Consider the following 72,089-nt stretch of genomic DNA (forward strand, 5'->3'; position numbering starts at 1 on the left):
CACGCCCCACGTGTTGAGCAATTCGGCGGTACGTCCACCTGGCCTCCCGCATGCCCACTATACGCCCTCGCTCAAAGTCCGTCAACTGCACATACGGTTCACGTCCACGCTGTCGCGGCATGCTACCAGTGCTAAAGACTGCGATGGAGCTCCGTATGCCACGGCAAACTGGCTGACACTGACGGCGGCGGTGCACAAATGCTGCGCAGCTAGCGCCATTCGACGGCCAACACCGCGGTTCCTGGTGTGTCCGCTGTGCCGTGCGTGTGATCATTGCTTGTACAGCCCTCTCGCAGTGTCCAGAGCAAGTATGGTGGGTCTGACACACCGGTGTCAATGTGTTCTTTTTTCCATTTCCAGGAGTGTATTATAGTTGGAACCATGGTCAAGATTTAGAATAAGCATAATTAGTGCAACTGTGGGCTATTTTTCATTCGAGACAATTTTCTATCAGTTGCTGGTGTTGCTACCATGATGAAAATACACCAAACGATGCAGGAAGCCTACAGTGATGAGTGCTTAAGCCGTACGCGGTGTTAAGAATGGTTCACATGGTTCTAAAATGGCCGGACGCAAGTTAAAGGTGACCCTCGTTCAGGACGCCTTTCGACGTCTGCCGATGACTTTCATGTCAGGAACGTCAACGAAATTGTGCCTGCCAATCGAAGACTGTCGTAGAGGTTGCAGAGGAACGAAAAAATTCAGTTGGCTCATGCCATGAAATGCTGACACAGTATCTTGGAATGTATTGTGTTGCCGCCAAGTTCGTCCTACTGCTCATTAGTGAAGACTAGAAAGACCTTCGCCTCGCAATCTGCGAAGAGCTATTGGATGGGACACATGACAACGAGATGTTTTTTAAAAGAATCATAACTAGTGATGAGGCGTTGGTCTATGGTTATGAGGTTTAGACCAAGGCTCATTCACAACGGGGAGGAAAAGGTTCTCCAAAACAAAAAAAAAAGCTCGACAGGTCAGGTCTGATGTCAGAGCCATGCTGCTTGTTTCATTTGACCTTGAAGGATTAGTTCATCATGAATTCGTGCCACAGCGACAAACGGGTAATCGATGGTTCTGTCGGCACCTGCTGCGATGCCTGCGAGAAAATATGAGAAGGAAACGGCCTGAAATGTGGCGAGACAATTCATGGCTCTTGCAACACGACAACGCAACCGCACGTTCACCATAGTTCGTGCGTGACTACTGCACAAAAAACGAAATGACTGTGCTGCCTCATCCTCCGTACTCTCCAGACCTGAGCCCTGCGGATTTTTCTATATTTCCGAAGTTGGAAACCTCGTTGAAAGGACGAAGATTTGCAACGATAGCCGAGATAAAAGAAAATTCACAGGCAGCGCTTCGCGCGACCCAGCAAGACTGCTTCAGGAAGTGGAAACAGCCTTGGGAGCGGAGTGTCAACTGTGGAGGAGAGTATTTCGAGGGAGACCGAGCCGTGCTGACCCTGGCCTATGTGTTGCTTTAAAACTTGGCTGTTACTCTGTGTTTGGTTTCCCGCGCTCATTGCAGCTATGCCGTGGTTATCCGTCTTTCTACGTGTGGCAGCAGCGGTGTGTATCGATATTTGCACCGTATACTATCTTTGGTCTGGTGCTTATAGTTCCAACTTGGTGTGCAGCCAGTCGGTTGGGTGCAGCGGATCACCAAGCAAGTCTCCGCATGGTGCAGTGGGCCGGGCCCGCTGGCGGTCTCTATGTAGTGTCAGAGCGTGCGCGGGCTGTTCCGAGTGCTACGAGGTTCGTGGCTCACCGACCCAGGACATCAAAGTTGAGTGGTGATCTTATTACCGAAGCCACATCTGTTCACGTTGTCCTCTTGGTTGGTGGTTCGCTGTTGGCTGTATTCCTGGGAGCAACAGCGAGTGTTCGAGTTGGTGAAGATTTAGCCGCCGTGTGGTGGAATTAACTATATTTGTCGGTTTGAAATTCAAGTGCACCAGCGGAATTTTCTGCCTTGTGGCCATTAGTGTTCCGGTTACCTGTCCTGGTCGCTAACGGAAATTCAAGCAGTGTCCTTTCCTCACCTGTTGTTCAAAATGGTTCAAATGGTTCTGAGCACTATGGGACTTAACTGCTGTGGTCATCAGTCCCCTAGAACTTAGAACTAATTAAACCTAACTAACCTAAGGACACCACACACATCCATGCCCGAGGCAGGATTCGAACCTGCGACCGTAGCGGTCGCGCGGTTCCAGACTGTAGCGCCTAGAACCGCTCGGCCACTCCGGCCGGCTCACCTGTTGTTGCTGTCCAACATGGTGTGTAGTTTTTGACAGCTTAATGTATTTTTGGTTGTGGGCGGATATGTCTGTAACGCTTTGGCGTTGGAATTCTCGTATACTGGTCGGTGGTTAGCAAGTCGTCTTGTCGGTGGGTCCCTGACTGTCTCTTGGTTGCCGGCCGGTGTGGCCGTGCGGTTCTAAGCGCTGCAGTTTGGAACCACGTGACTGCTACGGTCGCAGTTTCGAATCCTGCCTAGGGCATGGATGTGTGTGATGTCCTTAGGTTAGTTAGGTTTAAGTAGTTCTAAGTTCTAGGGGACTGATGACTTCAGATGTTAAGTCCCATAGTGCTCCGAGCCATTTGAACCATTTGTCTCTTGGTTGTGTTGCCGGCGGATCGAGTATAGCTGGGCCAACTTCTTGTCTCACCTAAGCGAACGTTAAGATTTCAAGGGCACACCGAGCCCCTTGGAAACTTCTGAGCGCCGTTGCATCTACTGCCTTCTTGTTAGCGTTTAACTGTGTATTTTTAATGGTTCATAGCCGACGGTTGGAATTTGTATGCTTGTAATTGTGTTTCTAAAAACAAAGGCCTTCAGCCGTTTTAAAAGTAAGATTTTCTAAATTTGGCAAGTCTTACATTGTCTGAAGATAAAACTTGAGCCTTCTGCCTGTTGAAAATTTATTGTATTGGTTTTTAAAGCATCGGCCTTCAGCTGCTTTAAGTTTTAAGAATTCTACTTATCAAATATTACCTTTTGGAAGATAAAGCTGTGGGCTTACTGCCTGTTGAAAATTTATTGTAGTTGTACCGTTTTTAAAGCACCGACCTTCAGTCGTTTTAAGTTTTAAGGTTCTTACTTATCAAGTATTACATTATTTCAAGATAAAGCTGTGGGCCTTCTGCCTGTTGGAAATTTATCGAAGTATTATTCTTAAAATGATGGGCCTTCAGCCGCTTTAAAATTTTGGATTCTTACTTATCAAGTCTTACATCACTTGGGCTTAAATACTATTTAAGGTTAAAAGCTTTGGGCCTTCTGCCTTGGAAAATTGGTTGCAGATTTTTTTTTTTTTTTTTAGCAAAGGCTTTCAGCTGTTTTGGAGTGACGTTTGTTATTGGTCATAAAGCTTGGGCCCTCTGCCTATTGAAAGGTTATTGTAGTTATGTTGTTTTAAATCTATCGGCCTTCAGCCGCTTTTAAAAAAACTTAATCTGACTAGTCAGACTGACCTTAAATACTATTTAAGGTTAAAGCCTAGAGCCTTCTGTCTCAAAAAAAAATATTTATAGCAGTAGCATTTAATTCATGGGCCTTCAGCCGTTTTAGAATTGAAGATGTTTTCTGTCGGTAGTTAAGCTTAGAAGTTGGGCTGTAATGTTCGGACAACTAAATAATGCGTTGTGTTTGGAGCGTAACTGACAGCCGCTCATTCTGGCCCCCCTTCCACAATTACTACTTATTCTGTCCTGCGGGCTTAGCAGTGCGTCTCAAAGACCATGCGCAATAAGTAAAAGCTAAAAGTATAAAAATTTTGTAGATGAAATTACGGAGTTTTTTTGAACAGGTCTCGTATGTGGTCAGTATGTTTTGGCGCATGGGTGCAGTGGTCCGCGACGCAGCATAATGTCCAGTGCCGTCGCCGATGAGGTCCTGTCTCGTGGGAAGCAGGTGGAGAACGCATTCCTCACTCCGGCTGCTTTCACTGTCTGCCTCGCCCGTCTGTCGCGGCCTCCCGGGCCTCCATTAGCTGGAGGTAGAGGCAGGGAGAAGGGCCCTCCCTCTCCATTCACGTTCTCACGCGCGTCCGCTGCAGCGGGCCACTCTGTTTCCGAGACCGCCGACAACAAACGCCGGAGATCGTCCATTTCACTCTGCCAGTAATTAAGTCTCCCCGGTACTTTGGCTGCTACAGGAAAGTGAGAGGATCTTCTCAGCTGACCGTCGCTGTACTTTCTGCCCCTCATCGAGTAGATACGATTTTTGTCCGTTAACCACGATGCAACATAACGAATTTTTTTTAAATATAAAATTCAATCTCCAGCTGCACAACGCCAATATTTATGTCACTTAACCGGTCTCTCTACAGTGAGCAAGCAGTAAGGGAAATGAAAGGAAAATCTGGAATACGAAATGAAGTTAGAAGAAATAAATACTTTGAGGTTTAAAGGTGACATTGTAATTCTGTCAGAGATAGCAAAGGGAAGAGCAATTGAACGGAATAGACAATGTCTTGAAAGGAGGATATAAGACGAACGTCAACAAAAGAAAAACAAGGATAATGGAATAAAGTCGAATTAAATCAGCCGATGCTGAGGGTATTCGATTAGGAAACGAGAGACTTAAAGTAGTAAATGAGTTTTGCTATTGGGGCAGCAAAGTAACTGATGATGGCCGAGCCGGCCGGTGTGGCCGAGCGGTTCTAGGCGCTTCAGTCTGCAACCGCCCGACCGCTACGGTCGCTTGTTCGAACCCTGCCTCGGGCATGGATGTGTGTGCTGTCCTTAGGTTAGTTAGGTTTAAGTAGTTATAGGTTTAAGTAGTTATAAGTTCTAGGGGACTGATTACCTTAGATGTTAAGTCCCATAGTCCTCAGACCCATTTGAACCATTTTGATGATGGCCGAAGGAGAGAGGATATAAATGTACACTGGCAATAGCAAGAAAAGCATTTCTGAAGGAAAGGAGTTTGTTAACATCGAATATAGATTTAAGTGTTAGTAAGTCTTTTCTGAAAGTATTTGCCTGGAGTGTAGCCATGTATGGAAGTGAAACATTGGGAGTAAACAGTTTAGACTTTTGAAATGTGGTGTTTCAGAAGAATACTGAAGATTAGATGAGTTGATCACGAAACTAACGAGGAGGTGCTGATCAGATTTGGGGAGATAAGAAATTTGTGGCACAAATTGACTAAAAAATGGGATGGATTGACAGGATACGTTCTAAGACGTCAAGGGATCACTAACTTAGTATGGAGACCAAGAGATGAATACAGTAAGTGAATTCAGAAGGATGTCGGTTGCAGTAGTTATTCTGACATTATGAGGCTCGCATGGGATAGAGTAGCAGGAGAGCCGCTTGGTTTCCTACTGAAGACCACAACAACAACAACAACCGGTTTCGGTTCAAAATGTCTCTGAGCACTGTGGGACTTAGCTGCTGTGGTCATTAGTCCCCTAGAATTTAGAACTACTTAATCCTAACTAACCTAAGGACATCACACACATCCATGCCCGAGACAGGATTCGAACCTGCGACCGTTGCGGTCGCGCGGTTCCAGACTGTAGCGCCTGGAACCGCTCGGCCACTCCGGCCGGCCCGGTTTCGGAAATCTACTAAATTTAGGAAAATGTATACCATTAGAACACGGCCAGAAATGTGTGTGAAGTACAAGAAGCGTATTAGAAAACCGTACTTAATGTTGCCTTAGCACCCTCTTACACTTTGAATATACGAATCGCCGTGTTCCAGTTATTTATATTACCCCAAATTCTATTGATTCACGAAGATGACGGATTATTATGGCGAAACCAGAAAATGGAATACATACTCAAACTGTGTAGTTCACGACTGAATTTTGCCGAAATAACAGGTACAAATAAAATCATTACGAAATATCTGAAAGAAAACGAACTACTGTCGCATAACCAACACGGATTCAGAAAACATCGTACTTGTCGAAAACAACTGGTTCTTTACAAAAATGAATGACTGCTATCGACGTTGTATTTCATGTTTTTTCCTTGTTTCTATATTTACAGAACGTTTTTTCATATCGTTCCTCGTAGGCGCCTTGTAATCAAATTGCGTGCCTGCAGAGTATTCTTTCAGTTGCTTGACTGGATTCGTGATTTCATGTCAGAAGTGTCAAAGTTCGTACTAACTGACAGGATGATCATGCAGTGTAAGAGAAGCGATATCCAGGAGTCCTCAAGGAGGTGTCATAGGTCTTCTGCCGCTCTTAATCTACGTGAACAGTTAAAGAGACTTACTGAGCACACCTCTTAGATTAGTTTCTGGTAATGGTACCGGTTATCACCTAGGAAGGTCATTATAAGATCAGAATGATTTAGACGATATAGTTGTATGGTGCGAAAACTGGCAATTGACCGTAAACAAAGTGTGAGGTCTTGTACATGAGTACTAAAATACTTCCTTGAAATTTCAGTTACACAATAAATCACGTAAACTTAAAATTTGATGATTCAGTTAAAAACGTACGGATTACAATTACGAACAGTTTAAATTGGAACCATCATACAAAGGATGTTGCGGAGAAGGCAAACCAAATACTGCGCTGTACTGGCAGAATACTTAGGAGTTGCAAGAAGCCAAGTAAAGAGGTTGCCTACACTGCGATCGTCGATGCTTCTCTGGGGTATTACTTTGCGATGTGTCATCATTAACAGATAGGACTGAAGAAAGACGTCTAAAAAGAAGGGCAAGTTGTTTTATATCATTTCGAAATAGTGGAGAGAGTATCACGAATGTAATAAGCAAGTTTGGGTGGCGAACATTGAAACAAGGGGCCTTTCCCGTCGCGGCGAAACTTTCCCACGAAATTACATTCACCTACTTTCTCTGAATGCCAAAGTATTTTGCTAACTCCCGTTTACACAGGGAGAAATGGCTACTGTAATGAAACAAGAGAACAGAGGTAGTTTGCAAAATATTTGATATGGAGGGTGTAACGGCACAGAATAGTTCAAAAGTACGAACACCAGCTTGAACAGTCCCCTGATGACATGCAGCGTCCATTGATTCATCATGTTGTGTCCATACTCGTACACGTCCATCCACTCGATACAATTTGAACGAGACTCGTTCGACCATGCGACATGTTTCCGGTCATCAAGAGTCGAGTGTCGGTGTTGACGGGTCCAGGCAAGGCGTAAAGCTTTGTGTCCAGCTGCCATCAAGGGTACGCGAGTGGGCCTTCGGCTCCGAAAGCCCATATCGATGACATTTCGTTGAATGTTTCGCACGCTGACACTTGTTGGCGGCCCAACAATGTGCAGCAATTTGCGGAAGGGTTGCACTTCTGTCACGGTGAATGATTCTCTTTAGTCGGCGTTGGTCTTTTCCGGCCGCAGTGATGTCGGAGATTTGATGTTTCACCGGATTCCTGATATTCATGTACACTTGTGAAATGAATTAACTTTTCGCAGCTGGGATTCATAGTCATGTGAAATTTCTTGAAAGGTAAAATATTAACAAACTACGGTTTTCTGGATCTTGGGTCACTTCGTATTACAGAATTTAATCTAAATTACAGAATTCAATCTAATATTCGTTTCTGAATATCCACTCTCTAAAGAGCGGTTACAAGACCACATGAACAAGGTCACCTTTGGGCTTCTGCAGTACTACCATTTAAGCGAAAAGACGTTCAAATGTGGACATCTGCAACTTTTTTGTTTTTTTAAATCCAGAAACTGCATTTCAAAGTTGCCAATGTCAATATTAAAAGAAGAAAAAAGTAATTCTCTTACCGTAGAATTAAGAAGTATTTTTAAACAACGGCTAATGTACCTTTACTGTTTATGCATTTCTGAAACCGGACCAAAAATTTTTCCTTCATATTTAAGGGTGTCGTTTGGAAATGTCAGTACAAGAATTACTTTCTTGATATGTTGCTACCGATTTGCAACGTGAATCTAAGTCTCTGCTTCAAAATCTTGAGCAAAGAAAAGATAATTTTTTACGAATGAAATAGATTCTTCTAATATGGAAGAAATTTTGTTTCTTTACCCTGTCACTTATGATGAAGCTCAGTTATATGAGACATAACGTCCACCATAAAATAAAGTTCTTGCATCCACTGGTTCTTCGTTATTTATGGATAGTGACACTCATCTCAAGGAAAAATGCTGTAGTTTCTGTTAATGCGGAAGCGAAACATTCCAAAACATTTCTTTTCGATGACCAACGTGTCCACCACTAATCTCGTAATCTGGTGCTATCGGGTTTCCTCTCTCTGTTGCAGACGTTAGCTCACATTAAAGGAGAGCTGCCGTTCATTACACCGAGGGGGTAGTATGTCCAGGTCTTCTTGCAATTTCTTACGACCGTCCTTACCTGCTTGTACACAACAGCGCTATCAGTGCAGTGCCTGCTGTGCTGCCGATCCTGTTTGATAAATCGAATATGCACGCTGAAAACAGTGGACGCTTCATTTGACAGTCTCGTTATTACTTTCGTTTCTGTGGACTCTGGTGTAATATAGGTGTGTTCTGTTACTAAAATATTCCTCGAATCCATCACATCTTTATAGATGTCTGTATTGGTCCACCTTCCTTAGCTGTAGACGATGTGGTACAGAGTCGAATCGCATTTGAGAAATCTATGAAGACGGAAGCTACCTGTCTACCAGCAGATATCGTGTTCGTTATGCCTTGTATGAATATATGCTGCAGGATGCTGCAATAGATCGACGTTAGCAGTACCGGTTCTGCTGTTCTGCACACCCCGATCTCTTACCCTTTATGTAAAGAGGAATGACCTGCGTTCGTTTCCAGTCACACAAGACTATTCGCTGCACTACCAATTCCCGATATACAGGGTGTAAATTTAAGTTGACAAACCAGAATAACTCGAAAAATAAGCTTCGCCCGAAAAAATGTGTAGAATCCAAAGTTGATTATTTTCGAGAGGGACATCTGCTGGTGCTAAAATTAGCCCGCCACCCCAGACCCCTGGGAGTGGGGCGGAAGGCAACGTTAAAATTTCAAATGGGAACCGCCATTTTTCATTGCATAATCAGATTCTACATAAACTACGTACATTTTGTCTTAAACATTTGTTTTGCTTCTTGGTAGTTGGCGCTGTAATTCAAGAAAATCCGTGTACTCATTTATGCGTGGAAAATGGTTACGGATGAATAAAAAATACTAAATTCGTAAATTTTGGTTCTCTAAAACTAAAACTCTCCCTCTCTCCCCACAGGGTGGGGTTTGAGAGAGAGGAATTAGAGTTTTACAACTGTTGAACCACATGTTAATTTTTTCCGCAGATTCGGATAACTTTTGTTTGTTTCGTGGTCATGAGGCCACACAACTTTGAATTATCAAAAAAATGACCTGACTAGCTAACTAACTAACCAAATATCCTACTTACTAACAACTCATTAACTAACAGAGTAAACAAAGTGAAAGACCAACTGTGGAAAAGACTAATCCACTTGCTAACTAAAGGTGAACGTATTCCCGTTTAAGATTTGGTGGTCCTGAACAGGAACGATTGGTTTCATTGTTGATTATTTGCAAATACTTGCAAGCAAGTGAAATTCGGGGTGCTTGTTTCAGTGAGTCCCCTAGCCTCTCAATTTCGATCTGCTTGTTGTCCGTAAACCCCTTTGATGAAATCCGTTTTATGAAATCAAATGTTCAAAGGGATGACCTCCAACTTCGATGCATTTATTAACTCGTGCTGTAAATCCCTGCATACATCTTGAAAAATGTCTGGTGTAATTGTAGCGCAAGCATCTCTTATTCTTTGCATCATGTTTTCGCGAGTGGTAGGCATTTCCTGATAAACGATATCTTTTAGATAACCCCATAAGAAAAAATCTGGAGAGGTAAGTTCAGGCGATGTGGCCGGCCAATTCACAGGACCTGCCCTGCCGATCCAGCGACCATGGTAAAGTCGATCTAGTACATCGCGCGCTACTAATGAATAATGCACTGGACAACCATCATGTCGAAATCACATGTTTTGTCGAAGTTCGATGCTCAGGTCTTCAAATAAATCTGGCAGTTCATTTTCAAGTAAGTTTCGATATTTGTTGCCATTCAAATTACCGGGGATAAAATATAAACCGAACGGTTTATCGCCAGTTATGCCACACCAAACATTAACTGACCAAGGTCGCTGATGGTTGACTTCTCGAATCCAGTGTGGGTTCTGTTCACTCAAGTAATGCATGTTATGGCCATTAACTTCGCCGTGGTTTGTGAATGTTGCATCATCGGAGAAAAGTTTTTAGTTCACGAGTTCATTCGTTAGTAAGTAGGATGTTTGGTTAGTTACTTAGCTAGTCAGATGATTTGTTTGATAATTAAAAGTTGTGTGGCCTCATGACCACGAAACAAACAAAACTTATCCGAATATGCGGAAAAAATTAATATGTGCGTCAAAATTTATAAAACTCTAATTCCTCTCTCTCGAACCCCACCCTATGTGTAGAGAGGGAGAGATTTAGTTTTAGCGAATCAAAGTTTACGAAGTAAGTATTTTTTATTTATGCGTAACCATTTTTCACGCAAAAATGAGAACATGGATTTTCTTGAATTACAGCACCAACCACCAAGAAGCAAAACAAATGTTTAAAACGAAATGTACGTAGTTTATTATGAAGAATCTGATGCTGCAATAAAAAATGGATGTTCCCATTTGAAACTTTAAAGTTGCCTCCCGCCCCACCCCCAGGGGGCTGGGGTGGCGGGTTAATTTTAGCACCAGCAGGTCACCCTCGAAAATCATCAACTTTGGATTCTACACATTTTTTCGTGTGAAGCTTATTTTTCGAGTTATTCTGATTTGTCAACTTAAAATGTACACCCTGTATATGAGCTATGAGAAGGAGGTAATTTCGTGGCTTAATCACTGTGAACCCTTAATGGAACTGTATCAGAGTCTGGTGCCTTATTCGCCTTAATGAAAACGTCTTCTCAATGCGGCGTATGCTAGTATCGGTATTTCTCATTTGTGAGTCTATGCGATGGTGAAACTTTGCTGTGGTACTATCCTCTTGCGTAAATCCGTTTTTAAATACAGAATTTAATGTTTCTTTTTTTCTATCTGGCCATTTCGACGCCAAACGAATGCTCGACAGATTCAATGGAATGTTTGCCTCAAGCTATTTATTTCGCCACGACTAGAACTTCTTATAATTTACTCATTGAATTTCACCAACAATTGACTGTGAAAACAATTTGGGCTTCACACGTGGCTACTAATAATAATGCCATTTGTTATTAACTCTAATCTGTTAGTATCCCTGCAATAACTTCCGTAGCGAGAGGCAGTGGTCTATGTGTACGCAACATCCTCGGAACGGCACTATTAAAACATGGTCCGCCTTCGCCGTCTCTTATTACTTTAGTTTGGACGTTCTTACTTAGATCGTATATTATAATGCCTGTAGCCATTAACCGCAATTACCCTGCTGTTTCCAGATTGTGACTAAATATTCTCAGACTTCCCTATTCATAAGATGCTAGTACACAAATATTCTCCTGGATTTTTTTGATGATTAGTTTTGCCTTTGATGGCCACTGTTCCTGAAATATCGTCATGGTTGGTAATCTCATATTCTCATTGGTAACACTTTCGAAAAGATTGGGTCGTTATTCATAGTATCGAGAAGATAATGGTTCAAATGGCTCTGAGCACTATGGGACTTAATATCTGAGGTCATTAGTCCCCTAGACTTAGAACTACTTAAACCTAACTAACCTAAGGACATCACACACATCCATGCCCGAGGCAGGATTCGAATCTGCGACCGTAGCGGTAGCGCGGTTCCAGACTGAAGCGCCTAGAACCGCTCGGCCATTCCGGCCGGCTCGAAAAGATAGGGGCTGTCTGTAATTAGTAAGTCTAAAGTATTTCTTTCAGGTGTGGGTTGTCGGACTAGGTGTTGAAGGCAACTGGGCAGTTTTCAGTATTATAGAAATGACAATACGTTTCGCCTGGACTGTTATTAACGTATTCATTCGCCTCAATCGCCATTTCGACTTATTGTGCCATGCTGAGAAGCGTATCATCGCATAATGATGTGCGCAGATGGCATGGATTCGGTGTCAGTTATTTCATGAAGTGCTCTGTTCTTTTATATAAACAGCAAACACTCTACTCTTACTATAAATATATAACAGAGCATCAGGGAAATGTTGTCACTTCTAAATTACTGCAGGACTGCGAACGCAACTGAACATAAGATAATTGAACCGCAATAATTTATAAGCAAAACGCCCTGTGCCTACAGCACGTTGAGTCATCATTTTATTTATACACCCAGACATGTTTCGCCTTCTCAGTAAGCTGTCAAATCAAAATAGGAGTCAGCACACAGTCACTGGTATCAGTAGACTTTCTTTTGACAACGCGATCCCTTTATGCATCAGTTGCAGACAGCTAGAAAAATATTTCGATGGTACGTGAGTTAGGATTCTTCCCATACGTCGGTCAGGGTCCTGAAGATGGCGTAGCGAAACGCCGAAATCGGTGTAAAAAGTAAAAATAAATTAGAAATAGAGACTGCCAAGGTGTTTCTGATTTAACATTTTAAATTGACCAGCCGAAGTCCCACAACCAGCCTGTATACAGATGAACTTACAGAGACTTTTTAATAAGGGTCTTTAGTGCTTATACTGCAATATTACAAGATTTTTTCCTTATCACACGTTGGCTAGTCATGCAAAACCAGCTATTTGATGGTTTTTGTACTAAAATGGAAAGACATGCCCATTACCCGCGTAATTCATTATTCGAAAACCATACAGTTTCCTCTGATTGGAAAACTGAAGGAAAGCCTCTGCCTTTTTCTTGAAGTCACTGTCGTTTCGTAACATAACATTTCAACTGCCATTTTCCACATCTAGAGTCTTATTAGTTTTCGTAAGTGTTTTCAACTTTTCTGACTTTATGCTTTCACTTCTTTTTTCTCTGACTGTATGCTCATATGTCTTGATGTAAGTTTATATGTATGTGTGTCTGCGCGAGCATGTGTGTGTTCGTGCGTGTGTGTATGCGCTGGTGTGTCTACACTCTTGTATCTAAGTATGTACGTGTGTGTCTACACATTTTTAATATTTTTTTAAATTTCTTTTTCTTTTTATCAGTATTCTTTTCAATCGTACTTGTCAAGACTCGTAGTTCCTAAAGCCGATTGCATAGTTCTCTCAATCGATACTGCAGAAGTTAAAGTTCCAAGGTATTACTACCCTATCCGCGGCTGTTTCCGTGCCACTGACTTTAGGCTATTTTTGAATGACTGTGCAACCCATCGTCAGCGCCTTGTGGTCGGCAGGAAGACGTAAGTATTAATTTAAGTCCACCGACACTGTAAACTTTTGCCCATATTAGTCGGCAATCGGACTTGTTTTGGACATCACTGTTCCTGATGCTTCAGCTTGAAGCTATAAAAATTTCTCCTCCTGGAAAGTCTAACCTGTGCTCCCCATGTAAGTCCCATTTGTTGTCGACAATTTCCCTTCTCTCTCCTTCGTTTTCAGGCAAACTCTCCTTTTCTAGTATGATGTGGAGTCGACTGCTTTCAAGGAAAAACTAAAATTGTTTTTCTCTTCTTTTAGACGTCGATTCCACTCCTGTGCCAACCTCACTTACACCCAACGGGCACGGAGTTATTTGTTCGATGTTTCCCAATTCCTGTCTTCCTCTACCAGTTTTACTCTCTACGGCACCCTCTAGTAGCGCGGAAGGTATTCCCTGATGTCTTGAAACACGACCTACTATCCCGTCCCTTCTTCTTCTAAAAATTTTCCACACGTTCCCCTCCTCACCAATTCTATGGAGAATCTCCTCATTCCTTACCGTGTCGGTCCACCTAATTTTCAACATTTTTCTGTAGCAGAACATCTCAAACGCTTCAATTCTCTACTGCTCCGGTTTTACCACAGTCCATGATTCACTACCAAACAATGTTGTGCACCAAACGCACATTCTCAGAAATTTCTTTGCCAGGTTAAGGCAATATTGGGAACTAGTAGACTTCTTTTGGCCAGAAATGTCATCTTGGACTGTGGCAGTCACCTTCCTTCGTCCGTAATGTGTTATTTTGCTTCCAGGGTAGCTCAGTTTCTTCACTTTGGCTGCTTCGTGGTCACAGATTTTGACGTTAAATTTACTGCTTCAGTTCATCTACTTCATGGTCACCAGTGTCGATATTAAATTTATCGCTAATGTCATTTCTGCTACTTCCATCACTGTTATCTTTCTTTGGTTAATTTTCAGTCCATAGTGTGTGTTTTCATTAGACTGTTCGTTCCACTCCACAGACACTGCAGTTCTATCGTACTTTCACTGAGGATAGTCATGTGGTCAGTGAATCTTACCATTGACATCCTTCTACCCCAAGTTTTCACCTCACTGTGGAACCTTCCTTTTATTTCTATCATTGCTTGTTCGATGTATAGATTGAACAATAGGATGGAAACAGTGCATCCCTGTCTTACACCTTTCTAATCTGAACACTTTGTTCTTGGTCTCCCATTCTTATTGTTTACTCGTCTTAGCCTATGGCTTAAGCTGTTTTCCTGAGAATATCGAACATCTTGCACCATTTTATATTGTGTAATGCTTTTTCTAGATCATCAAATGAAATCTGTCTTGTTTCCATTACCAAGTGCAACGTCACAACTGTCTGGTACCTTTATCTTTCATAAAGCGAAACTAATTGCCATCTAACAGGTTTTCAATTTTGTTTTCCATGCTTCTATATATTATCCTTATCAGAAACTTGGATGAGTGAGATGTTATTTTTCTCAAATAGTCTCCTAGATACCTGCCCTTACTACCGCAGGGGTTATATGGATGATATTTTCCCGAAAACCTCATGATATTTCTTCAGATTCATTATAGATTCTACAAATACTTACCTAACGCTACACATTTTAGAATGTTAAACATCACTACTCTTCAGCAACGATTCACGTAGAAACGTGATAGGATAGCAAAACAACAGCGTTTCGACAAATATAAATTTGTGTTCTTCGGAAGGGAATAGACGTATTGAACAAATTTTTACAAAATAGTTACTAATGTCAACCAGAAAAGGAACCGAAATCGATAAACAATAAATTACAATCTTTTTTATAAAAAAGAGACTGCTCACTCGTAGATCACATACTGAAGCGTGTTATGTTTTAAAAGTTTTATGACAAAGCCATAACAAATATCAGCTGCCCCAATGGCAATCGTATTTTATTTTAAAAGTTTTAATACGAAGCCCTATAGCACTGGACTACTGTATTCACCTATGCCTTTTTAACTGTTGATATTTGCCGTTGACATGCATATTGTACTGGACAAGAACCTTCTGGCTCCAACATCAGTTCGTCTCAGTATCTGATTCTGCTAGTGACTGTGTTCTTCTTAAGAAGAAAAGTAATTTATTGTTTATCGATTAGTGCTTAATTTCTGGTTGACGTTTGTAACTATGTTGTAATAATTTGTTCAAAAGATACATTCCCTTCTGAAGAAAGCAAATTTGTATTTATGGAAACCATGTTGTTGTTGTTGTGGTCTTCAGTCCTGAGACTGGTTTGATGCAGCTCTCCATGCTACTCTATCCTGTGCAAGCTTTTTCATCTCCCAGTACCTACTGCAACCTACATCCTTCTGAATCTGCTTAGTGTATTCATCTCTTGGTCTCCCTCTACGATTTTTACCCTCCACGCTGCCCTCCAATACTAAATTGGTGATCCCTTGATGCCTCAGAACATGTCCTACCAACCGATCCCTTCTTCTGGTCAAGTTGAAACGTCCCCTTTGAACAATTTATACACGACTGTCCTTAAACTGACACACAATATTTTGTTAGCGCAACGCAATCTGACTTTCAAAATTCCCTACAAAAGAATGGCCCTGACTAACATTAAACTATACCTTTCACAAATCACTTACCTCACAAAAATCTTCGCTGCTCAAGCTACTGCAATACAGCAAGCGCCACTACTGCCAGCTAAATAAAAGATTCAAACTACTAAAGGCACTAACTACTGATAGGAATAGTTAACAAATGAAAGATATTAATAGAGAACAAACAATGTATTTACCTTGATATCATCATATATAAATATAGCAGTTCATGACAAATTACAAATCTCCGCCATCTCTCTCCCCACATCCACCACTGCTGGCGGCTCACCTCCAACTGCGCAACGCCACGCGCTGTTCACATCCAGCTGCCGCTGCCCAACACTACAATGGCGAGTATTACAACAATGCAAACTAGCCACAGACTGCCCACAGCACAGCCAGTGATTTTCATACAGAGGTGGCGTTACCAATGAAAAAACCTAAACAGCCTACTTACATAGCCCCCATGCTCCCCACAAAAAAATTTTACAAAATATTTTTGGGCAGTGGCCAATAATGATTTGAAAAAATTTTTCATAATTACAATAACAAAGATATCAAATGCACACACTTATTTATACAACGTTGGTCAAAAGCTAAAATTTTGTCACAGTCCATAAAGACAGTCCTGATCATTCATTATGGTAAAATATAGTGTTTTTCTCAAAGTCTGAGCAGTAGAAGAAAATGCACACGGAAGTAGTGGATTTCCATGCAGTCTTGAAGAAGTAGTGTTGTCCTTCTAACGGAAAGACAGTGCTGACTCTCGACATGCAGACAAGTATTGGGTCACAACAGAGCAAACCCACTGCAGAGTCAGTCGAAGTTTTGATGAATATTGGTAGGTCATCACAGAGCAGACCCACTGTAGTCCTGGTAGAGATTACGGTATTGGTGGGCCACCAGAGGTGCAGACCCACTGCAGTCCTTGTAGAAATAATGGTATTGATGGATCATCAAAGATGTAGACCTACTGTAGTCCTTGTAGAGATAATGGTATTGGTGGGCCACCAGAGGTGCAGACCCACTGCAGTCCTTGTAGAGATAATGGTATTGATGGATCATCAAAGATGTAGACCCACTGTAGTCCTTGAAGAGATGGCCAGCAGCCATCTGTTGCGACTGTGCAGGTGCACAATCACCATCGAAGAGTCTTGCGGAGAATATAGCAAGTCCATAAACCACCACTTGTCCACTCACAAAAAATTTGTTTGACATGTCCTTAGAACCAGCAATGCTGTTATCCAGTCCCTTGCGGAATTATTAACACATGTGCAAACACTAACAGTCCCTACTTCTCACATATTGTCCATATACTATGACCAACAGAAACGTGTGCAGTGAAATGTAACTAACAAGTTAATAATAACATGAACTGGTGACAATTACAATTTTATAACATAAGAATACAATAACAAAGGTACAAAATACATCATTAAAAACATAATAATACAGATAACATTTGTAGTAACACAGGCTTTACAAAAGAATAGAAATAAACATATACATCAGTGGAATTATGACATGAGTACATACATAAAGGATCACAATAACTTTTGAAACATCAACTTCACACATGAGCATTGAACAGAACAGAATTAATAATGTCTAACATCTTTACAAAGTAAATAACATATTATTAATGCCAATTATATTCGAGGATAACAGTATTCCTCATCATAGTGAATGTAGCTTAATATTAAAAGAAGAAAAAAATTCTATGAAACTACACAGAGACAGGAAGAAAACAAATACACAAGGGTACACAAACACATAGTGGGATAACACCAATAGGAAAGGACAGGGTTCGTTTTCAGTGTAACATTTGGTACTGCAGTCCAACCCAAAACTTCATATATCTTTCCTCTTATTTCATCCTTTGTTTCCACCAAAAAAATTCTATCTAAGCATGCTTTCTGTATTTATATGTTCACACATTTCTTACCTCAACATTTATTTCCAAGAAAATCCTACCTAAATCTGTTTTCTCAATGCATTTCTTCCAATTCATCGCAACTCATTCTCTTAGAAGCTACCCCCTCTTAAGCTAACTTAAATCTACTGAGCTCAGATGCTAAACTAAGGAACGAGGCAATGCAGCAGCACATAAAACAGTTAATATAAACAGCAATAAAAAAAACGCAGATTTGCGAAGCAAGCAGCATTAAGAAATTAGCAAAAGTCAAATTCAATAACACTATGCCTGGCAAACAGCAGCAGCAGAAGTATTAACTTATATCTATACATGACATAGCTCAAGCAGGAAAAATATTACAATAAAAACAACAATGCAGACAAGAGAAATGTCTATTCACATGTTAATGTCTATGTAATTAAAGTGGTGCACCACAACAACTGATTGTAAAAAGAAATATTACCATGTACTTGAAAAGAAAATTATTTGTTACTGTTACTAGTTCCTTCTTATTGTTCTTTCCTTTCCAAGTGCTCCTTTTTTAAAGAATGTGGATCATAAAATAATTATTTAATAGATCTGTTGACAGAAAGTGTTCACATTAGCAAATGCATTTCATTTTATAAAAGCAATGCTGCAACACAGCTGGAAAACAGGTATCAAATGAAATAAGCAATTATGTACAAAGCATAAAAATATCATTCAATAGTCATGTGACATTTCATAAGTCAGCAGCTCTCAACTCTCGTAGAAAGACACTTGTCATTATCAGGTGTGCAGATGTACGAATATTTCCCATCAATTCATAAGCATTTCAGTAATTAGCACAAAGTGCGAGTAATCATATGTTTTCAAGTAACGAGGGTGTCGCATTAGCGATGAAAGGCACACCCTAATGGCTTGTTCTCTAGGTGTTTGACACAGCTGTGTGCCCACAACGCATTACAAAAATCATATGTTTTCAAGTTCGACCGTGTCGTTTTTGCGATGCTTTCTACAAAGGAATGTCAGAAGCGAGGTTAATGGCGTCCCCTTTTTTTTCTACCTGTGCCGCTGAAAAGGGCTCGCAATAATGGCTTTTTCTCCAGGCGTCTGACACAGCTGGGTGCCCGCGACGCATTACGTGCAGGTGGTCACTTAACTTTCTTACAGAAATATTTACCGCTACAGTGACAGTCTCACATAAAAATATTTCACAGGTCAAGAATTAGCGTTGCAAATCTGTAGAAACAAAATCCTATGAATATAACAGTGTCCAAAAAATGTTCAGTGGCATTGTGATACATTCACACATGATTCACACATGTCATAACTCTTAAAGTACGATTCTTGGTTTCCAACATCCTTTTTCACAAGTCAAGAGTCCCTACCCACTATTCATTACTCCTTACCTTATTACACATATACGTATCCATCGACACTCGTCAATATTTCGTCATTATAAATATGAAGCATAATCAAATAACTCATATAGCCTCAGCCTATTAATCGTAAACATACCTCAGCAGCATAATACACATCGTCGTCGTAAAAATAACATCATAACACCTCAGTCAAATCTCAAAATCGTCGTAGCTTCCTCCAATAATTAAAAAAATTCTCTGCTCATGTCAAAAGTGTCATCTGCCTCAAACGTACTTTAAAATCATGCTCTCATACCAAATACATCATTCAAAGCTCTCATAGTATCACAATGGTTCCGAAAAAATATGAACAGTTTACAAAGTACAGACAAAATACAGTTTCATAAGTGTGAAGTTACCCAACTGTGTATTGCGTAAACATCTGTCACTGATGTAATAAAAAAGTTTATCTCTCAGTTACATGATCAGATAGCTGTGTAATTTGTGTGTTGGAGAAATATGGTACCGATGTGTAAAGTTGTATAAGCAAATACCATATTAGCTAGGGTTCCTTGTGGTTGCCACACACATGGTACACAAAGTAAGCGTGTACCCCCCTGAGGATTAATGTAATTATACCCTCAGGTGCTACAGATTATTGCAATGGAATGAAATGTATCACGGAAAAACTTTGTATCATTGTATTTCAAATATCTTTGAAAATAAATGTTTTTAGTACAAAATTGATCACTCAAATACGTGTCCTGTAGCGCTAAACATGCGTCTTGCTGTAAGGTAATCTCTGTGGAAGTGTCGTAGTTATCGTCCCCCAAAGCTAAGTTCTGCAGAAGTCAATGTACTGACCTCATGATAAACAAAGTGAAATGCTTTGCGTATAGATATCATACTTATTACGCTTATTGCCGTGATGAAGAAAGTACTGTGCTGTAACGTATTGTTGTGCTACAGAAAAGGCTGTCTCCTTGTAGCTATACCATAAAAGTTACTACTAAAACATGTTTTACTTTCCAGAATAATACAGAAAAACTGTGCAGATATAAAACAGAAACACCGCAAAATCAACATTGTAAATTGTCACTCATTAGTAGCGTCGTGATAAAATCGTGTAGCTGTCACATAAACTAACTATTGTCTCATCTGGTATCTCACAGAAAGTACTTTAAATCCGGAATGTATTTTCAAGTAAACCAAAATGTTGCATTAAAATTTCATTAGCAGTACTGGTAAATGTTCTAATCGTGCAACTAACAAGCAAGAATGTGCACACACAATTACACTGTGTCATCTGTTCGCAATAACAATGCATTCGTAATTTCTGTTTAAATAATTTCTCTTGGTTCTTGGCTGGATATTTAACTTCAAACATTGTTGCATGGTAACAGTTTCTAAAGCATACTAGTAACGTGAAGTGAAACGTTTTATGGCAAAGACAAAGTTAAAAGGCAGATTATCTGTCAATAAATGGTTTTACATGAGAAATGTGGTGTAAACCTTTACTCTTCCTAGTACGCAAAGTTTCAACTTCAACGCAATTATCATGTGGTATACATCGGTAAAGAATGCTAAAATTTTTCTCAAGGCTAGCGTCTTATGTTATTTTTCTCGGAGCCAGCGGGCGCACGCGGCTGCCTGCTGTGCGAGTCATTGCCTATTGTCTCTTTGTTGGCGCGCGTCGTTATTGGGATTTGGAGACCTAACTTCTACAAATTCACCTCCTCGAGAGGGCCCTACTCTGTTTGAATCCCGCCAGTTCTGATGCAATTCAGGTCTGTCGTTACGATCATATCGTCTGTCGTCATGTCGGTAGGTTCCGTAGTTTCTTCCTTGTCCGTCATGTGGTGGAGAATTTCTCCCTGAATCGTAACTGTGCGTCGAACTGTTGCGTCTGAAGTTATTCTGCCTCCCTTGATAATAATTGTTTTGGTTCCCATATTGTCTGTTTCTCTGATTGTCTCTGTGATAGTCATTACTACGGAAATGCGATCTTTCTCTGTAACTATTATTACTCTGCCAGCGGTTGTCATATGGGTGGTGTCTGTTTTGGTCACGATTTGCGTTGTAAGAATAGCCTTTTCGTGTCCAGTTATTGTTTCTGTCATCACGGAATTGTGACGTATGTGACCTGTAGTGATTGTTTTCCTGTTTTCGCATCCGGCGACTGTCTGTGTCAATTTCTAATTCTTGTAACAGTCCCTGAAAAGCTTCAATGTCGTCTTTGCAACGTCCTGCTAAAATAATATGTCGCAAATGTTTAGGCAGTTTGATTAAGCAAATGCGGATGAGTTCTGAGGGGCTGTATGGGTTTGACAGGTATTGATTCTTGTGCAACATGTCTTCAAAATATTTCACAAGACTGGAAAATTCAGATTGTTCGAAGTGTTTCATCATTATGATGTTATGTTTTACACGGTCTTGTGTAGCTTGAGACCAATACGCTGAGAGGAAGGCATGATAAAAATCTCCTTCACTGTGACAATCGTGAATGACCGATCGCATTCTTACACCTGGTTCATTCTCTAAGTAGCCACACATAAATTCTAACCTGTGCTCCAATGACCAGTTGGGAGGGAAACAATGAGAGAATTGATGGAGCCACGCTTGTGGATGAATGTCGTTGGCAGAATTCTTAAACGTTTTGAATTTGCGTGTAGTAATGAACAGCTTATAGTCAAAATCATCGTGTCGGCGAGTAGCATCTCGGTCATAGTTACGTCGTGTCAGCGGTTCCATCTCAAAATTCGGTGTACCTTGCCAATTTCTTTCATAATTACCGAAATGCCCTGTGTTATTATTTTGTGGCTTTTGCGTATTTCTAAGTTCCTCTTCCCGAGTTGGAGCGCGAGTGTCTTCTGAAATACGTAATTCTTGTATTACCTGTGTCAGCTGATCTTGTACTTCCCGGATTTCTCTTTGGTGTTGCGTATCAATTTGATTCAGATTTTGTTTCAGTTTCCTAATTTGTTCGCTCTGTTCTGTGTCATTAAAGACTACCGGTTTTGCGTCATTCAGATTATCATCTACCTTCGTAGATAAATTATTTAGCTGATCCGAAAGTTCAACTACTTTCTCTGATAATGAACACATTTCCTCAGTGTGTTTTTCTGAACCAAGTTTCAGATTGTCCATTTGTGTTGAAATCGAATCTACTGTGTCCTTTAAGTTATCCTGAGTTTTTGCAAGTTGCGTAACCGAATCGGTAGATGCAACTGAGTCAAATTTAGCTTGCAAGGTCTCATGATTTTCATGAACAATAATTTGCAGTTCTTTTATGGCTGCTTCGTGATTCTGTAATGCATTTTCATGCCGCGAAAAAATAGGTTGAAAATGCTCACAAATTTGTGTTTTTACGTCATTACAGACTTTTTGACATTTAGATTCAATGTTATGTAACTCAGTAGTTAAATCTTCACGTGTTTGTTCAAGTGTGGTGTCTAACTTTTGAAGATTTTGTTCCATTGTGTCTAACTGTTGCTGTGTTTGTCTCTGATGTTGTTCCATTGTGTCTAACTTTTGAAGCTTTTGCTGTGTTTGTCCCATTTGCTGTATTAATTGTAATAACAATGCACTGGTGTCTGGAACATGTTCCTCAGTGCTTTTCGGCAGTGAATTTGCACCGGCAACATTCACATTTTGACAAGCAGAAAATGTGTCTTGACTTATTTGAGAAAACGGTGAGGATCCAAAACCTGAATCTACAGTATTTGCGAGATTGTTTCCTGTCATTTCGGATTCCTGAGGCGAGCTGTTGCCGACCGATCGATCGATAATGCTTCCCTGTTCTCTACATGTTTCAATGTCTACACCATTGTTTGCCGCCCGCTCCATTTCCCTATGCACAGTTACCAAATTACTACTTTGAATGTCTGTTAATTCATTACTCTGCGGCGCTAACACACTGCTTTCGTCTTCACTGTCATTTCTCAGTTTACTTTGGAGCCTAGTATTACGTTTTTCACACGCCATTATTGTCACAATATTTCACGATAACACAGAAAAGCACAATTTGAAGAGCAAAAATAAGAGAACACATTAACATAACACTGAAAATAATATCTAGTTAATTGCAGCTGCTAAATACTTGGTGCAAATCTACATGCATGCCACAACTGTTTTACTGTACAACAATGAAAGACTGCAACTACAAAGGAGATTCTCTCTACAATTAGGCGCTAGCAATAAACAAAAGCTACACTAAATACACAAACTACAAGAAAAAATCAGAAGATTCCAGTGAGGTATCCTAGGCTAAGGGTCGACATATGAAACGTCCCCTTTGAACAATTTATACACGACTGTCCTTAAACTGACACACAATATTTTGTTAGCGCAACGCAATCTGACTTTCAAAATTCCCTACAAAAGAATGGCCCTGACTAACATTAAACTATACCTTTCACAAATCACTTACCTCACAAAAATCTTCGCTGCTCAAGCTACTGCAATACAGCAAGCGCCACTACTGCCAGCTAAATAAAAGATTCAAACTACTAAAGGCACTAACTACTGATAGGGATAGTTAGCAAATGAAAGATATTAATAGAGAACAAACAATGTATTTACCTTGATATCATCATATATAAATATAGCAGTTCATGACAAATTACAAATCTCCGCCATCTCTCTCCCCACATCCACCACTGCTGGCGGCTCACCTCCAACTGCGCAACGCTACGCGCTGTTCACATCCAGCTGCCGCTGCCCAACACTACAATGGCAGATAACAATGCAATCTAGCCACAGACTGCCCACAGCACAGCCAGTGATTTTCATACAGAGGTGGCGTTACCAATGAAAAAACCTAAACAGCCTACTTACAAAGTTGTGCCACAAACTTCTCCTCTCCCCAATCCTATTCAATACTTCCTCATTAGTTATGTGATCTACCCATCTAATCTTCAGCATTCTTCTGTAGCACCACATTTCGAAAGCTTCTATTCTCTTCTTGTCCAAACTATTTATCGTCCATGTTTCACTTCCATACATGGCTACACTCCATACGAATACTTTCAGAAATGACTTCCTCACACTTAAATCAATACTCGATGTTAACAAATTTCTCTTCTTCAGAAACGCTTTCCTTGCCATTGCCAGCCTACATTTTATATCCTCTCTACTTCGACCATCATCAGTTATTTTGCTCCCCAAATAGCAAAACTCCTTTACTACTTAAAGTGCCTCATTTCCTAATCTAATTCCCTCAGCATCACCCGACTTAATTAGACTACATTCCATTATCCTTGTTTTGCTTTTGTTGATGTTCATCTTATATCCTCCTTTCAAGACACTGTCCATTCCATTCAACTGCTCTTCCAAGTCCTTTGCTGTCTCTGACAGAATTACAATGTCATCGGCGAACCTCAAAGTTTTTGTTTCTACTCCATGAATTTTAATACCTACTCCGAATTTTTCTTTTGTTTCCTTTACTGCTTGCTCAATATACAGATTGAACAACATCGGGGAGAGGCTACAACCCTGTCTTACTCCCTTCCCAACCACTGCTTCCCTTTCATGTCCCTCGACTCTTATAACTGCCATCTGGTTTCTGTACAAATTGTAAATAGCCTTTCGCTCCCTGTATTTTACCCCTGCCACCTTTAGAATTTGAAAGAGAGTATTCCAGTCAACATTGTCAAAAGCTTTCCCTAAGTCTACAAATGCTAGAAACGTAGGTTTGCCTTTCCTTAATCTTTCTTCTAAGATAAGTCGTAAGGTCAGTATTGCCTCACGTGTTCCAATGTTTCTACGGAATCCAAACTGATCTTCCCCGAGGTTGGCTTCTACTAGTTTTTCCATTCGTCTGTAAAGAATTCGTGTTAGTATTTTGCAGCTGTGACTTATTAAGCTGATAGTTCGGTAATTTTCACATCTGTCAACACCTGCTTTCTTTGGGATTGGAATTATTATATTCTTCTTGAAGTCTGTGGGTATTTCGCCTGTTTCATACATCTTGCTCACCAGATGGTAGAGTTTTGTCAGGACTGGCTCTCCCACGGCCGTCAGTAGTTCCAATGGAATATTGTCTACTCCGGGGGCCTTGTTTCGACTCAGGTCTTTCAGTGCTCTGTCAAACTCTTCACGCAGTATCATATCTCCCATTTCATCTTCATCTACATCCTCTTCCATTTCCATAATATTGTCCTCAAGTACATCGCCCTTGTATAGACCCTCTATATACTCCTTCCACCTTTCTGCTTTCCCTTCTTTGCTTAGAACTGGATTTCCATCTGAGCTCTTGATATTCATACAAGTCGTTCTCTTATCTCCAAAGGTCTCTTTAATTTTCCTGTAGGCGGTATCTATCTTACCCCTAGTGAGATAGGCCTCTACATCCTTACATTTGTCCTCTAGCCATCCCTGCTTAGCCATTTTGCACTTCCTGTCGATCTCATTTTTGAGACGTTTGTATTCCTTTTTGCCTGTTTCACTTACTGCATTTTTATATTTTCTCCTTTCATCAATTAAATTCAATATTTCTTCTGTTACCCAAGGATTTCTACTAGCCCTCGTCTTTTTACCTACTTGATCCACTGCTGCCTTCACTACTTCATCCCTCAAAGCTACCCATTCTTCTTCTACTGTATTTATTTCCCCCATTCCTGTCAATTGCTCCCTTATGCTCTCCCTGAATCTCTGTACAACCTCTGGTTCTTTTAGTTTATCCAGGTCCCATCTCCTTAAATTCCCACCTTTTTGCAGTTTCTTCAGTTTTAATCTACAGGTCATAACCAATAGATTGTGGTCAGAGTCCACATCTGCCCCTGGAAATGTCTTACAATTTAAAACCTGGTTCCTAAATCTCTGTCTTACCATTATATAATCTATCTGATACCTTTTAGTATCTCCAGGGTTCTTCCATGTATACAACCTTCTTTCATGATTCTTAAACCAAGTGTTAGTTATGATTATGTTGTGCTCTGTGCAAAATTCTACCAGGCGGCTTCCTCTTTCATTTCTGTCTCCCAATCCATATTCACCTACTATGTTTCCTTCTCTCCCTTTTCCTACACTCGAATTCCAGTCACCCATGACTATTAAATTTTCGTCTCCCTTCACAATCTGAATAATTTCTTTTATTTCATCATACATTTCTTCAATTTCTTCGTCATCTGCAGAGCTAGTTGGCATATAAACTTGTACTACTGTAGTAGGTGTGGGCTTCGTTTCTATCTTGGCCACAATAATGCGTTCACTATGCTGTTTGTAGTAGCTTACCCGCATTCCTATTTTCCTATTCATTATTAAACCTACTCCTGCATTACCCCTATTTGATTTTGTGTTTATAACCCTGTAGTCACCTGACCAGAAGTCTTGTTCCTCCTGCCACCGAACTTCACTAATTCCCACTATATCTAACTGCAACCTATCCATTTCCCTTTTTAAATTTTCTAACCTACCTGCCCGATTAAGGGATCTGACATTCCACGCTCCGATCCGTAGAACGCCAGTTTTCTTTCTCCTGATAACGACATCCTCTTGAGTAGTCCCCGCCCGGAGATCCGAATGGGGGACTATTTTACCTCCGGCATATTTTACCCAAGAGGACGCCATCATCATGTAATCATACAGTAAAGCTGTAAAGCTGCATGCCCTCGGGAAAAATTACGGCTGTAGTTTCCCCTTGCTTTCAGCCGTTCGCAGTACCAGCACAGCAAGGCCGTGTTGGTTAATGTTACAAGGCCAGATCAGTCAATCATTCAGACTGTTGCCCTTGCAACTACTGAAAAGGCTGCTGCCCCTCTTCAGGAACCACACGTTTGTCTGGCCTCTCAACAGATACCCCTCCGTTGTGGTTGCACCTACGGTACGGCTATCTGTATCGCTGAGGCACGCAAGCCTCCCCACCAACGGCAAGGTCCATGGTTCATGGGGGGGATGGAAACCATGGTAAATGGTTAATAAACCTGTTAGTTCTGTAACTGGTTGGCTGTTATTTTCCAGTTATGTAAAGTTAACACTGCAATCAATACATTTGCCAATATGGGCTGTTACCAACTCCCTGAACGATACTGTACTGTCCTACGTTGTTTGCCTCATATGTTCGTGTTCTACTGCCGCTATTCATTGTACACAATGTCGCCAAAACAAGAAAAACTTTTTTAACGATTTCCTCGGAGAACATTTAACTTGACAAAGTAAGTGTGCAAAATTGGAATAGAAACCGTGAACTGAGGGGTAATAAGTCTTTTGAGAGCGATTACGACTGCGTTTGTTTCAGATGGATTACGTTTCATACCTATGTTTCGCACCCACTGCGATAAATCAACATTTTAGTACTAAATGGCTGTAGCCGGCCGCTGTGGTCGAGTGATTCTAGTTGCTTCAGTCCGGAACCACGCTGCTGCTACGGTCGCAGGTTCGAATCCTGCCTCGGGCATGGATATGTGATGTCCTTAGGTTAGTTAGGTTTAAGTAGTTCTAAGTCTAGGGGACTGATGACCTCAGATGTTAAGTCCCATAGTGATTAGAGCCATTTGAACTAAATGGCTGTGTAAAGGTTTGGGGGACTTGCGCTCAAGGATAACTGAAAGTCGACATCGAGTAAGTAATATTTGCAGTGGGACAGAAAATCACCACATGATTCACAATAATGAGAAAAGTAGCGATTTTGTGGAACCTGCCGAACTACATCGCTCCATTCTGACCCATCTGTTCGGATCATTACACACTGTTCGCGGTTAGACACTGGACTCGCATTCGGAAGGACGACGGTTCAATCCCGCGTCCGGCCATCCTGATTTAGGTTTTCCGTGATTTCCCTAAATCACTCCAGGCAAATGCCGGGATGGTTCCTCTGAAAGGGCACGGCCGACTTCCTTCCCCATCCTTCCCTAATCCGATGAGACCGATGACCACGCTGTCTGGTCTCCTTCCCTAAACCAACCAACCAACCAACCAACACTGTTCGCGGGACGTAAGATATGGGTGGAAATACTGCAGAGAAAATTTTGATTTGTGAATTTGACTAGTATGAAAGTCGATGGCTTCGAACGCTATACTGAAATCCTTCTCTTTGTCTTTCTGTCGGTTCCTCAGTCACATCAAGCTGACTTATACCCACCTGAAAGATTAAGGTTAGTAGCTACTGTCTACTAGTGTATTAAAAAGCATTATTTTCGCCAAGATGGGTCGTCCGTCTCTTACTTACGCTCAGAACAGTGTCTGTGGCCTACGGTCAGAGGGCGTCGAGACAGAAAGAGGCTGGCGTGAGGTTTCTCCGGCCGGGCGGCCTGCGTCTGACCTTGGACCGTCTGTCCACGGAGGGCCCCCGGAGAAAGCCCCGGAGGTCAGGGTCACCGCGCGGACACCTGCCGACGCAGCGGCGGGCCTCCAACACACGTTTCTAAAATATGCTTTCTCCGTACACTGACATCTCTCCTAGGCTGTGAATATTGCACACATGCAGGGGTTCAACAAAAATATGGAGACATCGAGAGAAATGCACCTTGGACATAAATACAGATGCCAGCCGAGAATGCAAGTTGCGTTGTTGTTTTTGGCCACAAACGACACCTGAGCACTGTCCTAAATAACTTGTAACCTTCCCGTATAAAAATAAAAACGATAATTTTTTGTTAATACCGGGTGATCAAAAAGTCAGTATAAATTTGAAAACTGAATAAATCACGGAATAATGTAGATAGAGAGTTACAAATTGACACACGTGTTAGGAATAACATGGGGTTTTATTAGAACCAAAAAATACAAACCTTCAAAAAATGTCCGACAGATGGCGCTTCATCTGATCAGAATAGCAATAATTAGCATAACAAAGTAAGACAAAGCAAAGATGATGTTATTTACAGGAAACGCTCAATATGTCCACCATCATTCCTCAACAATAGCTGTAGTCGAGGAATAATGTTCTGAACAGCACTGTAAGGCATGTTTGGAGTTATGGTGAGGCATTGGCGTCGGATGTAGTCTTTCAGCATCCCTAGAGATTTCGGTCGATGACGATATACTTGCGACTTCAGGTAACCCCAAAGCCAATAATCACACGGACTGAGATCTGAGAACCTGGGAGGCCAAGCATGACGAAAGTGGCGGCTGAGCACACGATCATCACCAAACGACGCGCGTAAGAGATCTTTCACGCGTCTAGCATTACTTTGTTTTTTGTTCTAATAAACCCCATGTCATTCCGAGCATTTGTGTCAATTTTTACCTCTCTATTTTACATTATTCCGTGGTTTATTAAGTTCTCAAATTTATACTGACTTTTTGATCACCCGGTATATTAACTCATGAAAAATGATAAATTTTGACGTAAGCAGCGCTACGCCATGGCCCCGTGAAATCAATCTGAAAAATTCTTACCTCCTGATGGTGTCGCCGGATAACGCTGTCTATATATCTGCTGGTAAATGACACAGCTTAGTGCAATGCTGGTCTGTCTACTAATACTGGACAACATTTGTCTGAGATCTGAATTATTAGAAAAACTGACTGCTTACTGACACAGATGCACAGCTGGTCGTCTGATTACTAAAGAACGCATAACTGTGAACTGAGAAAATTTCTGAAATATCTAAATTCAAATAAATGACTGGATCGGGACTGGTAATGACTTAAGGCAAAATTATTCCTTCCTTTTTCGTAGACTGGTAAAAGTTATATTCTGAAAATCCTTTACATTATTGATAAATATCTGCAATCCATTATATGAAAAATTGAATATTACAAATCTGGGTCAAATAGTGCCGACGAATTGAAACAAATTCATATTAACATCTGAGACAAGTGACTAAACTACGCTCATGCCAATAAAAATAATAAAATTTACCTTAACAATACATGGCTATGAAGTGCGCTGAACCAGCGACAGACTACAACTGCCCTGTAGCAGCGAGCGACTGCAACTACTGCCGAGACTGCTCTGACCTGCGACTATGGTGCAGCAAAGTAATTTTCTGTCGCAGGCAGCGCGTGAGCAATACAATCAAATTACAGTTGCTCCAGCAGGGTGGTGACCCCTTACAAAGTTTGCAGGTGACAGTAGTGGTAAGAACAGTTTTGTGCGTAGTTGTGCAGGCCGGTGTGGCCGAGCGGTTCTAGGCGCTACAGTGTGGAACCGAGCGACCGCTATTGTCGCAGGTTCGAATCCGGCCTCGGGCATGGATGTGTGAGATGTCCTTAGGTTAGTTAGGTTTAAGTAGTTCTAAGTTCTAGGGGTTCAAATGGCTCTGAACACTATGGGACTTAACATCTGTGGTCATCAGTCCCCTAGAACTTAGAACTACTTAAACCTAACTAACCTAAGGACATCACACACATCCATGCCCGAGGCAGGATTCGAACCTGCGACCGTAGCAGTCGCGCGGTTCCGGACTGAGCGCCTAGAACCGCTAGACCACCGCGGCCGGCAAGTTCTAGGGGACTGATGACCTCAGAAGTTAAGTCCCATAGCGCTCAGAGCCATTTGAACCCTTTTTCTGTAGTTGTGAATGCATTATGTCGGAAGTAGGTGAAATAGATCGTGCGCTAATTGTTGGTACTCGCATGGTCAGCGCTTCCGTAAACAAGGTGACCGAAATGTTTAGTGTTTCAAGAAGCACGGAATCGAAGCTTTGTACTGCACGCAGGGAAAGCGGAAAAACATCATCCGCTAAGTCACATCGCGGACGAAAGTGTGTGTTCAGTGCTCATGACAGAGGGTGATTGAAATCTGTGACAAAAATTGGAGATCAATAGCTACATAGGTCACTGCAGAACTACGTGTCGCACTTATGAACCCTGTCGGCATCATAACCAACAAGGGAGTTGAGTAGCCATATTGTGGTATTCCATGATCCACATGGTTACCTGGCGCAGTGGTTAGCACTCTGGACTCGCATTCAGGAGGACGACGGTTCAATCCCGTCTCCAGCCATCCTGATTCAGGTTTTCCGTGATTTCCCTAAATCGTTTCAGGCAAATGCCGGGATGGTTCCTTTGAAAGGGCACGGCCGATTTCCTTCCCAATCCTTCCCTAACCCGACCTTGCGCTCCGTCTCTAATGACCCCGTTGTGGACGGGACGTTAAACACTAACCACCACCACTACATGGTTACCTTGCAATGTTACATTACTGCCAAGGATCATGTGTGACCAATCTCGCTGATCAGGTCCATCCTGTGGTGCAATGTTTGTTCCCCAATGTGGCTGCTGCATTCCAAGACGACAGGTTCCATGTTCGCGTCGTCCAGAACTGGTTTTGTGAGCACGTGGATGAATTGTCGCTCAGTCACCAGACCTCAACATTGCTGAGCCTTCGTGGTCTACTTTGGATACAAAGGTAGACGACTGGTATTCACCTGCATCATCGTTACCTAAAGGTTTTTGTAGGAAGAATGGTATAATACAATTCTGAAAACCATGGAGGACCTGTGGCGAGTGGAAGATGTTTTGAATACCAACAGTTTTTCCACACCATACTTAGCTTGGTAATGTGTTGTTTTGTGGTATTTTAATTTTTTTAGCCACCCCCTGTACTTGACACATTGCTGCTCAAGCTATTGTGCTTTGTGTGTGGTGCAGGATAGATACAGTTCGTATCAAAATCGTATATCTCTTTCCCATTTTATTCGTGGAAATTCTCTTATTTTACCATTCCGGTAATTAGGCGAAGTGTACACTGGAGGTTGTTAAAATTACTACACTATGGAAAAAAATAACGACGGAATACATGAGTAAATTCGTAGATGTTCGGATTTATACGGAGTACGATATGCAGTGCACAGGCCTGCCAGCTCTGCTAGTAACAATGCTTCTAACCCGACTCGGAATCGATTCGAACTAAGTTCAGGTGACAGATAATGGGTGCGTCATTTCATGTTGCTTGAACTCTATGCTTCAGTTCATTTTGGGGATAGATGGAGTGATAGTCAGTCCGTAGCTCGTGACTAGACTGAGAGGTGTGTAGGAGGTGCTGGCGAGGGCGATGGTAAAATACGCTCTGTATCGACGAAGATAAGGGCAGCACGGGCGACAGACGGTCTTGCGTTATCTTGTTGGAAGATAGCTTCATGGAGACCTCAAAGGGAGGGCACAGCAACAGGCCTTAAAACATCAGAAATCTAAGGTTTGCTTTACCAACTTGCCACTGTGTGATCCAGAGACATTTGTGTCGCGTACGGAATCATATCATCACAATATGTACTGGAGCTGCATGTCAATCAAGAATGAAATCTGACAATGTTCGTCCACCTCGCAGCCTCCACACACGGATTGTTCCAACGTGGTGCTTTATGTAGAGCTATCGTCTGAAAAGGCAATGTGGCGCCACTCCTGTGTCCAATGTTGCCTTTGGATGCACACCTGTCTACACGCATCTCTCTGCTGCTGCATCAATGGTCGACGTTCTGACAGTCCGTGCCGCTCTGGAAATCGGAGCGCTGTCCCTGCTGATACTTCATTGCTCTAAACGACATCATGTTCCAACAATAAGGTAAACGACGTAGCTGTACAATCCCTGTATGGACGAGTGACAAATTAGTCCTCTTTGTAGCTACTCAAGTGGCGGCATTGAAAGCCTGCATGATGCTATAGTCCTCCTTAACCCGTTGCTCTCGTGAGATCCCGACCAAGGCGAGAAAAATTATCGCGGAACAATACACCGCAATTTCGATAAGGTCAGGATGCTACCACTCTAGAATCCCACCACTTACTGGCAGATATTTCACCTTCTTACATGAGGCATAGTACGGTTGTCTGGTGACTGAGGACGTCGTACTGAAAACATTACATCAATATCTACGTCATGTGCAGACTATCATATGTTATTAGGTTGGCTAGTACATCCAAGTACGTGTGGCAAGAGCAAGCCATTAATGCTTACTTTCCTCCACGCAGCAGCAGGAAGCAAAACCGTTAGTCTATATTGACACGTGTAGGCCACTTAGCGGTGCAGTGTGACCGTGTAGAAAATATCAGGTCGTATAGTTTGATGTATTTGTGGGCACACCTTTTGACGTAGAGATGTGTAACATTTAAGGCACCACATGTAAAGCCGGCCGGAGTGGCCGTGCGGTTCTGGGCGCTACAGTCTGGAACCGAGCGACCGCTACAGTCGCAGGTTCGAATCCTGCCTCGGGCATGGCTGTGTGTGATGTCCTTAGGTTAGTTAGGTTTAATTAGTTCTAAGTTCTAGGCGACTGATGACCTCAGACGTTAAGTCGCATAGTGCTCAGAACCATTTGAACCACATGTAAAAATCCCTGCGTTTATACCCATTACACCCTGTATATTTCCTGTGATGTCCTGGAATGTGTTCGTATGTCAAAGCATCTTTATGCTAATTGTTTAATTTTCATGGCGTACAGTGTGTGCTGAAGAAAGTGATATGTTTATCGATTTGAACCGGAAAGTGGGCCTGATATCTAGTAAACGGGAGGATATTCCCTTGCTATGGTACTAATCCTAGCATTAACAAAACCTGTTTCCGATATTGCAGTTCCCGTGTTATTGCGAATTACAATGCAAATTTTCTTCGGACATGGACGCAACGGACTTTAAAGTAAAATGTCTCACCTTTACGGGAATATACATAGTGGAAGTACGAGTACACGTTGTAGACACGTGTTGACGATATATGGAAGTTTGGTTGTGGTCGTGAGTCGTACTCTGATAGCCAAGTGATAAGGCGACGCTAACGATAAGAGGGGAATACGGGTTCGAGTCCCGGCCCGGACAAATGATCGTCATCATCCATTACACAACTAATGGTTATCCTTATTCGAAACTGCGAATATATGTAATGTAAACCCGTTTTCTTCCTTATTGTTATTTATTTTCAGATGACACTTACCAAAAACGTACTGAAAATATTTCACACTCTATGTTGCCGAAATTGTTATTAATTCGTCACTTTTTTGTTGATTGCGGTGGTGGGGTGTGAAAATGTATGGGGGGGGGGGGCGGCAGGGGGAGAGGGAGTGTTTCGTTTGCTGCAGCCCACTACGACTTCCTCTCCTGTTCAACAAGGTTCAAATGGCTCTGAGCACTATGGGAACATCTGAGGTTCGAATCCTGCCTCGGGCATGGCTGTGTGTGATGTTCTTAGGTTAGTTAGGTTTAAGTAGTTCTAAGTTCTATTGGACTGAGACCTCAGATGTTAAGGACCTCACAACACCCATGCCCGAGGCAGGATTCGAACCTGCGACCGTAGCAGTCGCTCGGTTCCAGACTGAAGCGCCAAGAACCGCTCGGCCATAGCGGCCGGCTCCTCTCCTGTGCGAGCTGCTTCACCTCACAGTAACACTTGTGTGCAACGTTCTGAGTTATTAGTTCGATACGGTGTATTCCAGTCCCTGTTCAAACCTGCATTTCTAATCCACTACAACTACCTCTTGTACCATGCCAGTTATTTCTGATATATCCTGTCATCCTATCTCATCTTCTAGTCTACGTTTCCTACATACTGCTTCCTTGTCCGATCCTCTAAACAACCTCTTCGTTTCTTACGGCATCGGAGCACTTAATAATTATCAGCAAGCTTCTGCAACAACACATATCGAACGTACCAATTCTTTTCTTTTCCGGTTTTCGCACAGTCTGTGATTCACATCCATCAAATGTTGTTCTGCAAACGTACGTTCACAAAACTTTCTTTCTCATTGCCTACACTACTGGCCATTAAAATTGCTACACCTCGAAGATGACGTGCTACAGACGCGAAATTTAAGCGACAGGAAGAAGATGCTGTGATATACAAATGATTAGCTTTTCACAGCATTCACATAAGGTTGGCGCCGGTGGCGACACCTACAACGTGCTGACATGAGGAAAGTTTCCAACCGATTTCTCATACACAAACAGCAGTTGACCGGCGTTGCCTGGTGAAACGTTGTTGTGGTGCCTCGTGTAAGGAGGAGAAATGCGTACCATCACGTTTCCGACTTGGATAAAGGTCGGATTGTAGCCTATCGCAATTACGGTTTATCGTATCGTGACATTGCTGCTCGCGTTGGTCGAGATCCAATGACTGTTAGCAGAATATGGAATCGGTGGTTTCAGGAGTGTAATACGGAACGCCGTGCTGAATCGCAACGGCCTCGTATTACTAGCAGTCGAGATGACAGGCATCTTATCCGCATGACTGTAACGGATCGTGCAGCCACGTCTCGATCCCTGAGTCAACAGATGGGGACGTTTGCAAGACAACAACCATCTGCACGAACACTTCGACGACGTTTGTGTGAGCATGGACTAGCAGCTCGGACCATGGCTGCGTTACTCTTGACGCTGGATCACAGACAGGAGCGCCTGCGATGGTGCACTCAACGACGAACCTGGGTGCACGAATGGCAAAACGTCATTTTTTCGGATGAATCCAGGTTCTGCTTACAGCATCATGATGATCGCATCCGTGTTTGGCGACATCGCGGTGAACGCACATTGGAAGCGTGTATTCGTATCACGCGCGCGTATCACCCGGCGTGCCATTGGTTACACGTGTCGGTCACCTCTTGTTCGCATTGACGGCACTTTGAACAGTGGACGTTACATTTCAGATGTGTTACGATCCGTGGGTCTACACTTCATTAGATCCCTGCGAAACCCTACATTTCAGCAGGATAATACACGACTGCATGTTGCAGGTCCTGTACGGGCCATTCTGGATACAGAAAATGTTCGACTGCTGCCCTGGCCAGCACATTCTCCAGATCTTTCACCAATTGAAAACGTCTGCTCAATGGTGGCTGAGCAACTGGCTTGTCACAATGCGCCAGTCACTACTCTTGATGAATTATGGTATCGTGTTGAAGCTGCATGGGCAGCTGTACCTGTACACGCCATCTAAGCTCTGTTTGACTCAATGCCCAGGCGTATCAAGGCCGTTATTACGGTCAGAGGTGGTTGTTCTGGGTACTGTTTCTCAGGATCTATGCAGCCAAATTGCGTTAAAATGTAATCACATGTTCTAGTTCTAGTATAATGTCCAATGAATACCCGTTTATCATCTGTATTTCTTCTTGGTGTAGCAATTTTAATGGCCTGTAGTGCATATTTGATACTAGTAGACTTCTTTTCGCGAAGGATGCTGTCTTTGCCGGTGCTGGTCTGCTTCGTCCATCACACGCTAATTTGCTTCCAAGTTAACAGAATTCCCTCATTTCGTCTACTAAATGGTTATCCATCTTAATGCTTTAATGCTAATTACCCTGTTGGTGTTTCTCATTACTTTCGTCTCTCTTGGTTTACAGTCTATCCGTATTCTGAGCTCAGCAGGCTCCACATTCTATTCGACAGCTGCTGTCATTCTTCCTCACTTTCACTCAGACCAGCAATGTAAGCAATAAACCTTACCATTGTAATCCTTTGACCCCAGTTATTCTTCTTGCTGTCCGACGTGTGTTTTATTTGCGTCACTCCTGTTTCGATACACAGATCTAACAGTAAGATGGAAAAATGTCATCGCTGCCTTAAGCGCTTGTTAATCCGAACACATCTCTCCCGGTCCTTCATTGTTACTGTTCCCTCTTGATTCTTCTGTGTATTGTACGTACTCATCCTATAACGAATACCGATTTTTCTGGGGATCTCAAAAATCTGTACATTGTGGAACGCATTTTTCAGGCCGAAAAATCTTACAAAGTCTTGTTTGTGTTATCAGTTTTAACGACAGAACTTCCTCTTTGATGTCTTTATCTTTCCTTAAACCGAATTATTCGACAAATAAGGGTCTATTATTATTCACGCAATAATTCATGTTAGCTCCTTCCAAGGCAAGAATAGGTTTGCTGAAAACATTTTATGTGACATAACTACATATTTAAAGTTTCAAAGTATCCGACGGCGAGTTTCGTTGAACACTTTGCGTGTACCTGAACGTGACGCGTGAGCAATACGAGGCCTGTTCAGAAAGTAAGCTCCGATTGATTGCCAAATTGAAACCACAGTGAACATCAGAAATGTTTTACTTGTAACAATTAGCTACACCTTTCAGCTACTTCTCTACGTAGTCGCCGTTCTGACTTAGACTTTTGTCATAGCGTTGTACCAACTTTTCAATAGCCTCATCATAGAAGGCAGCCGCCAGTGCTTTCCGCCAATTCTCCACGCTGGCCTACACCTCGTTGTCTGTGTCAAAATGTTGTCTTCAAAGACAGCGGTTCATGTGACCAGAGATGAAACTCAGGGGGAGACAATTGCGGACTGTATTGTGGGTAATCTAACATTTCCATTTGAAAACGATGCAGGAGCATCTTCATTGCCCCTGCAGAATGCGGCTGAGAATTGTCGTGAAGACGAAACAGCACGACAGTTATGTAATGTTAGCTGCATAGCTTCAGGCGAAATTTCTCACCAGGCCCTCGTACTTGGCGGCAGACACTATTTTCTAGACATCTTTACGCACTCACTGCGAGCTCAGAAATGAGAAGAGCGACGTGATGCTAACTGGGGTTATACTAGAGACACTACCCAACACATCTGTGCAAAGCTTTATCGGATTTTCATAGTCGTTTCCATTTCGCGACCGATCGGAGCTTACTTTCTGAACGCCCCTCGTATTTGAGGAGAATTAGACGTGGCTACAATTTATGTAAACCACTAATATGTTAAAAAATAAAAAGGTTTCCAGATGCTGTGGAGCTATCGTGCAATAACATTTAAATGACTTAAGGAAAAAGATACTTACCAGATAGAATGGTTAATTGTTTTTGCGTGGGCGGCCGCTGTGACCGAGCCGTTCTAGGCGCTTCCGTCCGGAACCGCGCTGCTGCTACGGTCGCAGGTTCGAATCCTGCCTCGGACATGGATGTGTGTGATGTCCTTAGGTTGGTTAGGTTTAAGTAGTTCTAATCTCTAGTTGATTGATGATCTCAGATGTTAAGCCCCATAGTGCTCAGAGCCATTTGAACGATTTTTGTTTTTGCGTGTTTCATGGTTCATGTTCGCGACACCTCGCTAGGGAGGTGGCACGAATAAACAAGTTTACAACTAAGATACTCGTACATTTTATCTGCTCATTACGTACATAATTTGAGTTTTTGTTGTAATCCCTAGGAGACATCGAGCGAGATCCATACTACGCGCCCTCAGGCAGCTACTTCGCAATTTGTGTTGTTTGATGCAGTAAACACGTGCGGCTTATGTGTTGCTGTGGGCAAAGGCTTTTTGTTAAGTAGCCTACTCGAGATCCAAGCAGTTCCCTTAAGAGTGCTCACTCGGAAACTGTGATGTACCTGCATTCAAAGCCAGCTGCGTTTCTGGTCTGTTTCAAGAGAACTGTCATTCACAGGTGCCTCTCCGTTAGGATCTTTTTATGTCTACTGTCCGTGCGCCGTGTTGTGTGGCTGCAGATGGCAGACCATTTCTTGTAGACACTTTGGAGAGTCCACGCTGATACACAAAAAAAATGGGGAAATTGCGAGGGACGTTCAATAAGTAGTGCCCCACATTTTCTTCTCAGAACGTATTTATTGTTAAGAATCATAATTTGGTGACAATACACATCAACATGTCTTGTCCATGTCTTATATTTCTACTTGGTCTCCATCACCTTCTATGGCCGTACGCCAACGTTGCGGAAGAGCATGTATTCCCTGCTGGTAAAAGCTCTTCCCCTTTAGGCGTAGCCATGTTTTAACTGCATGACTTACACTTTCGTCATTTTCAAAGTGTGTTCCCCGTAGATAATCTTTAAGCGGCCCAACGAGATGGAAGTCCGAGGGTGCCAGGTCTGGATTTGAGTGTGAATCAGGCAATGATGTCCAACCCAATTTGTGTTTCAGGGTTCTCGAGCTTGTGTGTAGCCGTGCATTATGGAGTTGGAGCAAGATTTTTGTTGGATTCTTGTCCGATCTAACACGTCGGAAACGGTTCTTGACTTTAATCAGGGTCTTCACGTATGCCTCTGAATTGATGACTGACCCTCTTGGCATCACATCCACGAGAATGACGCGATCACAATCCCAGAAGACTGTCACCATGGCTTTTCCGGCAGAGGGGGTTGTCTTGAATTTCTTCTTTTGTGGTGAATGGAGACGATGCCACTCCATGGACTGCCGTTTTGTTTGCGGCGCGAAGTTGTGCACCCAGCTTTCTTCCCCCGTAACGATCCAGACCTCTCCGTCGGTCACAAAACGCTCCAACAATTCAGATGAAATGGCCTTTTTTTTTTAAATCTTGTAGTATGCTGTGAGCATTCGTGGAACGCATCGTGAGCACCTCTTTGAATATCCAAAAATCTCGATCATTGCAGACGCACTGCCAATGCTGACCGACAACTGTAGCGGCAATCGTCGAGTTGTGATGCGCCGGGCGCCACGAATAATGGCATCCGCACGATTCAGCGCGTCTGGAGCAGTGGCTGTGACAGGACGTCCCGAGCGTGGCTGATCAGGGAGCTCTGTTTCTGCATTCCCTGAGGCTGTGACTTTCTTTACCCATCGCCCAACTGTACTCCTATGAACTGCAGCATCGCCATACACAGCACACAAACGTTTATGGATGTTCATCACGGTTTCTGTTTCTGCACACAAGGATCCAATAACAGCATGCTGCTTGTAACTTGGGTCGTACGTAGATGGCATTCTGACGCTGTACTACGGCTCTGCCATCTGTGAAAACGGTTCGAAATTTCACCGTCGCACGTTTGGCCATGTATATTAATGGCTTTTTTTTTAAAAAAAAAAAAAAGGTGGAGCGTTATTTATTGAACAAGCCTCGTGTATTTACAGTGTGGTCATAGGTACGCCCAAACACTATAGCGCATTTCTGGCACTGTATCACGTCTCGACGTAGAGCCATGTTACTGCGGTCAATCCGGACACGCGGCTCTCTGTCTCTCTCTCTCTGTCTCTCTCTCTCTCACACACACACACACACTGGACTCGGACTCAGGAGGACAAAGTTGAAACTCGCATCCGGCCTTCCTGATTTAGGTTTTCCGTGACTTCCCTAAATCGCTACAGGAAAACGCCGGGGTGGTTCCTTTGACAAGGCGCGGTCCTTCTCTAACAAGATTGGACCGATGATCTGTTTGGTTCCCTCCCCCAACCAACCAATTATCATACAGACACACACACACACACACACACACACACACACACACACACACACACACACACACAAAATAGGTTGAGAAGTTCCGCCATCCAGCACTTTTGTGCTATCATCAGTGGGTTTTATTTGTGACTATAAAATTGTTGCTACATATTAATATGTGTGTCGTTTATCTGTCTCTCTCTCTATGTCTCTCTCTCTCTCTACCCCAGTACTTAACACACACACGCAAACCCACACATAGCATTCACTACTGCCGCCAAATACAATTCATATTCGCGCGCCTCACCCAGCCAGACACGCTACGAAACAAATGAACACCACATAGACACAACAACACCGAATTGTAGCGAAACCTCCGCCTATGTTTTGAGAAATCGAAAAAGTGAAGTGCCAAGCGACCAAGTAACCCTATTCACTTCGCCAGTAACACAGCAGAACGCACCACAACTTGAAAACTGTAAGTTACACACAAAAAAACATAATACTGACTCATTTCCGTTCGTAAATGCATTACAAACAGAAAAATAAATTACGTTTTACTGTTTGCAAATGACAAGTTGTATATCGTGTAGCAGAATAGCGGCCAAAATAGACAATAACATCATGTAAGGTATGTTAACTAATGCGTACATCCACTTTCCCCCGATTAAGCTATAAATGAAAGTTTGACATAATGTTATAAACGACGCAAATATTAATATGTAGCAACAATTTAACAGTTAAAAATAAAAACTAAACCAACTGATGATAGCACAAAAGTGCTGAAACATGCATGTGTGAAACAAAACAGTAAAAAGGTGTCTTGCATAAGGCGGAACTTCTGATCCCAGTTTCGTAGCAAACACGGGCACGACGAGAAGAACTGCACCACAGGATGGTTACATACACTAAACAGCACAGCCGTGACTCACATCAGCGCTGGAGGACGACATGACCGCCTGGTGCCAGTTGTACACAGCCTACAGTCCTCCAAAGCGACCAGTGGTCTCCTGTAAGGACCTGAAAAATGTTTTGTTTCTACACGGAAAGCCGTGCGGGATTAGCCGAGCGGTCTCAGGCGCTGCAGTCATGGACTGTGCGGCTGGTCCCGGCGGAGGCGCGAGTCCTCCCTCGGGCACGGGTGTGTGTGTTTGTCCTTAGGATAATTTAGGTTGTGTAGTGTGTAAGCTTAGGGACTGATGACCTCAGCAGTTAAGTCCCATAAGATTTCACACACATTTGAACATTTTTCTACACGGAAACATATCTATGAAGTACAAGGACAACACTTCCGTCCCATCTCAGACACAACAACAGCGCGTCACGGTGGAAAGCGAGCTTTTCGGTCGCTGGGGTCTTCCGGCGTCGTACGGAATGGACGGCGACTTTCGAAGCGATTTCTCGGGCCCTGGCCCCGACCTCTCACGGAGCACGACGTGCCTATTGAAAGCCTGGCGACAGGAGACACTGTGGGCTCCGGGCGCCTTTCTGCGGTAGCTGATGCTGCCTTCCCCTAAACCCTCTCACTTTCCGCTGACGAGTCTCCACCACTCAGCACCTCCCGAGATGTGTTCCAACTATACCGCAAAAGTCAGTCAATGCTCACGTACACCACAGAGTACTGTACCAGTTTCGACAGGCTAGTCATTATTTATAGCACTACAACAATTAAGGAACAGTGTAGAAATAGACATACTGTAAAGAACTAAGACATTATGTGCACCTGCTTAATAGTGTGATGGTCAAAATTTGGAAGGAAGTATTGGAATGATTCTGCGTAGTCTGGGTTCAACGGTTTCTTCGTAATTTTGCGAAAGTACACTACTGCCCATTTAAATTAATACACCAAGAAGAAATACAGATGATAAACGGGTGTTCATTGAACAAATATAATATACTAGAACTGACATGTGATTACATTTTCACGCAATTTGGGTGCATAGATCCTGAGAAATCAGTACCCAGAACAACCACCTCTGGCCGTAATAATGGCCGTGATGCGCCTGGGCATTGAGTCAAACAGAGCTTGCATGGCGTGTACAGGTACAGCTGCCCATGCAGCTTCAACACGATACCATAGTTCATCAAGAGTAGTGACTGGCGTATTGTGACGAGCCAGTTGCTCGGCCACCATTGACCAGACGTTTTCAGTTGGTGAGAGATCTGGAGAATGTGCTGGCCAGGGCAGCAGTCGAACATTTTCTGTATCCAGAAAGACCCTTACAGGACCTGCAACGTGCATTATCCTGCTGAAATGTAGGGTTTCGCAGGGATCGAATCAAGGGTAGAGCCACGGGTAGTAACACATCGGAAATGTAACGTCCACTGTTCAAAGTGCCGTCAATGCGAGACGTGTAACCAATGACACCCCATACCATAACGCCGGGTAATACGTCGGTATGGCGATGACGAATACACGCTTCCAATGTGCGTTCACCACGATGTCGCCAAACACGGATTGCGACCAACATGATGCTGTAAACAGAACCTGGATTCATCCGAAAAAATGCCATTCGTGCACCCAGGTTCGCCGTTGAGCACACCACCGCAGACGCTCCTGTCTGTGACGCAGCGTCAAGGGTAACCACAGCCATGGTCTCCGAGCTGATAGTCCATGCTGCTGCAAACGTCGCCGAACTGTTCGTGCAGATGGTTGTTGTCTTGCAAACGTCCCTATCTGTTGACTCAGGGACCGAGATGTGGCTGCACGATTCGGTACAGCCATGCGGATAAGATGCCTGTCATCTCGACTGATAGTGATACGATGCCGTAGGGATCCAGCACGGCGTTCCGTTTACCCTCCTGAACCCACCGATTCCATATTCTGCTAACAGTCATTGGATCTCCACCAACGCGAGCAGCAATGTCGCGATAAGATAAACCGCAATCGTGATAGGCTAGAATCGGACCTTTATCAAAGTCGGAAACGTGATGGTTCGCATTTCTCCTCTTTACACGAGGTATCACAACAACGTTTCACCAGGCAACGCTGGTCAACTGCTGTTTGTGTATGATAAATCGGTTGGAAACTTTCCTCACGTCAGCACGTTGTAGGTGTCACCACCAGCGCCAACCTTCTGTGAATGCTCTGAAAAGCTGATCATTTGCATATCACAGCATCTTCTTCCTGTCGGTTAAATTTCGCGTCTGTAGCACGTCATCTTCGTGGCGTAGCAATTTTAATGGCCAGTAGTGTACATTTCACCAGATTTCTAAGCACAGTTCAAGCAATTCCCGTAAACTACCGTCCACTGGTAAGCGCCCGATAGCGTCCCAGTCGTGTTCAACCGTGTTCACATGAAGTGAATTTAGTGGCCAAGATGTACCTCGATTCTGGGCATGCGAGACGGACAGGTTATGACGCACCTATACTCTCCGTTGTACGAGGTGTGACTACAATACAACGGGACTATCGGGGTAAAACATTTTATTTTAAAAACATAAATATTTCGTTATTTTCACCCTGAATATGTTCCCCTTCTCTATCCCTACAACGCTCCACGGGAATTTTCCCTCAATGGAAAGAATGCTGGAAGTCTCCCTCTGTGAGCTCCTTGATGACGCGTGCCGCTTTTTCTTTCACTGCTTCGATGACGGACTGAAATTGTTTCTTTTAATGCAGGTTGACCGTACGGAATAGGCAAAAGTCACGTGGTGCAATGTCACGCGAATAAGGTGGGTGGCCTGAAACGTGCTGTGCGTTGCTAGAAGCCTGCGGTATGAGTCGGTGCGTTGCCTAGAACCCATGACTTGTTCTTCCACAATTGGGTCCGCAGCTCGTGGTCGTGCGGTAGCGTTCCCGCTTCTCGCGCCCGTGTTCCCTGGTTCGATTCCCGGCGGGGTCAAGGATTTTCTCTGCCTCGTGATGACTGGGTGTTGTGTGCTGTCCTTAGGTTAGTTAGGTTTAAGTAGTTCTAAGTTCTAGGGGACTGATGACCATAGATGTTGAGTCTCATAGTGCTCAGAGCCATTTGAACCATTTCTTCCACAATTCAGGTCTTTTTTCCTTATTTTCTTACGAAGTTGAGCAAGAGCCTCAATGTAGCAATGTTGGTTAATAGTTTTACCTCCAGAGACCCAGTGAAGATACGAGGTTGCATGAATGTCGAAAAAAAAAACACTATGGTTCAAATGGCTCTGAGCACTATGGGACTTAATTCTGAAGTTATCAGTCCCCTAGAACGTATAACTACTTAAACCGAACTAACCTAAGGACATCACACACATCCACGCCCGAGGCAGGATTCGAACCTGCGACCGTAGCAGTCGCTCGGTTCCAGACTGTAACGCGTAGAACCGCTCGGCCACACCGGCCGGCAACACTATGGCTACCTCGATTTTCTCATTCGAGCTTTTTTCGCTCTCGTTGACGTTGTGCTCTTCCAATACACAGACTGGCTCTTACTTTCTGGATCGTAACTGAAAAACCAAGACTCTTCGCATTCGTTTCCAACAAACTAGGAACACTTTCAGTGTCATGTCAGTATAAACATTTTCACGAGCGTGGTTTTGTTCGATTGTGAGAATTGTGGGCACCTGTGCCGCACACACTTTTTTCATGTTAACTTGGTTATGTAAAATTTGCATTACGCATTCTTTCTCGATTCCTACAGTTTCAGCAATCGATGGAATACTCCACTGAGTGTCAGAGCGAATTAGATTACCTACTCTTTCAACGTCTTCTCGGCCATCTTAGAAGCGCATGATAAAGTCTTCGCCCTGCACTGTTTTAGCAAAATGTAGGTTTCAGTAGTTTTTCCAAGTTTCATGTGAATTCGTCGCGCTGTTATCACGCTTACCATTTTTACTCAAAATAAAATAACAACTCTTACAAAAACTGTGGGCCGGGCCACAATTACTTGTTTACAGACAGCAGAGATGCCGCGTTTGATTGACGCAGCTTCATGCCTTACAGCTGATGGTTTTTCATCTTTCGTCCAAGCGTGCTTTGAGACAGCATGAATCCATTTATTTTATAGCCACACCTCGTATAAAAAGTTCTGTGACACGTGTATCTAATATTCCACAACTAATGGAAACTAGGCATCAGTTCCGAGGAACAATGTTGAACGAAAATAATGGTAAGTGAACGGTATTTTGAAAAGTACAGTAGCGATCGAAACACAGGATGGTAATAAGTTAATGATTCGCTGTACATAGGAATAGTTTTGAATAATTAACTAGTTGAATAAATTCAGGCTGCAGAATAATTGCGGACGCCAGCTCAAAACCGAACAAAAATTAAATTTAGTGAATGACTGACTTGGCCTGGAAATCACGTAATAACTGGGAGTGAATAATAATGCAACTACTCAACAAAATGCACTCGCGTGAGCTTAGATGTCAAACACACGTGTTAATTTGGAATACATTGTTATTATTTGTAGTTAGGAACACCAGTTAAGGATAATAACCAGCAACGCTTTATGGAAACTGTACTAAATTACGTAAGTCACGGTAATGCTGCCTGTTTGGAAATGTACAAAAACATGATCAAACCTAATTACTACTTCTTAATGATTACTTCTCAAATTAAGGACGTAAATGGTTACATTTATAGCAATATCCATTTGGTGAAGCCAGTATTATCACGATATCCTCGTCAGCACATGAAATTATTCGTAAAACATAACATAAAACTATAAAATTTCTTTGGCTGCAATACTGTCAACATACTTCTGCCATTGAAATATAAGTAGTTTTTAAATCGCTTTTGGTTTGATTGATAGCCTGCAGTGGTAGTGCAACACCGTATGAAGACCTATAGTTACTACCACCTCTGATTCAAACAATTATTCGAATGGAAGCTAACTACAAAATTAATTGGATTTATCTTCTGTTAATTATTTCTTTCACTTACGACTTTTTCATGAAACGATGGAATCTTGTTGATAGTTAATGATTTGGGCCAATTAACTTCACTCACTAACTGCAAAATAATTGGTTCGACCTTACTTCGCGTGTGTTGCTTGTGGTGCAACGTCATGATTTTTTTTGGTATTGATTACTGACAACAGGCTCTTCTTGGTTAGCGAACCGCTTGAACAACTTGGGGACACACAGTAACCTTCCCAGTTAGCAAAATGGCTCTGAACACTATGGGACTTAAGAACTGAGGTCATCAGTCCCCCAGAACTTAGAACTACTTAAACCTAACTAACCTAAGGACATCACGAACATCCATGCCCCAGGCAGGATTCGAACCTGCGACCGTTGCGGTCGCGCGGTTCCAGACTGTAGCGCCTAGAACCGCTCGGCCACCCCGGCCGGCGGAAGAGATGTAGATGGTCTACAATAATACTGACACAGTATAGAGCTGTCATGGTCCTCCTTTGGCGCCTAGGTGAATGTTCCCTATAGCAAAATACAGCACCCAGCGACCTGCGTCTGTGCCGCAATGCTTATTTTCAGCAGCTGTTCGCCTGAATGATGCCGTATCTGGACGCGACCATCGACGTTATGTGAAAGGAATCGTGATTCATCTGACCGGGCGACATGGTTCCACTGACGCACAGTCCGATGCCCATGAGCACACGCCCGCTGTAATAGAAATATTGTTGCGTAAACATGGGAATGCGTACGGTTCGTCTGCAGTGGAGACCTATGTTCAACAATGTGCCCTGAACGGTGTGCTCCAAAACACATGTGGGTAAACCAGAACTGTACTCTGCAGGCTTTCCCTGCTCCAGTCGAAAATGGCGACTGCGAACAACGGGTCGGGAAGTCCCATGTGAGCTTTAATTTGCCTTGTTTCATCGTCATTGTCGTTTCGCTGGACGTACATGCTACGAAGCAATGCAAAGTCCAATTTTTTTCGGGACGTATGCTATCGCAATTTTAACAGTAAGCCTCTCCATGATGCACAACGGCTCTCTTGTAGCGTCTGCGCATGAACGAACCCGTGACGAATCCCAACACTCTTCGCTGGATGCTGTCTACCTGTTCTATTAAACCAACTTGGTAAGGCTCCCTGACTGATGAGCAGTCAAGGACGGATTGGTATGCCATTACTTCCGTGGAAGATTGACGAGGAGCGTTCAATAAGTAATGCAACACTTTTTTTTCTGCAAGCAAGTTAGTTTTCTTCAGGATTTCGGTACGCCATATTATTCCCCCCTCTTTCGGCAACAAAACCCTGTTTTTCAACATAACGCGACGCCCTTACACCACCTTACCGGAAGCGCCTCTGGCCGCATGGTACCACTCCACTGGTCGACGTCGAAACCAACATTTCGCTGCATCAATAACCTCCCCATCATCCACGTACTGCTTCTCGCGTCCGTCGGTCGTCGTAATTTAATTTATTATTTATTGGTAATGTTGATTATTGCCGACTTACGTGGTGGGCCTTAATCAAAATGATATTTCATTCCATTTTGATTTACAACTAAATGCATTTGTGAAGTTCTCTTTTTTTAAGAATAGTAAACTTCAGTAAACATTATTTGTTATGTTAATGAACGTTAGACTCGCTGAATCTTAAAACATGAGCATATAAGTTGAACAATGGAAATGCCCGCGAAAGGCAAAGGTCCCGAGTTCGAGTCTCGGTCCGACACACAGTTTTGATCTACCAGGAAGTTTCATATCAGCGCACACTCCGCTGCAGAGTGAAAATCTCATTCTGGAATTGAATAAACTTTTCATATTAATTTCCTAGATGAATCAGCTCACTTTAAACCAAAAAATATTTAGTTATTAATTACAACTGCGGCCCACACACGTGCGAGAGTATTTCTTCTTACTTCCGTTAACCAATCTTAAAGCTACTTATTTTCTGCAGGCTCGGGCGACTGTGGAGAAAAATGTATATTATGTGAATAGTGGGAGAGTTTTTCGCTTCCGCTAAATTTTATAAGCTAATATCGCCACGTAATGGGGTCGGCTGCATCGGCCGCCGCGATTGTTGCACTGTAAATTACTCGAATGCAGGTTAATTCAAGGAAGGCGGACATGAAATCGGGATCACCTCTTACAAATTAAAAGTGGACAATAATATTAAATCAATATATTATATGCTTAATTAGTACAAATATGCTTACATTTGCCAGCACTCGCAAGATGTCTGTCTACACGCATCAAGACAAGAGAAGAAGACGACTAAAAAATTAACAAAAGAGCGTATCTTGTCGTCTCTTTAGATCATTTTGTTATATTTCTTTGACCTCGAAACTTACACAGAGAAATTATTATAATACGGATACATGAGAAAAATGTATATTATTCAATTTTTAAATGTCTGTTCTTTATAAATACTGTTTTTTAAGTCTCTTCTTATTATTTCACTGGGGACGCTATATGCTTCTTGCGCATTACATATACACTGGGCCTAACAGATGGAAGTTCGAAGGTGCGAGATCCGACCTGTACCGTGAATGGGGAAGAACAGTCCTATAAAATTTGTGAGCTCTTCTCTGGTGCGCAGACTTGTTCAGATGGTTCAAATGGCTCTAAACACTATGTGACTTAAGATCTGAGATCATCAGTCCCCTAGACATAGGACTACTTAAACCTAACTAACGAAAGGACATCACATTCATCCATGCCCGAGGCAGGGTTCGAACCTGCGACCGTAGCAGCGGTTGCGGACTGAAGCGCCTAGAGCCGCTCGGCCACAGCGGCCGGCGCGCAGACTTGTAAGAGACCATGTGTTGTGATGGGAAAGTATAGGTTCGTTTCGATTCTCAAGTCAACGATCATGCTGAAGTCGTCTCTTCAGTTTCCTGAGGATATCACAATACATGTTCGACATGATCGTTGCGCCATGAAGGATCAAACAGAGTAACCGCTTCAGAGTCCCAAAAGACCGTCGCTTTGAACTTTTTCTTCGGAGGAGAAGTGGCGCGGTGTCACTCCATGGATTGCTGTTTTGTTTCCGATTAGAAATGATGAATCCATGTTTGATCATCTGTGACAATGTTCGACAAAAAATTGCCTCGATCAGAATGCAAGTAGTTCCGCACAGCGGTCCTTCGTTGCTGTTTAAGGTCGTTTGTTAGGCGGCGAGGAACCAAGAGGGTACACAGCTTTGAGTTCCCTGAGTGGAACAGGAGTGTGTCAGCAATATCAACAATGACGTCCAGTTGTGCAGCGAAGTATTTGATAGTGATCCGTCTATCACGTCGAATGTGTCCGCGCATTGCAACATTGCAGATAAGACGGTCCCTGAAGACCTAATATTACGAGGTGAAATGAATGCTAAACAGATAACTTGTTTTTGCCTTTTGGCTTTTGTAGCGAATGTCTGCTCCACTTTTCTGTTCTCGCTCAATTGCAACGGCCCGTGACAGCCATTACTTAAGAGACGCCTGCAAGGTTACGTGTGTTGTATTGTGTGGTGGCGCCCGGCATGCAGGACATGTTTCCACGACCTTGTTGTGATGATGACAGACGCCTAGCCCAACGACTCATCTTGCTCTTGTTCTCTGCCAGGTCTTCGTAGACATTCTGCAACTGCTTATGAATACCTGCGATGCTCTGGTTTCCCGCCAAAAGAAACTAAATGACAGGTCTCTGCTTGGAACGCATCTCCGTCACAGAAGCCATTTTGAAGCTTACGTATAGCGTTGCCACCTTTCGGAACTTCATGAAACTATAGTGGCTGAAACGGTAATATTCGACAATGTCTAACAACAGTCCTTACTTTGTCAACCAAAATTGGTCGAGCTCGTACATTCTTCGAGACTGCATCAGTTAATCTTTCTCGTGCATCTCATTTCCATATAATTACATTTCTGTGGCCACTCCAATGTCGGTCGCTCTGGACTTATTTGCAGGTATTTTAAGTTTCGCAACTTCCTGTCAGAACTTCGCGCCGGATCGTGACCCGAGGTTGATACCTCCGCCTCGCGTGCGAGTGCTCTACTGACTGAGGTGCAAAAGCAGCTGACAGACCTGGTTCCGTGAGTACCTTGTCTGCTACCTACCAAACTTCACTGTTCTGCATACCTTGCGGGACTGGCACTGCTGGGAGAGATGTTGTTACTATTTCCTGTGATTCATCGCCAATAGCCTAATCGAACAGTAGGGGATCTCCTCGCCTACTGACGCGACGTACATTTATCTACGTTCAGAACCAATCTACAGTCCCTGTACTACCGTCGATCCTCTGTATGTCTACCTGCATTTCGTCAGTGTCTTCTGGTGTCGCAGCCTTCTTACAGGCAAGAAGCACCACTTAGGAACTCCAACTTTATCCACCACGTAAACTGTATAAACAGACCGGTAAAACATTTAGGCCTCAAAACTGATCAAGAACTATTCTGGCGTCAACACATTACCGATGCATGTAATCGGGGTTTGGGTAGATTTCAGCAGTTATACCCACTGCTCAAGGGAAATGGGCTGACAACAAAATCCAAACTACTAATCTGGAAGGCCATAGTCCTTCCTGCTATATTATATGGCTGTGAGTCTGTGGCACGGCTGCTGACACACACCTCCACAAACTGCAAGTGCTCCAAAATAAAGCACTTAAGATCATAACAGATGCACCCTGGTTCGTTCCCAACACACACGTACACCAAGACACAATCATGCCATCCGTCACTGCAACCATACAAAAGCACACACAATCACTACACAACAAAACAGTCACATCTCCATTTCATCTCATCTCATCACTGGGTGCAGACCTAAATCACATTAATTACAAACGCCCTGGAAACATTATTGCTCGCCAGTTCCGAGCATAACATGCACTACATTCTAGGAACACACACATTAACACACTACACACAAAATCAAATACACGAAATAGAACACATGTAATTGGAACCATCCTGTTCCCTCTTTATTTTAGACTGAAGGCCATTAGGCACAGTCTACCAGACTCTCAAATTACATGGACATTGTCGACTAATCATAAAATCCGTGGTAAGTGCCACAACTGCTGTTTTGAGGAAATCGCAAAAATTCCAGAAAATATTCCTTTTTGATATCTTTATTTTTTGTAGCCTAAACAAATGAAGACAGTTAATCTAGAAACATTTTTAGAGTAAAGTTACTGTAAAACATTTTACAACAACAAAATAATTGTTGATGGAACAAAACAAAAACAGGGCTATGTGCCAACCGCTGTAACATAAAAACTGGGCTAAGTCTACCACTTATATCTGTAAATAAAGGGGTGTGGAAAGGATAAAAATAATAATTTTACTATTACAAAAATCTGGAAACTACTTGCATGTATGACTTGTAAGAGTGGTAGAATATACATGATCACGCTTCGTCTCTTCTCCAGCTTTTTCAGCATATCTGTGACGAAATTTAATGAAGTACGATGGCTTAGAAATGGAAGGGAGCTTTCAGCCCTTGTGTAATGGCTTTCGTCCTTGGGGAATCTTTTGATGTGTTCAACAATGCGTTTTACATCAGCAGCTGTGTGTTTCCTTTCTTTGTTTTTTTTCCCTATGTTCAATGTAGGTAACATCACCACTCTGTTCTGCTTTCATCAACGTTTCCACTCTTCGGCTGGTAATTTTGTAAATTTTCTGAAAGGTTTCTTTGCAAACTTGAAAATGTCCGCCTTCATCAGGAACTGTACAAGAAACATTAGCCTGTCTGCGACTCTCCTCGGGTTCTTCGTAAGAACCGTGACGCCTTCTTCTAACACTGCATAGACTTACGTTTCCCATCAAATAAGAGTTTTACTTAACATTATCATCTAGTTCGTAGAACTGATTGAATGTTTAATTTGCGTTCCAATGCAATGCCTCTACATTGATAGTGGCGCAGCATGAAACCTACGCCAAACAAACACGGGAATAAAGGCATTAACTAATTTGTGACTGCCATGAATAATCTGTTTGTTTGCTACTTTGCACAGTCAAATGGCTCTGAGCACTATAGGACTTAACTTTTGAGGTCATCAGTCCCCTAGAACTTAGAACTACTTAAACCTAACTAACCTAAGGACATCAGACACATCCATGCCCGAGGCAGGATTCGAACCTGCGACCGTAGCGGTCGCGCGGTTCCAGACTGAAGCGCCTAGAACCGCTCGGCCACTCCGGCCGGCTCCTTGCACAGTCAGTTGGTCTACTATAGTCCATAGTCCAGGAACCAAGTCAAACAAAACCTAACGTGGTCTGCATAATCTAAACATAAGTTAGCTTAAAACGCCACAGCAAAATCATAACCAATTGAAGTTCTTCAAAACAGCCTTAATCCAAAGGCATTGAAGTTCCCATATACACTTACCTCCTCAGATGGAGGTTGGATTTGAGGTACAGTAACTTTCTTATTGTTCCCATATGGTTTTCCCTCGGCTGTTAGCTTCTTATTCATTTGGGAAACACCATCTTCATTACTTTTCCGACGTTTTCTCGTTTCATGCATCACATAAACCACAACAGTGAACACAGCAGACAGGACTAATCACTACAACTTGAACACAATCGAACTTCAAACCAAGAACAACAGCACGGAAACATAGCCCGGTTTTGTTTCAGAACAGGTGGCACTTAGTACGTGGCGCGTTTGGTGGCAATGTTTTAAACCACTTCCACACTAATTACTAGGTAGCCCGGTTTTTATTGACGAAGGTTGGGCACATAGCCCATATTTTGAAAATAAAACGATTTATTTTTATTTTTGGCACTTATACCGAATTTTATAATTAGTCGACAGTTGTCCAGCCATGCTACGCGCCGCCGTCGTACTGTGCGTTCGTAAAGTGTCTTCGCAGAATCGAGCCTAACGTGTTCGCCTTGACGGCCGCGTAAGGTGGCAGCACATTCAAGTCTCACCTGCTCTTGTTCCGAGGACTTTGTAATGGTGCTTGAATTACGTAACCATTACGGCACCTCACCTCAACCTCTCGATACCAGCAATATGCTACTTTGTTTCTGTAAAATAGTTAACATATTTCTGTGACAACATTCAGATTTGATTTTATTAATGTAGAGGTACTTCGATATGTTTATATTGCAGTGATATTATTCTTACGTATATTCTTTCTTTTGTCACTATGATCTTTGACGTACTTGTAACTCTGATTTTTGGGCGCGTAAGCGGTTATTAGAGAGTCAAGTCTTGGTCGTAATGTTGAAAAGACGCAAACTGTAGTCAGTTTATGAAATGTGAACTTCAAAAGTGAGGAAGATATTTTCAAGTATGTTTTATATTGTGAAGTGACGTTGCAACAAAAGTAATAATAAAGAAGTGTAACTTAAATTCGGAGTGCTGATTACTTTTTACATCACCATTGTCTTAACTTGCAAAAGTTTAATCTTCAAGAATGGTTTATGAAACACATCTATAAAACTTTTGAATATCGCAGAATAACACCTAGGCCTCTTTGCATCCGAGCTTGGAATCATCACTACCTAGATTTTCGACGGTGGAGCCATGAGTTCACAACGGTTCAAAATCTGCAGATGTAGAGGTAATTTCGGGAGTACCGCAGGGAAGCGTGATAGGACCTTTATTGTTTACAATATACATAAATGACTTAGTTGACAACATCGGTAGCTCCGTGAGGCTATTTGCAGATGACACGGTTGTCTACAAGAAAGTAGCAACATCAGAAGACTCGTACGTACTCCAGGAGGACCTGCAGAGGATTAATGCATGGTGCGACAGCTGGCAGCTTTCCCTAAACGTAGATAAATGTAATATAATGCGCATACATAGGGGCAGAAATCCATTCCAGTACGATTATGCCATAGGTGGTAAATCATTGGAAGCGGTAACGACCGTAAAATACTTAGGAGTTACTATCCGGAGCGATCTGAAGTGGAATGATCACATAAAACAAATAGTGGGAAAAGCAGGCGCCAGGTTGAGATTCATAGGAAGAATTCTAAGAAAATGTGACTCATCGACGAAAGAAGTAGCTTACAAAACGCTTGTTCGTCCGATTCTTGAGTATTGCTCATCAGTATGGGACCCTTACCAGGTTGGATTAATAGAAGAGATAGACAGGATCCAGCGAAAAGCAGCGCGATTCGTCATGGGGACATTTAGTCAGCGCGAGAGCGTTACGGAGATGCTGAACAAGCTCCAGTGGCGGACACTTCAAGAAAGGCGTTACGCAATACGGAGAGGTTTATTATCGAAATTACGAGAGAGCACATTCCGGGAAGAGATGGGCAACATATTACTACCGCCCACATATATCTCGCGTAATGATCACAACGAAAAGATCCGAGAAATTAGAGCAAATACGGAGACTTACAAGCAGTCGTTCTTTCCACGCACAATTCGTGAATGGAACAGGGAAGGGGGGATCAGATAGTGGTACAATAAGTACCCTCCGCCACACACCGTAAGGTGGCTCGCGGAGTATAGATGTAGATGTAGATGTAGAGACCAGCGTGGGGAACACGAAAAGATGAGTGCCTAGTTTATCCGTTATTTCAAGAAATGACTTTATTAACTGTGCTCTAATGATGGCTGCCACATAATATAACATTGTTGTTGCCCGAAAATGCAATATTTAGCAGCGTGAGCAACACTACAATCATAATTAATTTTTTACCTTTGTTGCGGTAGGGTTGTTAGAACCTGCAGTTGTAGGATGGGGGTTGTGGTGTCACCGCCAGACACCACACTTGCTAGGTGGTAGTTTTAAATCGGCCGCGGTCCATTAGTACATGTCGGACCCGCGTGTCGCCACTGTCAGTGATCGTAGACCGAGCGCCACCACAAGGCTGGTCTCGAGATACGGACTAGCACTCGCCCAGTTGTACGGACGACTTTGCTAGCGACTACACGGACGAAGACTCGCTCATTTGCAGAGCAGCTAGTTAGAATAGCCTTCAGCTAAGTCCATGGCTACGACCTAGCAAGGCGCCATTAGCATTACATTGCATTTATCTAGAGAGAGTCTCACTTGTATCATCAAGAACGCTGTATACAAATGATGGATTAAAGTTAAGTATTCCAGCAGCTACGTACTTTTCTTTATAGCATTCATTACGTATCCTGTTTCAGACCTCACGCCTCCCTGCGTGAGTTAGCGCGTGCATCTTGGCCGCCTCTTTCTATTAGTGTACGTAGTGTTGGCAAGTCTGCCGACACTACAGGGGTAGCAGTGTTGCGTGTGCATTGCAGCTGTTAATTGTGTTACCGTCTAGTTCTTGTGTAAGCTGAGTGCAGTGAGAATGCTTATAATCACAGAGAGAGCATTTTAGTGGAAGAGGTTTTCCGTGCAGGGGCAAACGTGACGGAGTATGTGAGCTGACAATTTATATTGCGTGCTCCTGCTCCGATGTGCCCACATCGTGACACGATTTAATCGGCAAATTCCAGAGAACACGTTCAGTTCATGAAGCACCACGAGCTGTTAGGCTCACAATTTTTACAGGACGGAAGCTTGAAGACACTTCGGGCATCATGTTGCGGAGTCCAACAAAATCAGTGAGGAGATTATCACAACAGGCTGAAGTCTCTGCTACAACGGTACATAAAGCAGTAAGAAAAGAACTTGTGATGTATCCGTATAAAGCTACTGCTGTGCAATAATTACACAGTATGGACCGTGAGAAGCGAATCCCGTATTGTGAATGGTTTCAGCGATTTGTTAACCAACGTGGAGTTGGTCCTTTTAATTCGGACCTTTTTCATTGGTGAGGCTTGGCTTCACAATCTGGCTACATTAATTCCCAGAATTCACGCATCTCGTCATCAGAAAATCCACATGCGTTAAAAGAAACGCCATGGCACTCAGAGAAAATTTGAGTGTAGGTTGCCATAACGCGAGCGCGAATTACAGGACCGATTTTTTCGGCATTCGATGTCTATTTTTCCCAGATAATTTATCCATTTCCTGAAAATAAGATCAGTCACTCATTTTTGCAATAAAACAACGCTGCTGACCAAAGAGCACACCAGTACCTGCGACTTTCAGATGAAACCTTTGGAGACAGAGTAATTACGAAAGGTCTCTGGCCCCCGCGCTCACCGGATCAGTCTGCGCCCGGGGTGCGGCTAAAACATTTGTGTATGAAAATAACCCAGAGACGATAGATTAACCGAAGACAGCCGTAATTGGTTATCTGAATTCAACTACTCGTGAAACATTAGTATAATTGGTTTTCGCAAATAAATGTAAACGTGATGACCTACGCCTTCAAGAAAGAGGAAAACAATTGCAGCACCCACTGTGACATTGATGACTACAGTGTATTTAATTGTAATTGATGTAACTAAAGTTCACTGTTTTAATTGTAATAACGTTGAACCCATCTCCCGACATACCTGCAGCCACTAGCACTGAATACCAGCATCTAGTCTAAACAGCGACACGAATGTACCGACAACTTCACGCATCCCGAAAGTCGAGACACGCGGCCCTTGCTGCTATGGATATACACTCCTGGAAATGGAAAAAAGAACACATTGACACCGGTGTGTCAGACCCACCATACTTGCTCCGGACACTGCGAGAGGGCTGTACAAGCAATGATCACACGCACGGCACAGCGGACACACCAGGAACCGCGGTGTTGGCCGTCGAATGGCGCTAGCTGCGCAGCATTTGTGCACCGCCGCCGTCAGTGTCAGCCAGTTTGCCGTGGCATACGGAGCTCCATCGCAGTCTTTAACACTGGTAGCATGCCGCGACAGCGTGGACGTGAACCGTATGTGCAGTTGACGGACTTTGAGCGAGGGCGTATAGTGGGCATGCGGGAGGCCGGGTGGACGTACCGCCGAATTGCTCAACACGTGGGGCGTGAGGTCTCCACAGTACATCGATGTTGTCGCTAGTGGTCGGCGGAAGGTGCACGTGCCCATCGACCTGGGACCGGACCGCAGCGACGCACGGATGCACGCCAAGACCGTAGGATCCTACGCAGTGCCGTAGGGGACCGCACCACCACTTCCCAGCAAATTAGGGACACTGTTGCTCCTGGGGTATCGGCGAGGACCATTCGCAATCGTCTCCATGAAGCTGGGCTACGGTCCCGCACACCGTTACGCCGTCTTCCGCTCACGCCCCAACATCGTGCAGCCCGCCTCCAGTGGTGTCGCGACAGGCGTGAATGGAGGGACGAATGGAGACGTGTCGTCTTCAGCGATGAGAGTCGCTTCTGCCTTGGCGCCAATGATGGTCGTATGCGTGTTTGGCGCCGTGCAGGTGAGCGCCACAATCAGGACTGCATACGACCGAGGCACACAGGGCCAACACCCGGCATCATGGTGTGGGGAGCGATCTCCTACACTGGCCGTGCACCACTGGTGATCGTCGAGGGGACACTGAATAGTGCACGGTACATCCAAACCGTCATCGAACCCATCGTTCTACCATTCCTAGACCGGCAAGGGAACTTGCTGTTCCAACAGGACAATGCACGTCCGCATGTATCCCGTGCCACCCAACGTGCTCTAGAAGGTGTAAGTCAACTACCCTGGCCAGCAAGATCTCCGGATCTGTCCCCCATTGAGCATGTTTGGGACTGGATGAAGCGTCGTCTCACGCGGTCTGCACGTCCAGCACGAACGCTGGTCCAACTGAGGCGCCAGGTGGAAATGGCATGGCAAGCCATTCCACAGGACTACATCCAGCATCTCTACGATCGTCTCCATGGGAGAATAGCAGCCTGCATTGGTGCGAAAGGTGGATATACACTGTACTAGTGCCGACATTGTGCATGCTCTGTTGCCTGTGTCTATGTGCCTGTGGTTCTGTCAGTGTGATCATGTGATGTATCTGACCCCAGGAATGTGTCAATAAAGTTTCCCCTTCCTGGGACAATGAATTCACGGTGTTCTTATTTCAATTTCCAGGAGTGTATTTTACGAACGCACTGTAGGTAAAAGGAGCAGAGACGACTTGGGAACCATCCTAGCGACGATACGGCCCGTAGATGTGAAATTCCACTGCCATAAGTGACATTGACAAACGGCGGGTTAAGACACAAAGTAATTGCAGACATTGGCTGAGAGTGGGCACTGATGTAAATCAATGAGGAAAGTTGAAAATTGCTGCGCGGCATTAGCCGAGCGGTCAAAGGCGCTGCAGTCATCGACTATGCGGCTGGTCCCGGCGGAGGTTCGAGTCTTCTCTCGGGCATGGGTGTGTGTGATAATTTAGCTTAAGTAGTGTGTGAGCTTAGTAGTTAAGTCCCATAATATTTCACACACATTTGAAGATTTGAGTTAAAAATTTGTGCCTCAAGTAGAGAGTCGCGCCTTGGCTGTCAATGGGAACGGTCGTGCAGTCAGTTATGGATTGGCTTGGCACGTGATAGCGTGTAGGTTGCACGGCGTGTGCTTTTAGCAGGAAGTAGTGGTTTGTATGAGGAAGTAAACACGCCCGGCCTTGCTGGAGAGGAACAAGTGCGCAGTACGCCGCTGTTTCTGGAGGTTTCAGTACGGGCTGTTGGCACGGTGCAACGTGCTACTTGCAGTCCGTAAAGAATTACGGAATGACGGCCTCAGTGTTGGTGTGAGACGCACAGGCGGGATTCGTTAGAGGCTATCCATTCCGATTTTTCTAGATAAGCACTGAAATCAGCAGCCTGCTGCAGCTTTTTTATTTATTTATTTATTTTATTTTTATTTTTTATTTTTTTGAATCTTTAGTCTTTTCACTGGTTTGATGGGGCCCGCCACGAATTCCTCTCCTGTGCTAACCTCTTCACCACAGAGTCGCACTTGCAACCTACTTCCTCAATTATTTGTTGGATGTATTCCAATCTCTGTCTTCCTCTAGTTTTTTCCCTCTGCAGCTCCATCTAGTACCATGCAAGTCATTCCCTCATGTCTTAACAGATCTCCTATCATCCTGTCCCTTCTCCTTGTGTTTTCCACATATTCCTTTCCTCTCCGATTCTGCGCAGAACTACCTCATTCCTTACCTTATCAGTCCACTTAATTTTCAACATTCGTCTATAGCACCACATCTCAAATGCTTCGATCCTCTTTTCTTCCGGTTTTCCCACAGACCACGTCTCACAACCATACAATGCTGTACTCCAGACGTACATTCTCAGAAATTTCTTCCTCAAATTAAGGCCGGTATTTGATATTAGTAGACTTCTCTTGGCTAGGAATGCCCTATTTGCCATTGCTAGTCTGATTTCGATGTCCTCCTTGCTCCGTCCGTCACTCGTTATTTTACTGCCTAGGCAGGAGAATTCCTTAACTTCACCAACTTCGTGACCATCGATCCTGACATTAAGTTTCTCGCTGTTCTCATTTCTACTACTTCTCTTTACCTTCGTCTTTCTTCGATTTACTCTCGATCCATACTCTGTATTCATACGACGTTCACTCCATTCAGCAGATCATATAATTCCTCTTCACTTTCAAATCGTTCAAACGGCTCTGAGCACTATGGGACTTAACTGCTGTGGTCATCAGTCCCCCTCTTCACTTTCACTCAGGATAGCAATGTCATCAGGAAATCTTATCACTGATATCCTTTATCCTCGAATTTTAATTCCACTTCTGAACCTTTTTTTATTTTCATCATTGCTTCCTCGATGTATAGATTGAACAGTAGGGGCCAAAGGCTACATCCTTGTCTTACACCGTTTATAATACGAGCGCTTCGTTCTTGGCGGTCCACTCTTATTATTCCCTCTTGGTTGTTGTACATATTGTACATGACCCGTCTCTCCCTATAGCTTACCCATACATTTTTCAGAATTTCGAACATCTTGCACCATTTTACATTGTCGAAGGCTTTTTCCAGATCGACAAATCTTGATATTTCTTCAGTCTTGCTTCCATTATTAATCGCAATGTCAGAATTGCCCCTCTCGTGCCTTTACCTTTCCTAAAGCCAAACTGATCGTCATCTAGCATATCCTCCATTTTCTTTTCCATTCTCCTCTGTATTATTCTTGTAAGCAACTTGGATGCATGAGCTGTTAAGCTGATTGTGCGATAATTCTCGCACTTATCAGCTCTTGCCGTCTTCGGAATTGTGTGGATGATGCTTTTCCGAAAGTCAGATGGTATGTCGCTTGACTCGCACATTCTACACACCAACGTGAATAGTCATTTTGTAGCCTCTTTCCCCAATGATTTTAGAAATTCTGATGGCATGTTACCGATTCATTCTGCCTTATTTCATCTTAAGTCCTCTTTTATATTCTGATTCTAATACTGGAACCCCTATCTCTTCTAAATCGTCTCCTGTTTCTTCTTCTTTCACATCAGACAAATGTTCCCCCTAATAGAGGTTTTCAATGTATTCCTTCCATCTATCCGCTCTCTCCTTTGCATTTAACAGTGCAATTCACGTGGCATTCTTAATGTTATCACCTTTGCTTTTCACGTCACCGAAGGTTGTTTTCACTTTCCTGTATGCTGAGACTGTCCTTCAGATAATGATTTCTTTTTCGGTGTCTTCGCATTTTTCCTGCAGCCATTTCGTCTTAGCTTCCCTGTACTTCCTATTTATTTCATTCCTGAGCGACTTGTATATCTGTATTCCTGAGTTTCCCGGAACATTTTTGTACTTCTTCCTTTTCTCGATCAATTGAAGTACTTCTTAAATTACCTATGGATTGTTCGAAGTTACTCTCTTTGTACCTATGTTTTCCTCCCTAACTTGTGTGATGGCCCTTTTTAGAGATGTCCATTCCTCTTCAAATGTACTGCGTATTGAGCTATTCCTTATTGCTGTATGTATAGCATTAAAAAACTTCAACCGTATTTTGTCATTCCTTACTACTTCCGAATCCCACTTCTTTGCGTATTGATTTTTCCTGATGTCATAAACTTCAGCCTACTCTTCATCACTACTATATTGTGATCTGAGTCTATATCTGCTCCTGGGTACGCCTTACAATCCAGTATCTGATTTCGGAATCTCTGTCTGACCATGGTGTAAACTAACTGAAATCTTCCCGTATCATCCGGCCTGTTCCAAGTATATCTCCTCCTATTGTGATTGCCGGCCGGAGTGGCCGTGCGGTTCTAGGCGCTACAGTCTGGAGCCGAGCGACCGCTACGGTCGCAGGTTCGAATCCTGCCTCGGGCATGGATGTGTGTGATGTCCTTAGGTTAGTTAGGTTTAATTAGTTCTAAGTTCTAGGCGACTAATGACCTCAGAAGTTAAGTCGCATAGTGCTCAGAGCCATTTGAACCATTTTGAACCTATTGTGATTCCTGACCATAGTATTCGCTATTACTAGATGACACTTGTTACAGAACTCAATTAGTCTCTCTCTCCTCTCTGATTCCTTGCCCGAAGCCCATATTCTGCTGTAATCTATTCTTCTGTTTCTTCCCCTACAACTGCATTCCATTCTCCCATGACTATTAGATTTTCATATCCTTTTACATACTGTATTACCCTTTCAATATCCTCATAGAGTTTCTCTATCTGTTCATCTTCAGCTTGCGACGTCGACATGTATACCTGAACAATCGTTGTCGGTGTTGGTTTACTGTCGATTCTGATAAGAACAACTCTATCACTGAACTGTTCACAGTAACACACTCTCTGCCCTACCTTCCTATTCATAACGAATCCTGCTGCTGTTACACCACTTTCTGCTGCTGTAGATATTACCCTATACTCATCTGACTTGAAAATTCTTGTCTTCTTTCCACTTTACTTCACTGACCCCTACTATATCTAGATTGAGCCCTTACATTTCCCTTGTCAAGTTTTCCAGTTTCCATACCACGTTCAAGCTTCTGACATTCCACGCCCCGACTCGTACAACGCTATCGTTTAGGTGATTATTCAGTCTTTTTCTCATGGTCATCTCCCCCTTGGCAGTCCCTTCCAGGAGATCCGAATGGGGGACTATTCCGCAATCTTTTGCCAGTGGAGAAATCATCGTGACAATGCTGCTATGGTGAGCATAATTATTATTTGCTTCTACAGGCTACTATGATAGTGTGTGCTACCTCCTCAAGATTCTTCCTCTATCGCCAGCCGTTCTAGTTAGTCGTTACGCAATTTGAATTGCCTGACTGTGCTTGTTGGAGCTGATCTATGTGCCGGCTCAGTCTGCCCCTCCCTATATTAAAATATTTTATGCTCTGTTTCCTAAACAACTTCACGGAGAGAATATTTGGTGTGTATGATTTGTCTGGCGTGTTGGTATCTCACGTGTGTTTGTTTAATTGGCGGCTGGGGCCGCGAATTTGTATTTCAGTAACAAAATGTTTTCTTGTGGAGCCAAATTATTAACGTGGGGCCAGCATAATTCAGTTTAGGCTATCATTTCTGGTATTATTGTATTTAATTGTCAGTACCGGCTGGTAATTGTATGTTTTTGTCTTTTGTAGACTCATGGACACTCCAACGCTGATCTGGTGGTTCGCGAACAGGCTGTAGTGTACCAGCCAGGTCATGTATGAGCTCGCACTAATTTAAAGCTGAGAACCAAATCTTCAGTTATTTTATCGCCGATTGTAATTATCATCTTTGGAAATTTTAAAGTCTACCTATTACTGTGATTCCTTTGTTAAGAATTTCCTTCTGTTTAAAGTATCTTGTTAAATATTCAGTCAAATGCCTTATTGTCAAATAGCGTGGGTTTAAGATAGCCCTTCAGGCCTGTTTCAAAGTTAACCTTTCAATTACTAGTTAATTATTGAGTTTTAAATTGCATTTCTTCAATTAGACCTTCAGGCGTCATTGGTTGTTAGTCGCAATATTTTTAAATCAGCCCTTCAGGCGTTATTTGTTGTGGTAGCGAGAATTTCTTTACTGCAGCCCTTCAGGAGTTATTTGTTGTGGTAGTGGCAATTTCTTAAAATCAACCCTTCTGGCGTTTCGCTTTGGCCATTTGTTGTATTTCCGTCTTAGTCTGTTTTTTATATTAGTCCTTCAGGATGTGTGTGAAACATTTTATGTGGCTAGATTGTTACCAGATAAAAGGTTATAGGTCACGAGCGTGTGCCGGCAAGGCTAACTTAACGTTAAATAAAGTCTGCGTTACCTACCCATCAACTATGTGCAAATGAACAAAAACCGGCCCAGTCCTTCCCTTGGTTATTTGGTCGCGTGGCACCGGGTTGGATACCCATCCGCGTCTATCAAGAACAAACACCACATAAAGGGCAGATTGTAGTGACCCGGCGCCTTGAATCGAGCGATTCCGAAACAGTGAAACTGGTCAGCTGTTCGTGTGCTACTGTAGGCTGAGGGCAGTGAGACGTCTATATGTTGTCCATCCGCACCACGGTAGGTGGAGGTGCAGGACATGGTCTCTCTGTGAAACATAATAGGCCACGATTTGGGGCAGCTGTGACGACAGATGCCACTGCTGGCGCAAGCGCTGGTGTTTCGCAGCACACCATTCAGCGCACGTTGTTGAGTCTCTACAGCAGACGACCCCTACGTGTTCCCATATTGATCCAAAGAAATTGCAAGTTACGATTGCAACAGGTGCGTGATAACCGAGATTGGATAGTGGGCCAATGAAAACGAGTGGCCCAGTCGAGTGAATTACGTTTTTTGTTGCATCAGTTCAAAGGTCGTGTCTGATTACCCTGTCAACAAAGTGAACGGTGCTCGAAACACGCAAGCTAGCGGAGGCTGTGTTATTGCTATGGCGGCATTCACCTGGGCTTGTGTGGGACTTGTAACAGTAACTGGAGGCACCATGCCAGCTATGCACTAGGCGTGCATCATTGCCGACACTGCACACCTTCACGCCAGATGTCTCCTTTTACGACGATTCTACCGTCCAGCGGGATAACTGTCCGTCTCACAAGGCGAGAATCTTGCTGCAGTGATTTGAGGAGCATGATAGTCAACTCACGTTGACGTTTCGACTATGAAATTTGCCTGATCTCACCGCGATGGTCCACACCGTGGCTTAAAGATCGTGGCACCCTCATCGGTAAAATATTCGGGAGGTAATGTAGTCCCTCACTGGGATCTCCTTGCATTGCCACGAAATTAAATTTTCTCCATTCTTAAAACGCAATTCCACTTACCACTTTGGCTGTGTAACGATCACAGTCATTTACTCACACGATCACACCGTTTAGGCGAGATGCCATTTTCAAGCGCTCACTCATATCCTCGAGGTTTTTTGTAGTCACCCTGTGTGGCTGTGTGCAGTGTGTACTTAACCCTCGCAATACCAAGGACTCAGGGGGAGGAGGATATTTTATGGCTCCTTTTGGAAATATTGTAATCTAGTCAGTTATTTTAAATTTTAAAATTTTGTAAAAAGTATTTATTGTTTTTAATGAATTCTTCTACCAGATTCCACAAATGCTTTAAATTTTTCAGTACAACTTCACCCAAAAATTTAAATGTTAGTGGTAGATGTTACTTTCCCCAATGAATGTCATATTAAACATTTACAGGTTCAGTACGTTACTTACACGTAAATATCTCTCTGAAAAGTGTGTTGTGAATAAAACGCAACAACAGTTTACGAAATTTGCATTTTTTTAATTTTTTAGGGTGGGCTTAAAGTACCCCAGCCCCTTGATAGTAGGCCTGAAAGTGCACTGATATCGCTATGAGTGTGCTAAAAGACATTTTCAGATTGTGGATCCCACTTCCATTGTGAACGTTACACAGCCAAGGTGGTTAATGGAACTGGCTTTTAATAAATTTTTGCATGGCGCACCCACAGTATTTCTTAGTGTCCAGTTTTTTGAGCCAAGTGCAATTACACTCAGAAACATCATTTTGCAAATCTCCTTCTTGGGATAATTCCTTATGCTGTTCTTAGCAGAAATACTACTTTTTTTTTCTAAACAGTTTTACTCATTTGCTATTGACTCTTGGGGTCTGCCCATACAGCCATCTACATACAATTTTTAATCATTAGAACTTCATTCTTATAATTCCTTCACTATCAATTGGAGGCACGTTTTCTGCGGCTAGAAACTCGATTACAACGACATAGATACGTTACACATCGCGATGTTACACGGTACCATTCGGAGACGTCTGGTTGCAAACGGTTGCAACTTGCGTCAGCGAAGCTCGAAAGTCTACCGAGTAATATGCATGGCATGTAATACCTTATCCGATATCGACAACAGAATAAGAAATTCGGAGGCATAACTTTAGCAAGCCCTCTGTCAAGCTTGTGATACGTTGCGCAGAGCCGCGCTCTGCTCCCGTCGATTTAAAGCTGCCCTTCATTCCATCCCTGCGAAACCCTACATTTCAGCAGGATAATGAACGAGCACATATTGCAGGTCATGTGCGGGCCTTTCTGGAGAAAATGTTCGATTGCTGCCCTGGCCAGCACATTCTCCAGATCTCTCACCAATGGAAAACGTCTGGTCAATGGTGGCGGAACAACTGGCTAGTCACAATATGACAGTCACTACTCTTGATGAACTGTGGTATTGTGTTTGATGTGTTGGCAGAAGAGCCAACACCGTGTTGCTAGAGGAGGCCGCAATGCACGCGTTTAAGCTCACGCAGACTGGCGTGAGGTCTGGAACAATTAAAGGTGAGTCTAATAAATAAAGTACGAAGCTCTTGGAATACTTAACTTTAATCCATAATTGGAGAACATCACTCTTGATGTTACATAATTACAATCTCAATATAAACTGGTAATGGCGCCTTGCTAGGTCGTAGCAAATGACGTAGCTGAAGGCTATGCTAACTATCGTCTCGGCAAATGAGAGCGTATTTGTCAGTGTAGCATCGCTAGCAAAGTCGTCTGTACAACTGGGGCGAGTGCTAGGACGTCTCTCTAGACCTGCCGTGTGGTGGCGCTCGGTCTGCAATCACTGACAGTGGCGACACGGGGGTCCGACGTATACTACCGGACCGCGGCCGATTTAAAGGCTACCACCTAGCAAATGTGGTGTCTGGCGGTGACACCACATTCCTCCCCCGCAAATCGGCGTACGGTTGTGTTATAAGGCTTCCGCCCGCCGTCAGGAGGACCCCATGTTGACGTATGCGACGAGGTGGGGAGCCTAACAACAGGCGAGGCCGTGCCACCCGCACCCGGCCATTCGGTCCGAGGGGAGCTAGGAAACGCCTGAAAACCTAGTCCAGGGTGCACGCCAACATGCGGTGTATGCGCCCGCAGAGAGACAGGAGGGGCCGAATGGTCGACCTCCATCAGAACGGGGCACCCGACGGGCGAAGACGACATCTGGTCCGGAATGGACAAGAGTTCCATATCGGAGGACAGCTGGTCACGGGAAGCGATCGGCGGCGCGTGACCCAGGGAGGCGCTTGGCGGCTGCAGCGACGCGTCTACTGCGGGCGTCGCCGGCGGGAGAACAGGCGGCGGCGGCGCGTCGCCATGGGGCAAAACGGAAGGCAGCGTCGGTAACACCTGGGGATGAGGTGAGCCAGTAGATGGGTCCCCAGGGCGCTGACCGGACGGCACCGTCGCTGAAAGCAGACGGGAAGTGGCAGAACCCGTGCGACGACAGAGGCGCAGCTGATTGAGATGCCGACGCACCTCACCAGAGGCCCCCAAAACCAGATACATAGCGCGGCCGAGGCAGCGAAGAATGCGCCCTGCGAGCCAACGCCGTGAACCTCGATAGTTGCGATAGTATACAACGTCGCCTGGAGCAAAATCATGTGGCTGCCGCTGCACAGGAACCTGATGCGGCGGATGTAGCAAAGACATCAAGGTTCGATGAGGACGACCGTGGAGCAACTCAGCCGGCGAGCGTCCATCTCGGGGCTGAGAGCGATACGAGGACAAAAAGAGCAACAACGCGTCCTCCCGAGAATGCAACTCTTTCAGCTTCAACATCTGTGACTTGAAAGTCCGGACCAATCGTTCAGCGGCACCGTTTGACTGAGGCGAAAACGGCGCGGATGTCAGATGGCGAATACCATTGGCCTTGCAGAATGACTGAAATTCTGTGGACATGAATTGTGGGCCATTGTGGGAAACAATAGTCTGTGGAAGACCTTCTATGCAAAAGATAGCAGATAACGCTTGGATGGTGGCAGATGACGTCGTGCAAGACATCCGGACAACAAAAGAAAAATTACTGAATGAATCGACCAGAACCAACCATCGAGCATTCCAGAATGGACCAGCAAAATCGATGTGTACGCGTTGCCAAGGGGAAGTGGCTGTTGGCCATGCAAAGAATTTCCGCGGTGGGGCGGATTGTTGTTCGGCACACGCCATACAAGAAGAGCAAATATTCGTAATCGCAGCATCGATTCCGAACCAAGCACAGTGCTGACGAGCAAGTTGTTTCGCTCGCACTATTCCCCAATGTCCTTGGTGGAGAAGCCGTAAAGACAGAGCACTGTAATGAACGTGGGACCACGACCCTGGACTGATCATTATCAGAACGCAACAGCAAGACACCACGTCGAACAAAAAGTCTCTCCTTGTGAGCAAAAAATCGGCGAACCAACGGATCCTCGATCCGTGACTTTGACAAGGGCCATTGCGTAGCAACAAAACGCAAAATGGGAGCAAGGACAGGGTCAGAAGCTGTGGCTGTAGCTACACAACGAAAATCAATCGGAAACGATTCGACCACGTCATCAGTTTCCGCATCAATGAACACGCAAGCAAGTTCGGAAGAATCGAATGCTCTATCCTCAGCAACAGGCAAACGGGACAAGGCATCGGCGTTTTTGTGCTTAGCAGTGGACCGATACAAGATATCGTAGCGGTAGTGCGAGAGGAAAATAGACCAGCGAATGAATTTCTGCGCTGTACGTGGAGGTACAGGCTTGTTCGGATGAAAAAGAGATGTCAAAGGTTTGTGGTATGTGATGATGGTGAAGTGACGACCATACAAGAAATCATGAAACTTTGTAACACCAAACACGAGAGCCAAAGCTTCTTTCTCTATTTGTGAATAATTTCTTTGCGCAGACGAGAGCAATTTGGACGCAAAGGCAATAGGGCGATCATGCGATCCATCTTTGTGCGCAAGCACAGCACCGGTCCCGAAATCCGATGCATCTACCATCAACAAAAGGGGTTTCTGGGGATCGAATGGCGTAAGGCAAGTATTTGAAAGCAACGCCGATTTCAACTGGCGAAAGGCGCGTTCGCATTCCGTCGTCCAGACGAATGGAACACCTTTACGGCGTAAGCGATGAAGCGGAGCTGAAATGGAAGAGGCATGGCGCACATAGCGATGATAATTGATTTTTCCCAGCACATTCTGTAGCTGCTTCAAATCCTGCGGCGAAGGCAAGTCTTGTATGGCACTGAGGTGCTCTGGACTGGGATGTGTGCCTTGGGCATTGAGTACATGTCCCAGGTATGTTAAGTCACGAGCAAAAAACACATATTTGTCCTTCCGCAAGCGAAGACCATTTTGTCGCAAGAACTGAAATAATGTTCTGAGATTGGCTAAATGTTCTTCTTCCGTCTTTCCGGACATCACAATATCGTCCAGATAGTTTGCTGCAGTAGGGACCGACGCACAAAGAGTTTGCAGATATTGCTGAAACAATGCAGGGGCGGATGTACACCCGAATGGCTGTCGTTTGAAGCGATACAAAGCAAGATGCGTGTTAACCACCAAAACGCGCTGGGATTCTTCGTCCACCGGTATTTGCAAGTACGCATCTGCTAGGTCCAACTTCGAAAAATATTTACCCGGGCACAGTTTGTCAAAAAGATCTTCCGGGCGGGGTAAAGGAAAAGTTGCAATCACTAGTTGTGGATTCACTGTAGCTTTGAAGTCCACACAAAGTCTCAATTATCCGGAAGGTTTTGGCAAAATTACTAAGGGTGAGGCCCAGAGAAAAGCCTGCACACGTTCAATTACACCTTGGGATTCCAAATCGTGTAACGTTCGTGCGACCTCATCACGCAATGCGTGGGGAACATTGCACGCTCTGAAAAATTTCGGTTGCGCGTTTCAGTTCCAAATGTGCTTTATACACTCCTGGAAATTGAAATAAGAACACCATGAATTCATTGTCCCAGGAAGGGGAAACTTTATTGACACATTCCTGGGGTCAGATACATCACATGATCACACTGACAGAACCACAGGCACATAGACACAGGCAACAGAGCATGCACAATGTCGGCACTAGTACAGTGTATATCCACCTTTCGCAGCAATGCAGGCTGCTATTCTCCCATGGAGACGATCGCAGAGATGCTGGATGTAGTCCTGTGGAACGGCTTGCCATGCCATTTCCACCTGGCGCCTCAGTTGGACCAGCGTTCGTGCTGGACGTGCAGACCGCGTGAGACGACGCTTCATCCAGTCCCAAACATGCTCAATGGGGGACAGATCCGGAGATCTTGCTGGCCAGGGTAGTTGACTTACACCTTCTAGAGCACGTTGAGTGGCACGGGATACATGCGGACGTGCATTGTCCTGTTGGAACAGCACGTTCCCTTGCCGGTCTAGGAATGGTAGAATGATGGGTTCGATGACGGTTTGGATGTACCGTGCACTATTCAGTGTCCCCTCGACGATCACCAGTGGTGTACGGCCAGTGTAGGAGATCGCTCCCCACACCATGATGCTGGGTGTTGGCCTTGTGTGCCCCGGTCATATGCAGTCCTGATTGTGGCGCTCACCTGCACGGCGCCAAACACGCATACGACCATCATTGGCACCAAGGCAGAAGCGACTCTCATCGCTGAAGACGACACGTCTCCATTCGTCCCTCCATTCACGCCTGTCGCGACACCACTGGAGGCGGGCTGCACGATGTTGGGGCGTGAGCGGAAGACGGCCTAATGGTGTGCGGGACCATAGCCCAGCTTCATGGAGACGGTTGCGAATGGTCCTCGCCGATACCCCAGGAGCAACAGTGTCCCTAATTTGCTGGGAAGTGGCGGTGCGGTCCCCTACGGCACTGCGTAGGATCCTATGGTCTTGGCTTGCATCCGTGCGTCGCTGCGGTCCGGTCCCAGGTCGACGGGCACGTGCACCTTCCGCCGACCACTGGCGACAACATCGATGTACTGTGGAGACCTCACGCCCCACGTGTTGAGCAATTCGGTGGTACGTCCACCCGGCCTCCCACATGCCCACTATACGTCCTCGCTCAAAGTCCGTCAACTGCACATACGGTTCACGTCCACGCTGTCGCGGCATGCTACCAGTGCTAAAGACAGCGATGGAGCTCCGTATGCCACGGCAAACTGGCTGACACTGACGGCGGCGGTGCACAAATGCTGCGCAGCTAGCGCCATTCGACGGCCAACACCGCGGTTCCTGGTGTGTCCGCTGTGCCGTGCGTGTGATCATTGCTTGTACAGCCCTCTCGCAGTGTCCGGAGCAAGTATGGTGGGTCTGACACACCGGTGTCAATGTGTTCTTTTTTCCATTTCCAGGAGTGTAGTTCTTAGCGCAACCAAGGCCCGGTGCAAAAATGTCTGCAAATTCTTCACATAGACGAGAAACACTGTCTGAAGGCACAGTCTGGTTCACTGATAAAACCTGATTGACTATAGACAAGTTAAACAACTGAAATAAATCGAAACCAAACAAGTTCACAGCAGAAGAAGAACGAAGAACGTAAAATGACACAAGTTTTGTTTGTCCCTTGTATGTTGCAAGAAGGCTGCACTGTCCTAACACAGGGGTAGCTTGTCCTGAATAGCTACTTAACTTATCATTTGTGGCACGCAATGGAGGTGTGCCCAGTTGTTTGTACGTGTCTTTATTGATCAATGAAACTGCAGCTCCGGTATCGAGCTGGAATGGTACCACGTTGCCATTAATGTCCAAGTCTACAAAAAGTTTATTGTCCTGCTGACGACAAGAGCGACTGTCTCGTGCAACGTGAGCCGACACTTGTACAGAATCACTTGCTACTTGACGGGATTTCCTGCGATGTCGACGCACACTATTTGTGGGACGAACACAGTCACTGTTAGAGAGTGTGGCACTGGGCGGAGTGGAATGAACTCCATGGATTTCCATGGGTGAAGGTTCACGAGCCTGAGTATTCTTGGTTCGATTCCGGCGCGAAGCAAAGGGCCTGGAATGGTTGTGAGTGTCCGTTCTGAGCTTTTTCTGGCAAACACTTTGAACATGCCCTTTTTTATTACAGAAAAAGCAAATAGCTTGGCGTGACGGGCATTTGCTTGCTTGCGCGGCACACGCAGCGGAGAGCTTGGCGGCAGCTGCGCGGACGGGCGCGAGGGCTGTTTACCGTACCGTGCAGCTCGCCCGGCAGGCCGGTTAACGTGACACACAGCTGGCAAAGTTTGTAATTATTCCTGAGCAAAGTCAAGTGTGTCTTGCCTGTCCAATATGTCCATCACTTGTTGAAGGGAGGGACTGACTAGTTTCAAAATCTGTTCCCTTATACGAACATCAGAAACGTTCTGTGCAATTGCGTCACACACCATAGTATCTGAATAAGGGAGCCCACATTCACAATCAAAAGCACAATCCCTAGTAAGGCCTAGCAAAGTTGCAACCCACTCCCGATTCGTTTGACTGGCCGTACGTTTTGTATGAAAGAAAGTATACCGTTTTGCAACTACATTGACTGATTCTTTGAAATATACATCTAATGCAGACAAAATTTCGTCGTAGGACAGAGTTGCTACGTCGCGTCGGGGAAACAATTTCACTATCACACGGTAGGTGGACACTCCTACACAAGAAAGCAAAAAAGGCTGCTGCTCAATACCTTGAATTCTGTAGGCGGCGAGATGGAATCCAAATTGGCGTGACCACTCCGTCCAGCTTTCCAGTGCCGCATCAAAAGGACGAAAAGGCGGTGCAACTGCGTGTTGTGGCTGCGGTAGCGGTGGAGCGGCGGCTGCCGCATCGTTTTGCATTGCACGTTGACCCTGGACGAGCTGTCGAAGGGCATCCAATAAGGCCTGCGTCTGCTGATTCTGTAAGCGATAAAATTCGGACAGTACATATGGAGATTGAAGCGAAGCCATGACACAAGTAAATTACGGTAATATAGTTAGGAACGAAAAATCCTCGGCGCCATATGATGTGTTGGCAGAAGAGCCAACACCGTGTTGCTAGAGGAGGCCGAAATGCACGCGTTTAAGCTCACACAGACTGGCGTGAGGTCTGGAACAATTAAAGGAGTTGAGTCTAATAAATAAAGTACGAAGCTCTTGGAATACTTAACTTTAATCCATAATTGGAGAACATCACTCTTGATGATACATAATTACAATCTCAATATAAACTGGTAAT

The sequence above is a fragment of the Schistocerca serialis genome, chromosome 10 (genome assembly GCF_023864345.2).
Source record: "Schistocerca serialis cubense isolate TAMUIC-IGC-003099 chromosome 10, iqSchSeri2.2, whole genome shotgun sequence".
NCBI lineage: Eukaryota > Metazoa > Arthropoda > Insecta > Orthoptera > Acrididae > Schistocerca > Schistocerca serialis.